At 44.1% G+C, this 72089-nt stretch overlaps 2 protein-coding genes and 1 long non-coding RNA gene across 5 annotated transcripts in view; all 3 read right to left on the reverse strand.

Moving 5' to 3' along the window:
- LOC110535240 (thioredoxin domain-containing protein 5) overlaps positions 1-9208 on the reverse strand; it is a 15702-nt gene extending 6494 nt beyond the window's left edge. The window contains exons 1-5 of one of the 2 annotated variants that reach the window (XM_021620119.3): positions 8746-9208; positions 7526-7678; positions 6792-6897; positions 3399-3495; positions 1-116 (exon numbers count right to left, since the gene is read on the reverse strand). In XM_021620119.3, the coding sequence (XP_021475794.3) occupies positions 1-116; positions 3399-3495; positions 6792-6897; positions 7526-7678; positions 8746-8933 (660 nt within the window). In that variant the 5' untranslated portion in view covers positions 8934-9208. The remainder of the gene's footprint in view (positions 117-3398; positions 3496-6791; positions 6898-7525; positions 7679-8745) is intronic. The other variant, XM_090189324.1, reaches the window with a different exon arrangement.
- A 23081-nt stretch (positions 9209-32289) lies between these two features.
- LOC110535241 (uncharacterized) lies at positions 32290-36559 on the reverse strand. Its single transcript, XR_016484350.1, has 4 exons — positions 36277-36559; positions 34252-34330; positions 34021-34150; positions 32290-33831 (listed from the first exon to the last, which is right to left on the reverse strand). It is a non-coding gene; the product is annotated as an uncharacterized LOC110535241 (long non-coding RNA).
- Positions 36560-49496: 12937 nt separating this feature from the next.
- Positions 49497-56528, reverse strand: LOC110535242 (eukaryotic translation elongation factor 1 epsilon-1). Of its 2 annotated transcripts, none has more exons than XM_021620120.3 (4): positions 56395-56528; positions 55258-55455; positions 52811-52906; positions 49497-51869 (listed from the first exon to the last, which is right to left on the reverse strand). In XM_021620120.3, exons 1-4 carry the CDS (start codon positions 56479-56481, stop codon positions 51726-51728), a joined length of 525 nt encoding a protein of 174 aa, XP_021475795.3. In that variant the 5' UTR covers positions 56482-56528; the 3' UTR covers positions 49497-51725. The 2 variants fall into 2 exon arrangements, with proteins under 2 accessions (XP_021475795.3, XP_021475796.3); XM_021620121.3 differs by having other exon boundaries at positions 56346-56505.
- Between the last annotated feature and the right edge of the window lie 15561 nt (positions 56529-72089).

Genomic DNA, 72089 nt, shown 5'->3' on the forward strand with positions numbered 1-72089 from the left:
CTTGCTGATCTTGATGTTGTCTGAGTACTCGAAGCTGGTGGCAAGCTGCTCCCAGGTCGGGGCCAAGGCCTTGCAGTGACCGCACCAGGGAGCAAAGAACTTGACAAAGTGGGACCCTGCGAAGAAGAGAGGAAAAAGAAAAAGATTGTAGTTAATACTGGAAAACATCATATCAAATGTACAGTAAGCCTCCCGAGTGGCGCAGCGGTCTAAGGCACTGTATCGCAGCGCTAGAGGCATCACTACAGATCCGGGCTGTGTCGCAGCTGGCCACAACCGGGAGACCCATGAGACAATTGACCCAGCGTCGTCCAGGTTAGGCCGGCTGTAAAGTGTTTCCTCCGACACATTTGTGTGGCTGAATTCCGGGTTAAGCGAGCAGCGTGTTAATGAAGCAGTGCAGCTTGGCCGGTGATGTTTCGGAGGCTCTCGAACTTCGCCTCTCCCGAGTCCATACAGGAGTTGCAGCAATGAGACAAGACTAACTACCAATTGGAGATCACGAAAATGATGGAGAATAAAAAAAGGGGTAAAAAGTACCAATAAATAATAATGTACAGAAAGGTTTAGAGGTCGACCGATTAATCGGAATGGCCGATTAATTAGGGCCGATTTCAAGTTATAACAATCGGTAATCTGCATTTTTTGGACACCGATGATGGCCGATTACATTGCACTCCACGAGGAGACTGCGTGGCAGGCTGACTACCTGGTATGTGAGTGCAGCAAGGAGCCAAGGTAAGGTGCTAGCTAGCATTAAACGTATCTTATAAAAAAACAATTAATCTTAACATGATAGTTAACTACACATGGTTGATGATATTACTGGCTTATCTAGCTTGTCCTGCGTTGCATATAATCTATGCGGTGCCTGTTAATTTATCATTGCATCACAGCCTACTTCGCTAAACAGGTGATTTAACAAGAGCATTCAACACCTTTCTTAAAATCAATACACAAGTATATATTTTTAAACCTGCATATTTAGTTAAGAAATTCATGTTATCAGGCAATACTAAACCAGGGAAATTGTGTCACTTCTCTTGCGTTCATTGCACGCAGAGTCAGGGTATATGCAACAGTTTGGGCCGCCTGGCACGTTGCAAACTAATTTGCCAGAATTTTACGTAATTATGACATAACATTGAAGGTTGTGCAATGTAACAGCAATATTTAGACTAATGGATGCCACCCGAAATGCCAATACGAAACGGTTACGTATTTCACTGAAAGAATAAACGTTTTGTTTTCGAGATGATAGTTTCCGGATTTGACCATATTAATGACCTAAGGCTCGTATTTCTGTGCGTTATTATATTATAATTAAGTCTATGATTTGATAGAGCAGTCTGACTGAGCGGTGGTAGGAAGCAGCAGGCTTGTAAGCATTCATTCAAACAGCACTTTACTGCATTTGCCAGCAGCTCCTCGCAATGCTTTAAGCATTGCTCTGTTTATGACTTCAAGCCTATCAACTCCCGAGATTAGGCTGGTAATACTAAAGTACCTATTAGAACATCCAATAGTCAAAAGGTATATGAAATACAAATGGTATAGAGAAATATTCCTATAATAACTACAACCTAAAACGTATTACCTGGGAATATTGCAGACTCCTGTTAAAAGGAACCACCAGCTTTCATATGTTCTCATGTTCTGAGCAAGGAACTGAAACGTTAGCTTTCTTACATGGCACATATTGCACTTTTACTTTCTTCTCCAACACTTTGTTTTTGCATTATTTAAACCAAATTGAACATGTTTCATTATTTATTTGAGACTAAATTGATTTTATTGCTGTATTATATTAAGTTAAAATAAAAGTGTTCATTCAGTATTGTTGTAATTGTCATTATTACAAATATATATAAAAATTTGTAAAAAAAAAGTGATTAATCGGTATCGGCTTTTTTTGGTCCTCCAATAATCGGTATCGTCGTTGAAAAATCATCATTGGACGACCTCTAGTAAGGGTAGCTACAATCTGAAAGCACAGAATTGAAGTATTTTACAGTTGTATGTAATTCGCCGCCAAACCCACTGGCTACAGGTTATCTACAAGCCTCTGCTAGGTAAAGCCCAGTCTTATCTCAGCTCACTGGTCACCATGGCAGCACCCACTCGTAGCACGCGCTCCAGCAGGTATATCTCACTGATCATCCCCAAAGCCAATTCCTCCTTTGGTCGTCTTTCCTTCCTTCTCTGCTGCCAATGACTGGAATGAACTGAAAAAAAATCTCTGAAGCTGGAGACTCATATCTCCCTCACTAACTTTAAGCACCAGCTGTCAGAGCAGCTCACAGATCACTGCACATATTTATTTATCTTGCTCCTTTGCACCCCAGTATCTCTACCTGCACATTCATCTTCTGCACATCTACCATTCCAGTGTTTAATTGCTATATTGTAATTACTTTGCCACCATGGCCTATTTATTGCCTTAACTCCCTTATCTTACCTCATTTGCACTCACTGTATATAGACTTTTTTCTTTTGTTCTACTGTATTATTGACTGTATGTTTGTTTTACTCCATGTGTAACTCTGTGTTGTTGTATGTGTCGAATTGCTACGCTTTATCTTGGCCAGGTCGCAGTTGCAAATGAGAACTTGTTCTCAACTAGCCTACCTGGTTAAATAAAGGTGAAATAAAATAAATAAATAAAACATTAACTCAAGTTAGAGCGTTTCAGCTTACGGATGGGTATTTAGTTGATGGAATAACATGAGAAATTACATCAACTATAAAAATCGCCTGTGCGTTACTGGCCCGGAGACTAAAATACACTGAGCTCAGAGGTTAAATGCTACCCATTACGCAATTTCGTCACAGGCCATCTTGCCACCATTTAAAGGTTGGACACAAACATTCCTCTTAAAAATGATCCTGTCATATCCTGTCTTTTTTCCTCCAAAACAGGAATCATTTATTTTTCTTTCTCAAACACAACATTCAACTCAAAACCAGGTTGAAAAGCTGCAATTTCAGCAGGACATTTATCGTGACCACCATTTATTTTTGTTGTGCTTGTCCAGTGACGACCGGAAACATGCGGTTTGCATGAGATAAATGTAGAGTGAATTGCATCATGGTTTTTAAGGGAATGAGATAAATGTAGAGTGAATTGCATCATGGTTTTTAAGGGAATGACAGCATCTAAATGATGTTAATCGCTGTAGAAAATGGACGTATGCAGCTTACAAAAACAGTTGCGTTAAGGAACCCTCACATATGTTATATTTCGGGTATAAATAGACAAGCCTGGTCCCAGGTCAGTTTGTGCGGCCTTACCAACGCCTATGGTGCGAGACATCAGAAACAGATCTGGGACCAGGCTATAAAGAGACTGTTGGCATATGTATATTGCACTGACAGATCCCAATCCTCCCCCACGTTACCTTTAGCGATGTGGGCCTTGAAGTTGCCGGCAGTGAGATCAAACAGGCCCTGCTTGGGCTCTGGGGCTTTGGGAGGCTCCAGTTCAGTCTCTGGCTCCTGCAAACCCATAGAACATCATGCCACACACCAAATAAAGACTGCCATCACGTAACATTAGTCTGAAGGTTATATTCAGATGGTCTGAAAGGTTTAACGCAGGGATCTCCAACTGGTGGATTTTAATTTGGACCCCAAGTTTTCAATGATTTATTGTTGGACATAAAAGACTGAAAAACATATGATTTAAATTTTGGAAACCTGATCCAATAGAGATATGCGATTGTTTACAAATGGAGGCAAGGTATGAAATGATTATGTTTTAGACAAATATTATGTAGTTACGAAAGTTCAAATCAGTAAGGCTGTAATTTAATTTCAGTAAGCATAATATATTCACATCGCCTCCTAACTCATGGGCATAACGTTTAGTCACATGGTGCTGGCTGCAAATGTTACACATGTCCTACTCTTTCACAACTAGCAAGCGCAGGGATCATCATTCAATAGGTAACTCCAGCCTTTGAGCACGGCACGCTAAGGCAACGTCACCATGCCTGCTGATTAACCTATGGGCTCACTTGTGCAATTAAACTATATACCAGTGCATTGCGAAAGTATTCGGCCCCCTTGAACTTTGCGACCTTTTGCCACATTTCAGGCTTCAAACATGAAGATATAAAACTGTATTTTTTTGTGTGAAGAATCAACAACAAGTGGGACACAATCATGAAGTGGAACGACATTTATTGGATATTTCAAACTTTTTTAACAAATCAAAAACTGAAAAATTGGGCGTGCAAAATTATTCAGCCCCTTTACTTTCAGTGCAGCAAACTCTCTCCAGAAGTTCAGTGAGGATCTCTGAATGATCCAATGTTGACCTAAATGACTAATGATGATAAATACAATCCACCTGTGTGTAATCAAGTCTCCGTATAAATGCACCTGCACTGTGATAGTCTCAGAGGTCCGTTAAAAGCGCAGAGAGCATCATGAAGAACAAGGAACACACCAGGCAGGTCCGAGATACTGTTGTGAAGAAGTTTAAAGCCGGATTTGGATACAAAAAGATTTCCCAAGCTTTAAACATCCCAAGGAGCACTGTGCAAGCGATAATATTGAAATGGAAGGAGTATCAGACCACTGCAAATCTACCAAGACCTGGCCGTCCCTCTAAACTTTCAGCTCATACAAGCAGAATACTGATCAGAGATGCAGCCAAGAGGCCCATGATCACTCTGGATGAACTGCAGAGATCTACAGCTGAGGTGGGAGACTCTGTCCATAGGACAACAATCAGTTGTATATTGCACAAATCTGGCCTTATGGAAGAGTGGCGAGAAGAAAGCCATTTCTTAAAGATATCCATAAAAAGTGTCGTTTAAAGTTTGCCACAAGCCACCTGGGAGACACACCAAACATGTGGAAGAAGGTGCTCTGGTCAGATGAAACCAAAATTGAACTTTTTGGCAACAATGCAAGACGTTATGTTTGGCGTAAAAGCAACACAGCTCATCACCCTGAACACACCATCCCCACTGTCAAACATGGTGGTGGCAGCATCATGGTTTGGGCCTGCTTTTCTTCAGCAGGGACAGGGAAGATGGTTAAAATTGATGGGAAGATGAATGGAGCCAAATACAGGACCATTCTGGAAGAATGGAGTCTGCAAAAGACCTGAGACTGGGACGGAGATTTGTCTTCCAACAAGACAATGATCCAAAACATAAAGCAAAATCTACAATGGAATGGTTCAAAAATAAATATATCCAGGTGTTAGAATGGCCAAGTCAAAGTCCAGACCTGAATCCAATCGAGAATCTGTGGAAAGAACTGAAAACTGCTGTTCAAATGCTCTCCATCCAACCTCTCTGAGCTCGAGCTGTTTTGCAAGGAGGAATGGGAAAAAATGTCAGTCTCTCGATGTGCAAAACTGATAGAGACATACCCCAAGCGACTTACAGCTGTAATTGCAGCAAAAGGTGGCGCTACAAAGTATTAACTTAAGGGGGCTGAATAATTTTGCACGCCCAATTTTTCAGTTTTTGATTTGTTAAAAAAAGTTTGAAATATCCAATAAATGTCGTTCCACTTCATGATTGTGTCCCACTTGTTGTTGATTCTTCACAAAAAAATACAGTTTTATATCGTTATGTTTGAAGCCTGAAATGCGGCAAAAGGTCGCAAAGTTCAAGGGGGCCGAATACTTTCGCAAGGCACTGTATATATATATAAAAGTATGTGGACACCCCTTCAAATTAGTGGATTCGGTTATTTCAGGTGTGGCTGACAAGTGTATAAAATCGATCAAACAGCCATGCAATCTCCATAGACAGACACAGGCCTTACTGAAGAGCTCAGTGACTTTCAACGTGGCACCGTCATAGGATGCCACCTTTCCAACAAGTCAGTTGTCAAATTTCTGCCCTGCTAGAGGTGCCCCGGTCAACTGTAAGTGCTGTTATTGTGAAGTGGAAACTTCAAGGGGCAACAACGGCTCAGTCACGAAGTGGTAGGCCACACACACCCACAGAACGTTACCGCCGTGTGCCGAAGCATGTAAAAATGATCTGTCCTTGGCTTTCACACTCACTACCGAGTTCCAAACACTGCCTCTAGAAGCAACGTCAGCACAAAAACCGTTTGTTGGGAACTAGTGAAATGGGTTTCCATAGCAGACCAAGCAAACTGTAAAGTTTGATGGAGAAAGAATAATGATCTGGAGACGTTTTTCACGGTTTGGGCTAGGCCTATTAGTTTCAGTGAAGAGAAATACAATGACATTCTAGACAATACAGTGTATCCAACTTCGTGGAAACAGTTTGGGGAAGGCCCTTTCCTGTTTCAGCATGACAATGCCCCTGTGCAGGAAGCGAGGTCCAAACAGATATGGTTTGTCGAGATCGGTGTGGAAGAACTTGACTGGCCTGATCGTCCCGTGGCTAAACCCTGGTTGATGATCCCTGGTTTAAAAATCGTCCCGTGGCTAAACCCTGGTTGATGATCCCTGGTTTAAAAATCGTCCCGTGGCTAAACCCTGGTTGATGATCCCTGGTTTAAAAATCGTCCCGTGGCTAAACCCTGGTTGATGATCCTTGGTTTAAAAATCGTCCCGTGGCTAAACCCTGGTTGATGATCCCTGGTTAAAGTGACAACCTTTCATCACCTCCTTTCATTCCCATTGAAAACAGGTTGAAAAAGTGGAAGCGTGGAAACAGGAAGCGATAACAAGGTTGTCGTTCCACTGTTCCTTAGCGATCACCTGTCCAACGCGTTCATATCAGATGAAGGAAACGAGGAGGAGAAGCCATTTCAGATGAGATGATAGGATGCATGTAACTCCGCCCACTTACCACAGGCTCGTCCTGCAATGTGTTGAGCATCCAGGTCTCCAGAGACTGCAGGTCCCTGGGGCCTTGGTACTTCACAGCCTCCTGCTCAGGTTTGAACAGCTTCAGCCTACAGACAACACAGGGGTCAACGAGGTCATTCGCCTCAATGACTAGGCCATACTGCTGTGTAAGATGACGGACACACTCACAATACACTTAACCGGTCAATTCCTTTGTAATTACATGAAACTGAACGTTGTTTTTAATGACAGAAGATTTTATAAGCACACTAGGGTCCAGGTTCCGCTTTTACAGCATACACTGCAAAACAAGGCGTGTAAAAATGTAACTAAATGCATGTCAATGTTTCACTGCTATAGGTCAATAAGTAATCAAATCTAGCTACATGATTTACCCCAGTGGCAAAATGAAAATGCATATCCCAGTGGCAAAATAAAGATATATATTTATTGATATTTTATTTAACTAGGCAAGTCAGCCTACCCCAGCCAAATCTGAACGACGCTGGGCCAATTGTGCGCCGCCCTATGGGACTCCCAATCACGGCCGGATGTGATATAGCCTGGATTCGAACTAGGGAATGTAGTGACGCCTCTGGCACTGAGATGCAGTGCCTTAGACCGCTGCGCCACTCGGGAGCCCAGGAATAAGTTCCAGTAAGGAACTGTTCTGTTGCGCAACATTTCAAAATGTTTTGCTATGGTGTGCCCTGATTAATACAACCCTGTACTTACGTGGGGTAGCCCCTGATGCCGTGGACATTGGAGCAGAACTTAACATCCTGAGTGCAGTCAACCTTTACGATGTAGGCGGGTGGCGACTCCATGTTGTTGTATTTGTCCCCCATTTCGTTCCATGTCCCCTGTAGCCTCTGACAGTGACCACACCTGGAAGCAAAACGCAGTTCTTTCAAAGTCCTTCTCCTGAGGTGGTACAGGCTTCACAGTTCTGCCTGGAATTAACAGTGTTTCTGTTAATACTCCTATTGAAGTCCATATGCTTAACTGTCTTCATGTTTCTATGGAAATAGAATGTTCCGCCTTATGTTTGTCTGACTGAAGTTATCCACACGTTATGTTTCTTTGAGATGCTGTCTATATACATAGCCATTATGCAGTGTGGAGTCAGCTTGTAACTGTATTCGGTGAGGTATAAAGTAAAGACACTCCTGTGAAGTGATGAAGAACCGCAATGTTGTCTATAAGCTTACATTTCCAAAAATATATATATTTTTAAATTAGGCATTTTACTACAGCAAGTAGATTGTTTCTTGTGTTGAAAAACAAACAAAAAACGTGGGTATATTTTTTAGGCATCTTTAGTGCCTGCCCGTCTACACAGTTACATCAATCAGTGCTTGCCACGTAAGCGGTCACATCCTGAAATGGTCCACTACTGTTAGCTAGGCTAGCTGTTATATAGTAGAAAATGTGCAACAAAAACTGAACACCTTGGAAAAAAAGAATATATACAACAATATTTAAATAAAAAATAAAAACACTGGGCATGTAACTAGCGACTGTGTCAACTAACGTTAAAGGACGAGTCAGTCCAAGTTTAATCGTGACTTCAGAAAGTTCACAAGTTTAATTAAATAAGTTTCCAAGGCGCTAATGATTACCAACCAAAGCATGCTAACTGACGTTAGCGTAGTTCTGGTTTCGTGTGATTTGTTAGCTAGATTATAATGACTTGTCATCTATGCAATGATGGATAAGATTTTGTATACAAGTCCTAGTTAACATTTGTAGCAAAAAAAAACAACTTAAGCTGACTAGTTAGCTATTTAGACAGCTAGCCGGCAACAAAAAGCTGCGCTAGCTAGCTGCAAGTTAGCGGTTACTGTAGCCCCTCTGACAACTTGGAAAAGCTGATATATTAGCAAAGAAAGAGTATCCATCTAAATATTGTCAATAACTTTACAAACTGCACACTACCTAGCGAGTTTGCTTACCAAGGGGCGAAGAACATGACAAAGTGGGGAGCGGTTGGGACAGCATCGTTGAACATATCCACTGTATACGTATGTTTGGCATGTTCATCTTCTTCAGCATCAGCATCGCAAAATATATTACCAAAAAGTAACGAACAATAAATAAAACACAACATAAAATGTGTGCAATTCAGTGCTGAGGAGGCCATGATCCCGTCTTGCTGAGCCACTGGTCTGTCTGTGAATATCACTAACGCTGACCTTTGAAGACTGTGGATAGGACCCACGCACGACGAGACGCTCTACACGGTGGAGATGAAATCTACATTATATAGAGATCAGTGGCGTCGCGCCACTGCTGAAACTTCAAACACTTCTTAACAAGCTCCAACAAGTTTAAATCCAAGATGCTTTCACAAGTAGGATAGACATAATTGGATATGTATATAGACAGTACCAGTCAAAAGTTTGGACACACCTACTCATTCAAGGGGTTTTTCTTTCTTTCTTTTTACTATTTTCTACATTTTACTATTTTCTACATTGTAGAATAGTGAAGATATCAAAACTATGAAATAACACATGGAATCATGTAGTAACCAAAAAAGTGTTAAACAAATCAAAATCTATTTTATATTTGAGATATTTCAATGTAGCCACCCTTTGCCTTGATGACAGCTTTGCACACTCTTGGCATTCTCTCAACCAGCTTCAATGCATTTCAATTAACAGGTAAACTTAGTAAAATTTCATTTTGAATTTCTTTCCTTCTTAATGTGTTTGAGCCAAACAGTTGTGTTGTGACAAGGTAGGGGTGGTATACAGAAAATAACCCTATTTGGTAAAATACCAAGTCCATATTATGGCAAGAACAGCTCAAATAAGCAAATAGAAACAACAGTACATCATTACTTTAAGACATGAAGGTCAGTCAATCCGGAAAATGTCAAGAACTTTGAAAGTTTCTTCAAGTGCAGTTACAAAAACCATCAAGTGCTTTGATGAAACTGTCTCTCATAGGGACCGCCACAGGAATGGAAGACCCGGAGTTACCTCTGCTGCAGAGGATACATTCATTAGAGTTAACTGCACCTCAGATTGCAGCCCAAATAAATGCTTCACAGAGTTCAAGTAACAGACACATCTCAACATCAACTGTTCAGAGGAGACTGTGTAAATCAGGTCTTCATGGTCGAATTGCTGCCATCAAACCACTACTAAAGGACACCAATAAGAAGAAGAGACTTGCTTGGGCCAAGAAACAAGAGCAATGGACATTAGACCGGTGGAAATCTGTCCTTTGGTCGGATGAGTCCAAATTTGAGATTTTTGGTTACAACCTCTGTGTCTTTGTGAGACGCAGAGTAGGTGAATGGATGATCTCCGCATGTGTGATGGTGTGGGGGTGCTTTGCTGGTGACACTGTCTGTGATTTATTTAGAATTGAAGGCACACTTAACCAGCATGGCTGGTTGGGGCGACAGCGTAGCCTAGTAGTTAGAGTGTTGGACTAGTAACCAAAAGGTTGCAAGATTAAATCCTTGAGCTGACAAGGTACAAATCTGTTGTTCTGGCCCTGAACAAGGCAGTTAACCCACTGTTCCTAGGCCGTCATTGAAAATAAGAATTTGTTCTTAACTGACTTGCCTAGTTAAATAAAGGTCAAATAAAAAATGGCTACCACAACTTTCTGCAGCGACACGCCATCCCATCTGGTTTGTGCTTAGTGGGACTATCACATGTTTTTAAACAGGACAATGACCCAAAACACACCTCTCGGTTGTATAAGGGCTACTTGACCACAGAGAGTGATGGAGTGCTGCATCAGATGACCTGGCCTCCACAATCCCCCGATCTCAACCCAATTAAGATGGTTTGGGATGAGGTGGACCACAGAGTGAAGGAAAAGCAGCCAACAAGTGCTCAGCATATCTGGGAACTCCTTCAAGACTGTTGGAAAAGCATTCCTCATGAAACTGGTTGAGAGAATGCCAAGAGTGTGCAAAGCTGTCATCAAGGCAAAGGGTGGCTACTTTGAAGAATCTAAAATATATTTTGATTTGTTTAACACTTTTTTGGTTACTACATGATTCCATATGTGTTACTTCATAGTTTTGATGTCTTCACTATTATTCTACAAAGAAAGTAGAGAGTGTCAAGACCCGGTTACGAACTCGGGTCTCCGGTGTGAGAAATAGTTACTTAGCAAACTGAGCCACTAATGGTCGGCAGAACCCAGAAGATGAGGCAGACACAGCAGTACTTGAGACGGTGTTTTAATAAAGTAAAAAGGAAAGTTCTTCAGGCAAAAATATAAATCCACAACGTCAAAAGTAATTCCAAGAGAAAAAGGTAATCCTCCAAGTCAAAAGGTAAATCCACAAGGTGGTAGGTACAGCAGGAAAAATCCTCAAAAGATAATCAAAAATAAATAAACGAGAACAAAAACAGAGTACCACAAGAGAGTCCAACTGGAGCAACAAATGTTCACAGCATCACTGGGGCTGGGTGCTAACATTCAAACACAGAACAAAGAACTGAGGAAAAGGGTGAAGGAGTCCTTGAAGGCGGAGGTGAGAAGATGGATGAACTCTAAGATGCGACCTACGCCCGGGTGACAGGTGAGGCGAGAGGAGTGCCCCCACAGAAGGACCTGGGTCCTCGCTGCCTTGGGAACAAACAACCGATTGGCAGGACCTCCTTTCGGACCCGGTTCGATAGCTTGAGCTCGTCTCACGGTATCCTCAACTTGCCACGAGATCGGGGCCACGATCTTAGCGGCAGGAAGGACAGGGATGTCAGTATCTTCTCGAATGGCAGGAGCGTAGACTCGGGATAAGGCGTCCGGTTTGAGATTCTTCGACCCGGGCCGATAGGTGAGGATAAACTGGAATCGATTGAAGAAAAGAGACCATCGAGCTTGTCTGGAGTTCAACGGCTTCGCCTGCTGGATATACTCCATATTTTTGTGGTCCGTAAGCACTTGAAACGGTTGAGAAGCCCCCTCGAGCCAGTGTCTCCATTCCTTCAACGCCATCTTAACCGCTAGGAGTTCACGAGTAAATTAAATTGCTACAAAACACTTCAGTATCAAAAGTATAAGTAAAAGTATAAATCATTTCAAATTCCTTATATTAAGCAAACCCAAAACAATTTATGGATTGCCTTGGACACGCTCCAACACTCAGGCATAATTTACAAACAAAGCATGTGTTTAGTAAGTCCGCCAGATCAGAGGTAGTAGGTACCAGTTATGTTTTCTTGATACGTCTGTGAATTAGACCATTTTCCTGTCCTGCTAAGCATAAAAAAATTGCAGTTTTGTCACACTAGACACTCTAATGTACTTGTCCTCTTGCTCAGTTGTGCACCGGGGCCTCCCACTCCTCTTTCTATTCTGGTTAGAGTCAGTTTGTGCTGTTCTGTGAAGGGAGTAGTAGACAGCGTTGTATGAGATCTTCAGTTTCTTGGAAATTTCTCGCATGGATAGCCTTCATTTCTCAGACAAGAATAGACTGAGGAAAGAAAGTTTTGAGCCTGTAATTGAATCCCTCAAATGCTGATGCTCCAGATACTCAACTAGTCTAAAGAAGGCCAGTTTTATTTCTTCTTTAATCAGAACAACAGTTTTCAGCTGTGCTAACATAATTGCCAAGGGGTTTTCTAAGGATCAATTAGCCTTTTAAAATTATAAACTTGGATTAGCTAACACAACGTGCCATTGGAACACAGTAGTGATGGTTGCTGATAATGGGCCTCTGTACGCCTATGTAGATATTCCATAAAAAAATCTGTCGTTTCCAACTACAATAATCATTTACAACATTAACAACGTCTACACTGTATTTCTGATCAATTTTATGTTATTGTAATAAACATAAATGTGCTTTTCTTTCAAAAACAAGGACATTTCTAAGTGACCCCAAACTTTTGAAATTTAGTGTGTATATGAATGTAGACATACTTGTGTCAAATATATTATTTTTTATATCTACTGCTAGATGATTTTAGTTTAGTATATTTTTTGCTGTTGGTTACATTTCATTCATTCATTTAAGCTTGTCTGTCTGTGTCTACCTCAGCTAACCAGCTGATGAGGTCCCAACGGGGTCTTACAGCTCTCCCTATTTGGTTCAATAACATTTACAGTCTTTTAACGGGCTAAAGACCTACATATGTCATGTATCTATGCAACATTTTAATGTTCTGGATAGGCCTAGGTATACATGCATTCAATTATTTCAATGAAATTATTTCCATTTGTGTATTTAAGGGGCATATTTGTCAGGTGAGAGTCTGGTGCATCGTCGTCATGCTCGCTATTTCAAGCATCAGTCCAGACGGCTGATGTATTTCACAGTATTGTTGCTGAGGCTCCTGTGCTGTACTGTCTATGCCATGCTATATTTACCGATACTGTTGTGGGAGGCAACTGAAAATAATTCAGAGGATAATTATTTATATGTGAGAACAGCAAATGAAATGAGAGGCCTTCCTTCTCCTGAGCCATTTCAATACATCTAACAATGGAATACCATTTTGAGGAAACGGACCACATTTGTTGCTCCTGTCACATTGATCATTTATAAAAAAATACTTGGGATACGTCTTCTCCTTCTCCGTATCGATGTTATATGGATATGATTCAAATCGAATTAGAGATGCATGTTGGTTTGTTAATCTGGGTCACTTGTAAGAGTAGATGGTTACAGATGGTTGTGTAAAGTGGAGGACTTTCAGACAAAGGGCTGTCCATAAGATTGGTTGTTTTGCATAGTCTTCCATTGTGAGAACTCTTTGAAGTTGACTCTGTTTGTGGGAACTATAGTTTTTTTTTTTCATGATATACAGTAGAATCGTTTTTAAAAAACCCTGCCAACAATATGCAATTAGTAGTCCCATTAAAATTGTACAAACCTAATAGCCTAATTTAGAGGACACACATTTAACCTCCAGCAGGTCTTTAAAACAACTAATTAGTCACTTCAAATTGCCTTTCCGGGTCGACTGCAACTCCTTGGAAGCCAGCACAACTTTCCCTCACACCTAGCTCTGTCCTACTACTGGACCAAACTTGTCCCCCTGGTGCGCAGGTTTCATAAATTCTCAGAGAAATCTGTGAGAAAAAAAAAACTAGAATCGTAATGCTGTGGAAAAGGGACTTTACCATTACAACTTGCTTTTCACAAAATAAAACATCTGTGACCTTTACGGATTGCACTTCTGACTGAGGCGTTAGCTCATACTCGGGTAGGATGATTAATAGTCTGTTGGTCTCCCAAACTGATGGTCAGATATGAGTAAAACGTGTCTTCCTCTTCATCACCACTGGAAATGATGCCTGAGAATGAGGACATATAAATGTATTAATTAATCCAATTTATTACAGAGGCTATGTGATCCCTCCCTTGGGGACTGTAGTGCTGTGCAATGGTTACAGCGCTGTAAATCTGAGCTCCCATTCCCAAGGTATTTTGTGCGCTGCCTCCCAGGACTGACAAGTCTTTGGCTGGACAAACTATTTCCACCCTGTCACAGAAAGACTTCATTGACTCACAGTGCAATGCAGGCACCTGGGATGATTTTTTAACCTGGGAAACAGATGCACATACTCTAGCCAATAGTGCTCCAGTGCTGTTTGTGCTTTAGCCATGTCATATGATATGACAATGATAGAAAAGAGTACTTCTGTTACCGGACCAGTCTATAGATATTCTATTTTGTCATATTTTATATTTGATTTACCGTTAAGGAGCTGACGTGTTTTACGGTTTGCCATAGACATTACAATTGATCTCTGTGCCGTATCATCATAGCTAATATCTTTTTGGTTGTTAGATTCCGATCCATTCCTAGTCAAAAACATTGGTCTTGTTTTCTTGAATGACGGTAACAAGAAAGGTACTTAAGCATTTAGACGGATCACAGCTCCAAAAAACATTTGTGAACGGGTCCACGGGTCTACAGTGTAAAACAAAATGTCTACCACCAGAGTCCACTTTCAGCCATGCTACTGTTGGACGAGGTGTTTACATAGTGTTCTGGGTTTGGTTAAACTGGGGGTCACTGGCTGGGAGGTGACCTGTTTCAAGGGATGGACTCTGCTTTACCATTCCCAGAGTGACCATTAACATTCCTTCAGTGGACTGAGCCCATTTATGGGGCAGCAACACAACAGACTGTCCCCACAGAGATAAATTATGACACTTTCGTCTCAAGGCTGACTAGAGTTGAACTTAAATCGCCACCCTTAAAACCCAGGCATGCCTCCCATTCAGAACGGCTTCATAAAATGCTTGAGTAGTGACCCAATTTGTTGAGGCGTAGAGTGCAACATCTAACAAAGTGATAGGGCTGAGTGACACCCCCCTCCCCCACACACATGACATCTTTGTTTGAATTCTACAACTCATCTTGTCCATTGTCCACTTCTTGGCAGGTGGTTTCAGTATGCTTTGAAATGTTACACGCAGAAGTGTTTATTTAAGCAATAAAGCCCAAGGGGGTGTGGTATATGGCCAATATACCACGGCCAAGGGCTGTTCTTATGGACTACAAGACGTGGAGTACCTGGATACAGCCCTTAGCCGTGGTATATTGGCCATATACCACAACCCTTTGAGGTGCCTTATTGCTATATAGCTGTATAATATACACCACAACGACCCAGAGCTGACACTCTTGCCACTCTATCACATTCCAAGCACATAGTTCCAGTGCCTACTGGTTACCCATTGATGACAGTGGGCAGCTTGCCAGGCCAGCTATACAGTACAGGCTGTCAAAGGAAAGGCAAATTCATGGTCTGTTTATTTTCCTAATTTCCTTCAGTTAGTGCTTGAAAGTCCAGTAGTCGACAGGTGGTTTGGTGAAAGACTGGAAGAGACTGATTGGGAGACTGAAAGAGAGACTGATTGGGAGACTGAAAGAGAGACTGATTGGGAGACTGAAAAAGAGACTGATTGGGAGACTACAAATAGAGAAAGAGAGTGAGGACCAAATTAATGGCACAGTCAGATTTCTGTCTAACAAAGTTGAAGAATATAAGTCAAAGACCTGCTCATCTGTCTTTACGGAGTATGAAACACTTTTTCTAGTTATAAAATGTTATTGAGTTGAGAAGAAGCTGCTATGTTGTGATACACCATGTTCCCACCATCCACAGTTGTTAAACCTTTGCTTAGAAAGGATATCTTGATCAAAACAACCTGGTTAACCTGACCACAATACATCTCTTACTTCACAGCTGTGGATTGCATTGGAGAGTTTCACTTTCAAGTCTCGGTCTATAATGAGAACGTTTCAGATTCAAAATGCACAATGAGAAAAGCAGGCCATATTAAATCAGTAAGTGGGTTTTTGGAACATGTGAGAAATATATATATATTTTTGCATATTATTTACTTTCCGGGGCTTTCCTGGGCTAAGCTTTACAAAACACTGAAATAAGGTCCTTAAAACCCAAGCATGCCTCCCGGTCAGAACGGATTCATAAAATGCTTGAGTAGTGACCCAATTTGTTGAGGCGTAGAGTGCAACATCTAACAAAATTATAGGGCTGAGTGACACCCACCTCCCCACATCCACCATCACCACCATAACCACCACCACCACCACCAGCACCACCATCATCACCAGCACCACCATAACCATCACCACCATAACCATCACCAAAACCATCACCACCACCACTACCATCACCACTACCACCATCCACACCACCCCGATCACCACCACCATAACCACCACCTTCACCACCACAACCACCACCACCATAACCATAACCACCAACATAACCATCACCACCATAACCATAACCACCACCATCACCACCATAACCACTACCATAACCACCACCATCACCACCATAACCACTACCATAACCACCACCATCACCACCATAACCACTACCATTACCACCACCACCATCACCATCACCACCACCATAACCACCACCATCACCATCACCACCACCACCCCCAACAAGTCTCAAGTTGTGACATCTTTGTTTGAATTCTACATCTCATCTTGTCCGTTGTGCTCACATATCACTTCTTGGCAGGTGGTTTCAGTATGCTTTGAAATGTTACACACAGAAGTGTTAATTTAAGCAATTAGGCCCGAGGGGGTATGATATATGGCCAATATACCACGGCTAAGGGCTGTTCTTACGCACAATGCAATGCGGAGTGCCTGGATACAGCCCATTGTCAAAAATGTGGTATACCGTCTGATATACCACGGCTGTCAGCCAATCAGCATTCAGGACTAGAACCACCCAGTTTGTAATATACATTTTTGATCAGAAGAGAACTGTATGATATACACCCCAACGACCCAGAGCTGACACTCTTGCCACCCTATCACATTCCAACCCCGCCATACCAATGAAACCTATGCCTTTATAGCTAACAGCAGGTGAAAAATAATACACAATATTATTTTCTTTAACCTCCACACATGATAAATAACGTCGAGAGTCGAATCTCCCATCGGTGCTCTGTCGCTACCCAGGAAACCACATTTCACAATACATCCCAACAGCTTCATCTCAACATGTCATACTGGTAGTAAATGTGACTAAATTGCAGCTGACACATTTACGTATGCCTCTTCTACCGAAGGGCACATAGTTCCAGCGCCAGTTACCCATTGTTGACAGTAGGCAGCTTGCCAGGCCAGCTATACAGTACAGGATGTCATAGAAAAAGCAGATTAATGGTCTGTTTATTTTCCTAATTTCCTTCAGTTAGTGCTCGAGAGTGCAGTAGTCGACAGGTGGTTTGGTGAAAGACTGGAAGAGACTGATTGGGAGACTGAAAGAGAGACTGATTGGGAGACTGAAAAAGAGACTGATTGGGAGACTAAAATAGAGAAAGAGAGTGAGGACCAAATTAATGGCACAGTCAGATTTCTGTCTAACAAAGTTGAAGAATATAAGTCAAAGACCTACTCATCTGTCTTTACGGAGTATGAAACACTTTTTCTAGTTATAAAATGTTATTGAGTTGAGAAGAAGCTGCTATGTTGTGATACACCATGTTCCCACCATCCACAGTTGTTAAACCTTTGCTTAGAAAGGATATCTTGATCAAAACAACCTGGTTAACCTGACCACAATACATCTCTTACTTCACAGCTGTGGATTGCATTGGAGAGTTTCAATGAGAACAGCAGGCCATATTAAATCAGTAACTGGGTTTTGGGAACATGTGAGCATTTTTGAGCATATTATTTACTTTCCTGGGCTAAGCTTTACAAAACACTGAAATAAGGTCAGGATTATCTTCAGAAGGGTACAGTTGTTTCCAGGTTATGTTACAATAACATCAACAGCAGGCCTACACTGAACAAATTGATTAGTTCAGGTACAACACTTATGTGCCAGCAGCGCCACAGTTGTTTTAAATATTGAAACTCGCAGCGCAGCTTCTTGATGATTACTTGAACATAAAGCATATCACATAGGAAGTCTTACAACAGTACATACGTTTTCTGGGAAAATATGAAGGACATACATGATCACACGGCGTTCAGGGACACAGGAAGCAAATCAATTGAGAGGAACGGATGTCATTCGCAGGCTAGCTTCTACACCGTTCCGTGGGGGAAAGGCCTCCCATGCCGCCGTGCCTTTCATCTGGGATGGACACACGTGGCTGATGTCGATCGCCATGGCGATGGCTATTGTATCACATTGTTTTCGTGTTCTACCTCTGCTTAACAAAAAAAAAACAGGTCTCCTGAGGTAGATGTTGGAACTATAACCTGGGAGTAGGGTCGGGCTACTGCATCAGTGACTCCTGGTGTGAACATGGCAGTCCGCAGGTTGTGTACAGGAAAGGTGAGGGCCTTGTTGGGCAGGTGATTTTTGGGGACCTGGCCGTCACCCCACTCTCCGAGGGTGAGTAGGGGGGAGTAGGATACACAAAAAAAAAAAAATTATATTTCACACCACACACTTGTACATGTGTAAAACAGGACGAATACAAGCACTTCCCTATTTGTCTTTGACTTGATAGGAACCTGCGGTTAGGGGAGCAGATCACAGAATAATCTACATGCAGACAACTCAGGACAGGCACTGTTGCTATTTAGTGTTCAATTCAATGCTAGTTTTTTTGTGGTGAAAACATGCTCAAGACTTAACGACCTGGCGTAGTGATTCGTCACAATATTCTTCAGCTATAACCATGGTAACAGGGTCTGGATACCTCTGTTGGCTGAGCAGGGAAAGGAACAGAAAAGGTTATCCTGGCAGATTCTTTCTGCTTTCGCTTTCTGAAATTGTCAAGTGTCACCACGTCTGTAAGAAATATGAACACGGCTCCTTGTTGAACAAGTCGTACGTGGCGCAATCTGAGCACTGGAGATAGGACCCTCTGCCGGGGCTCCGGCCAGCGGTCCCCTCCAAACGGTAAGCTCCGTCTTCCTGCTGGAAAAGCCATCAAGAGCATCGGGACCAGGGGAGAGCACACACAGACCTGTAGAAAGGTTGGTGGTTGCCAGATCTCAGGCTCCCCTGTGGCTGGATGCTGAGATTGAGAGAGCAGAGGGGCCAAGCTGCAAAGTCTATCACCACACCGCTGTCCATAGGTGCGGCAGGAGGGAGTCGGCCATCATGGCAACCCAGTCAGATCCCCACTAACAAGGCAGACAGCGAAGGCTTCGGCTGTGGGCCTGTTAGGGGAGGGAGGAGGGGGGGCATATTCTGTTTGGTGAGATTAACATTCAACGTTCTTGTGGCCATTGAGACAGAAAAGTCGGGACAGAGCTTTAACCAGATACCCCATAGTAACAGGGCACAATGTGTCTCTTAAACCAGATACCCCATAGTAACAGGGCACAATGTGTCTCTTAAACCAGATACCCCATAGTAACAGGGTACAATGTGTCTCTTAAACCAGATACCCCATAGTAACAGGGTACAATGTGTCTCTTAAACCAAATACCCCATAGTAACAGGGCACAATGTGTCTCTTTAACCAGATACCCCATAGTAACAGGGCACAATGTGTCTCTTAAACCAGATACCCCATAGTAACAGGGCACAATGTGTCTCTTAAACCAGATACCCCATAGTAACAGGGCACAATGTGTCTCTTAAACCAGATACCCCATAGTAACAGGGCACAATGTGTCTCTTAAACCAGATACCCCATAGTAACAGGGTACAATGTGTCTCTTAAACCAGATACCCCATAGTAACAGGGCACAATGTGTCTCTTAAACCAGATACCCCATAGTAACAGGGTACAATGTGTCTCTTAAACCAGATACCCCATAGTAACAGGGCACAATGTGTCTCTTAAGGTCCACTTCTAGACAGAGGCCGAAATAATAGTAAGATACATGGAGCATGCTGGTCCTCCACCTTATTTAAAAGAGATTTACTTTTATTTGAATGCATGTGGTCTGGTAATCAAAACATCATCGCCAGTGTACAAATCACATAGCTGACACAAGGACTTGTACAGACATGGTCCTGTCACAGGTAATCTTTCAACAAGCCGTATTTTCAAGGGCTCTAAAAATCACGATGACCACTGACGTTCACCTGCCAGTCTGAGAAACGACCAAATCATTCTGTTTAGACATATTACAAGACACTTAAGCGAGCCCTACGTCAAGGTTTGTTTTTTATTTTCCTTCACTCGCTCATGGAAGACCAGCCTGACGTTGCCAACTAGAGGTGGCCAAGTCTCAAAACAGATGTTTACTGTTTTCCTTAGGATGATTTGTTCTCTGCTCATTATTGATCTCAGTCCAAGCATAACCACACTCCCCTCACCAGAGCGCTGTGTATCAGAATGGGAGCGTGGGGGCAGCAAAGGCTTTCCTCTTAGGCTAAGCCCAGGTGTGTGTATGTGCATTTATGTGTGAGTCTGTTGTGTGAGTTTGTCTCTGTGTTTGCGTTATTAGAATGTGTGTACAGTGTGTGTGTATGGCCTGTACCTGTGCAGCATGAGTTCAGGCAGCCCTGGATGGCCCTCCACTCACGGGGTCCCCACAGAAGCCATTAAACAGCGCGGCTGGTGGAATAATGTGTTTGACTTGGCCGGCCGGCGAGGCAGGAGCAGGTGCTCTGCTCAGGGCTTCTACACACTGGCTACTTTGATCTGTGGTCCAGGGTCCTCCCTCCCTCCCTCCCTCCCTTTGCTCCTGCTAGAGGACTCAGCCCTGCTGCAGGCTCCAGCCCCACACAACTGCTACTGACAGGGTTGCTAGCCCTCAACAATACAACAGGGTATATCGTATTGAGTGTAAGTTTAGATTTATAGACAGGACTTATGGAAAACCAAGTGCTGCCAGGGTTGAAATGTGACAGGTTAAAATGACATATATATAATGCTTTTTTGTTGTTGTGTTTTTAAATGTTATGACATACAAAGTACAAAGTAGTAGGCTAACACCTTGGTATAATGGATGACAAATACAAAAACTCCTTCTACATGCCCTGAAGGTTCTTTTACCCCTGCTTTAATTGTGTCATGACCACTGGGGACTATTCCTGAAGTGACTGAAGATGACTCCACTCCAAACAACAACAGACAATGTTCGTACATGATGATCCCAGCCTGTCAGAGACAGAGACCAGAGTGTTCTGTTGAGTCCCACGGCTGCAGGACCAGGTTCTTAACCGAATAACACGATAGCAGTGCGTCGCACACTTAACATAGGCGGCCAGGACATGAGTAATGCTGCTTTTAGCTCCAGGCCTCTGTTCCTTCAAGGTAAAGTCATTAGGGGCTGAGAGCCAGCCCGAGATGAAGCGGCCCACTTGGATTCAGAGAGGGAGAGGATGAAAACTTAAGGCTGTCACAGGGCCCCGAAAGAGAGTTGCCTTTATTGGATAAGCCCACTCCTAGGCATTCCTCTGCCAAGACACTGGGCCCGACCTGGGCCTCCCAGGAGCAGTGAGGATGGGAGACCGGGCCCGGCCTGGGCCTCCCAGGAGCAGCGAGGATGGGAGACTGGGCCTGGCCTGGGCCTCCCAGGAGCAGCGAGGATGGGAGACCGGGCCCGACCTGGGCATCCCCGGAGCAGCGAGGATGGGAGACTGACTCAGACACAGGGTTCTATCGTTTGGAGCTGTGCCACACACAGACACAAACGCATAATTGCACGCACGCATGTGCATTTGTAAGCTTGCGTAAATACACATAAACAGCGTACACATACACACACTCATTGTGCTGTCAGTCTCCTACTCAACATGATACAAGGTGGCTAAGCAACAGCGGGAATACTCCATTTCCTGAGTGGGTAACACACCCTCTTATAAAACGCAATTGATTGATTTATTGGGTTTCAGGGCTTGTTTCTGGTTGGATATGAGATGTGCTTTAGAGATCTCATTCCGGAACCTTCTGTTTAGAGGAGAGGGCTACTCACAATGATGGAGCATCTGGACAGAGTGGTTCCAAAATAACGGTAGAAAAAAACCCCACTCTAGTCGGGATCCCATGCACAATGGCCTGATCTTGACCAGAATATTATAATATAATTCACAGCTAAAATGAAAGGCCTGATGTCAAAAGGAAAATACATACATAAAATACATTTAGAAGATTAAAAAGAAAAGGCCGACTGGGAACACGTTCCCAGTATAATACATAGTGTGTGCCTGGGAACCCGTTCCCAGTATAATGCATAGTGTGTGACTGGGAACCCGTTCCCAGTATAATGCATAGTGTGTGCCTGGGAACCCGTTCCCAGTATAATGCATAGTGTGTGCCTGGGAACCCGTTCCCAGTATAATACATAGTGTGTGCCTGGGAACCCGTTCCCAGTATAATGCATAGTGTGTGCCTGGGAACCCGTTCCCAGTATAATGCATAGTGTGTGCCTGGGAACCCGTTCCCAGTATAATGCATAGTGTGTGCCTGGGAACCCGTTCCCAGTATAATGCATAGTGTGTGCCTGGGAACCCGTTACCAGTATAATGCATAGTGTGTGCCTGGGAACACGTTCCCAGTATAATGCATAGTGTGTGCCTGGGAACCCGTTCCCAGTATAATGCATAGTGTGTGCCTGGGAACACGTTCCCAGTATAATGCATAGTGTGTGCCTGGGAACCCGTTCCCAGTATAATGCATAGTGTGTGCCTGGGAACACGTTCCCAGTATAATACATAGTGTGTGCCTGGGAACCCGTTCCCAGTATAATGCATAGTGTGTGCCTGGGAACCCGTTCCCAGTATAATGCATAGTGTGTGCCTGGGAACCCGTTCCCAGTATAATGCATAGTGTGTGCCTGGGAACCCGTTCCCAGTATAATGCATAGTGTGTGCCTGGGAACCCGTTCCCAGTATAATGCATAGTGTGTGCCTGGGACCCCGTTCCCAGTATAATGCATAGTGTGTGCCTGGGAACCCGTTCCCAGTATAATGCATAGTGTGTGCCTGGGAACCCGTTCCCAGTATAATGCATAGTGTGTGCCTGGGAACCCGTTCCCAGTATAATGCATAGTGTGTGCCTGGGAACCCGTTCCCAGTATAATGCATAGTGTGTGACTGGGAACCCGTTCCCAGTATAATGCATAGTGTGTGCCTGGGAACACGTTCCCAGTATAATGCATAGTGTGTGCCTGGGAACCCGTTCCCAGTATAATGCATAGTGTGTGCCTGGGAACCCGTTCCCAGTATAATGCATAGTGTGTGACTGGGAACCCGTTCCCAGTATAATGCATAGTGTGTGCCTGGGAACACGTTCCCAGTATAATGCATAGTGTGTGCCTGGGAACCCGTTCCCAGTATAATGCATAGTGTGTGCCTGGGAACACGTTCCCAGTATAATACATAGTGTGTGCCTGGGAACCCGTTCCCAGTATAATGCATAGTGTGTGCCTGGGAACCCGTTCCCAGTATAATGCATAGTGTGTGCCTGGGAACCCGTTCCCAGTATAATGCATAGTGTGTGCCTGGGAACCCGTTCCCAGTATAATGCATAGTGTGTGCCTGGGAACCCGTTCCCAGTATAATGCATAGTGTGTGCCTGGGAACCCGTTCCCAGTATAATGCATAGTGTGTGCCTGGGACCCCGTTCCCAGTATAATGCATAGTGTGTGCCTGGGAACCCGTTCCCAGTATAATGCATAGTGTGTGCCTGGGAACCCGTTCCCAGTATAATGCATAGTGTGTGCCTGGGAACCCGTTCCCAGTATAATGCATAGTGTGTGCCTGGGAACCCGTTCCCAGTATAATGCATAGTGTGTGACTGGGAACCCGTTCCCAGTATAATGCATAGTGTGTGCCTGGGAACACGTTCCCAGTATAATGCATAGTGTGTGCCTGGGAACCCGTTCCCAGTATAATGCATAGTGTGTGCCTGGGAACCCGTTCCCAGTATAATGCATAGTGTGTGACTGGGAACCCGTTCCCAGTATAATGCATAGTGTGTGCCTGGGAACCCGTTCCCAGTATCATGCATAGTGTGTGACTGGGAACCCGTTCCCAGTATAATGCATAGTGTGTGCCTGGGAACCCGTTCCCAGTATCATGCATAGTGTGTGCCTGGGAACCCGTTCCCAGTATAATGCATAGTGTGTGCCTGGGAACCCGTTCCCAGTATAATGCATAGTGTGTGCCAGGGAACACGTTCCCAGTATAATGCATAGTGTGTGCCTGGGAACACGTTCCCAGTATAATGCATAGTGTGTGCCTGGGAACCCGTTCCCAGTATAATGCATAGTGTGTGCCTGGGAACCCGTTCCCAGTATAATGCATAGTGTGTGCCTGGGAACCCGTTCCCAGTATTATGCATAGTGTGTGCCTGGGAACCCGTTCCCAGTATAATGCATAGTGTGTGCCTGGGAACCCGTTCCCAGTATAATGCATAGTGTGTGCCTGGGAACCCGTTCCCAGTATAATGCATAGTGTGTGCCTGGGAACCCGTTCCCAGTATAATGCATAGTGTGTGCCTGGGAACCCGTTCCCAGTATAATGCATAGTGTGTGCCTGGGAACCCGTTCCCAGTATTATGCATAGTGTGTGCCTGGGAACCCGTTCCCAGTATAATGCATAGTGTGTGCCTGGGAACCCGTTCCCAGTATAATGCATAGTGTGTGCCTGGGAACCCGTTCCCAGTATAATGCATAGTGTGTGCCTGGGAACCCGTTCCCAGTATAATGCATAGTGTGTGACTGGGAACCCATTCCCAGTATAATGCATAGTGTGTGCCTGGGAACACGTTCCCAGTATAATGCATAGTGTGTGCCTGGGAACCCGTTCCCAGTATAATGCATAGTGTGTGCCTGGGAACCCGTTCCCAGTATAATGCATAGTGTGTGCCTGGGAACCCGTTCCCAGTATAATGCATAGTGTGTGCCTGGGAACCCGTTCCCAGTATAATGCATAGTGTGTGCCTGGGAACCCGTTCCCAGTATAATGCATAGTGTGTGCCTGGGAACCCGTTCCCAGTATAATGCATAGTGTGTGCCTGGGAACACGTGAGCATCCTCCTACGTTTGGAGAGGTTCATGTTGAGGAGATGAGAGCAGTACAGCACTTATCGATGATCCGTGTGATCCAATTTGACCTCAGAGAGGAACTAAAAGAAACTGACAGAGGGAAGATCACCATGGTGTTTGCCTGGCTTTTACCGTCCCTGCTACTTCACTCACCAGGAGAAGGCTCCTGAATCATCTTTTATATTACGTCCAGCTATTACATCTCTGTTCGTTGAATTATTTCCTTAAATCATCAATATGCCGACAACGAGCGATAAACAACTGATGAAATGGTTGGGAAAGGATTTCCCCATGATCGTTTAACGATAGATTTCATTAAATCACTTCCTTTATTTCACAACATCAAAACGGGAAACGTTTTCAAGGGAGGATGTAAATTCATCCTACTGTACAACACCGAGTACTAAGTTTAGAGGTAAGTCAGGTAAAGTAATCAAGTTTATCCCTACATGCTCTAATTAATGTATTGGTGTACTAGGTTTTTTGTTCACTCAGATAAGGCGATGTGGGATAACTGCCGAGCGATAAGAACAATGAACCAATTGCTGACACAAAAAAATAAAAGTTTGGTAAAAATGAGTTATATGTGTCACGTCTGTTCCTGCTTCTCCCCTCCGGCATACGACGTCGCCAGAGTACGAACCACCGATCCTGGGATTCATCATTAAGCACACCTGGCACTCATTATGATTCATACCTGGCACTCATTATGATTCACACCTGGCACTCATTATGATTCATACCTGGCACTCATTATGATTCATACCTGGCACTCATTATGATTCATACCTGGCACTCATTATGATTCATACCTGGCACTCATTATGATTCACACCTGGCACTCATTATGATTCATACCTGGCACTCATTATGATTCATACCTGGCACTTATTATGATTCATACCTGGCACTCATTATGATTCACACCTGGCACTCATTATGATTTACACCTGGCACTCATTATGATTCATACCTGGCACTCATTATGATTCACACCTGGCACTCATTATGATTCACACCTGGCACTCATTATGATTCACACCTGGCACTCATTATGATTTACACCTGGCACTCATTATGATTCACACCTGGCACTCATTATGATTCACACCTGGCACTCATTATGATTCACACCTGGCACTCATTATGATTCACACCTGGCAATCATTATGATTCACACCTGGACTCCATTACCTTCATCATTTCCTCCACTTTATATGTCGCTCTCCCAGGTTCAGTTGCCCAACGTGCGTTTTGCATCGTACAGGGATGATTTTTGAATTTTGAAAGGTACATATCTTGAAAACTTGATTGCTGACAAGCAAACCATTTTGGGACTATGTCAACAATGGACTAATGAAACAAATACCAAACGATTATTTTGAGGTGGAATTTTCCATTAAGCAGGTGGTAGATACTGTGGCCTTTTCTGTCCTTTGTTAAAAATGGTCCTTCGGTTTCAGGCCACACTTGCGTTTGACTACGGGTATCATGGTCTAACAATGTTTGATGCATACTTGATTGAGAGACATTCTTGAAACTCAGAATTAGGTTAATACTTCACATTCTTCTGTATTGTGACTGATAACAGGTAGAGGTCACTGTTATTGTGGTCATTAAAAGCTCATCCATTACCTGTTATCGAACAATAAGCAGTAGTTTAAAAACACCTGTCTGATAACAACCATAGATCTCCACTGTCCCCTGAAGACACAGACTATATCCTGTTATCAAATAACTTACTGGGAGACACAGAGGAATCATAGTGGTTCTTCCCCTTTCCGTCGTCATTCCCAACGACACAGAGAAGAGAAGTAGAAGAGGAATATCTGGGAGATTTCCGGCCATGGGAATGACCTGATAGCCTGCCATGTGAATGACCTGATAGCCTGCCATGGGAATGACCCGATAGCCTGCCATGGGAATGACCCGATGGCCTGCCATGGGAATGACCCGATAGCCTGCCATGTGAATGACCTGATAGCCTGCCATGGGAATGACCCGATAGCCTGCCATGGGAATGACCCGATAGCCTGCCATGTGAATGACCTGATAGCCTGCCATGGGAATGACCCGATAGCCTGCCATGGGAATGACCCGATAGCCTGCCATGGGAATGACCCGATAGCCTGCCATGGGAATGACCCGGTAGCCTGCCATGGGAATGACCCGATAGCCTGCCATGGGAATGACCCGGTAGACTGCCATGGGAATGACCCGATAGCCTGCCATGGGAATGACCCGGTAGCCTGCCATGGGAATGACCCGATAGCCTGCCATGGGAATGACCCGATAGCCTGCCATGGGAATGACCCGATAGCCTGCCATGGGAATGACCCGATAGCCTGCCATGGGAATGACCCGATAGCCTGCCAGACTAAAATATCTAGAACCTACATTGGTTAGACGTTGGGGGTGACAAAAACCTTTTAAATAGTCATTATTTATAAATAGTACATGTTATATGAAAAGAAAAATACATCTGTAGAGGTATGTAGTTGGCAAAGGATCCAGACATTCCACAACTTGTAGACAAACAACAAGCGGCATGTTCCCAGTAGAGGCCGGCCAGTGATGACAAGCCATTCCCTGCAACCTCGCTGACCATTGTTCTGTCTGTTATTGACTGACCGGAGGAAAGTGTTTGTTTTTGCTGGCCCTTATCTGGGTTTATTGGACTTGGCAGGACTAGTAGCGCGAGGCTGTGCCCGAGCCGACCAAAAACACTACATGGCGAAATGGGTGCCCTATTGGGTATTTTCCAGGTGAAGTGTGAGTGAGAGAATTCCATTTGAGTCCCTGTCTAACTGTTTTCATATGCCACCTCGTTGTCATTTTTTAAACTAGCAGTGTCTGAGGATAACCATACTTCCCCTCAGAAAAATATACATTTCTTAATACGGATGACACTCAACTACCTTTTTTCCATTCCCCCCTTCTGACACGCTACTCTGTCAGTCTCAGCTGATATGTTAGTCCACCACCTCAAGCTCAACCTCGACAAGAAGGAGCTGCTCTTCCTCCCTTAGGAATGCCTGCCCGCTCCAAGACGTCTCCATCACGGTTGACAACTCCATGGTGTTGGAGTTGTCAAAGTTCTACTATATCTGTAGAGTACGACCCTATCTTACACAGGAAACAGCTCAGGTCCTAATCCAGGAATGTATCATCTCTCTTCTGGACTACTGCCACTCGCTGTTGGCTGGGCTCCCCACTTGTGCCATCAAACCCCTGCAATTTATCCAGAATGCTGCAGCCCGCCTGGTGTTCAACCTCCCATGTCACCCCACTCCTCGGCACACTCCATTGGCTTCCAGTCGAAGATCACATCCACTTCAAGGCCACGGTACTTGTCTACAGAGAAGCAAGAAGCAAGAGGAACTGCCCCTCTCTATCTTCAGGTTATGTTCAAACCCTACACCCCAACCCAAGCACTTCATTCTGCCACCTCTGGTCTCTTGACCTTCCCACCCCTATGGAAGGGCAGCTCCCGCACAGCCCAGTCCAAGCTCTCCCCCCCTCCCACCCGTCTTCTAGCTCTGACTGTGCTGATAACTACTTTATTGAGGGAAAATGTACTTACTATGACTGTGAAATCTAGGTGGGACAACCACATATTTTAAGATGAATGCACTAACTGTAAGTCACACTGGATAAGAGAGTCTGCTAAATGACCCAAATGTAAGCCCTCAGAGCTTATTCTCGCCACTTAGTAATTCTCAGGGTGATCGTTTGCCACTGCCAAAGAATTCATATTACCATGTGCATCAGCATCCCCACAGGACCCATTCACCGGCTCCCTGTGGTGTTGTAATACTAGGTTATTAACTTGGAAGCACACCCAATTGTTCATTGCCGTTTTCATTTGGACCCCACAGTAATTGAGTGAGAGGCCTATTATATGATACAATGGAGGAGAGCGGACATACAAAAGCTACATCTAAGGAGCTGTTGTAATGAATGCACTCAACGTATAGAAGCTACATCTAAGGAGCTGTTGTAATGAATGTCCTCAACGTACAGAAGCTACATCTCAGGAGCTGTTGTAATGAATGCACTCAACGTACAGAAGCTACATCTCAGGACCTGTTGTAATGAATGCACTCAACGTACAGAAGCTACATCCAAGGAGTTGTTGTAATGAATGTCCTCCACGTACAGAAGCTACATCTAAGGAGATGTTGTAATGAATGTCCTCAACATACAGAAGCTACATCTCAGGAGCTGTTGTAATGAATGTCCTTCACGTACAGAAGCTACAACTCAGGAGCTGTTGTAATGAATGTCCTCCACGTACAGAAGCTACATCTAAGGAGCTGTTGTAATGAATGTCCTCCACGTACAGAAGCTACATCTAAGGAGCTGTTGTAATGAATGTCCTCCACGTACAGAAGCTACATCTCAGGAGCTGTTGTAATGAATGTCCTCCACGTACAGAAGCTACATCTAAGGAGCTGTTGTAATGAAGGTCCTCCACGTACAGAAGCTACATCTAAGGAGCTGTTGTAATGAATGTCCTCAACGTACAGAAGCTACATCTCAGGAGATGAATGTCCACCACCTCACATTGTTCCATCGCTGACTTTTAAAATAGGTTTCCTTTTCAGCCCCCTCGCAGGGAAGAGTGAAATCTCATTGACGAAGTTGAAGAGTGCACTGGGGGGAGGGAGTACTGCCAAGGGCCCCTGTCAGGCTTTCAGAAGCAGCAGTTCAGTGAGGGTTTATTGGTTCTGAAATGTGTGAGAACGCTGGGAGATGGGACAAGTGGAGCGGGCTGCAGACTGGAACAGCTACAGCGCTCCATTATTTGTTCTCCACTTCAGACGGAGTGGAGGCGATGAAAGAAGAGACCATCTCAATGCACCTGGGTTGTATTAGGTATACTCAATAAGAAAGCACAGGCTGTGATATCAGAGGTTAGGGAATCTCTTTCCACTCCACTCTTGTGCTACCTCCAAACCCATCCTGAAACCCATCCTGAAACACACAACATGGATGTGGCCCCTCTTTTGTTTCAGAGAAATGGAGGCAGGCTGTGATCAGACATTTTCTAATCTGTGTTTACATAGTCACCCCCCCCCCCCCAGCTCGTTGGCCGCCAGCTCATCGACTGGGATCAACACTCTCTTTCCATAACAGGAAGAACACAATGACTTGGTAAACATCGGAGATGAATAACAAGCCCTGGTTTTTGAGGCACGCGGCGGTGGGCCGGAGGGACGATAACGCCGGGGTCATTCGGTGTCCAACCTGCTCCACACTCTACTTCCTGGAGTGGTGAGTGTATCTGTCAAAAGACGGGATGCCCACACTCCAGAGGTACTTTGAGTAAGAACCGCCGCAGGCCAGGCTTCCCTTGAGTGGAGATCTGCTATGTACAGTACAGTGTGACATCCTCCGGACTTACGTTAGGGGTGCACCAGATTCTCACCACACCAGAGGACTTAATAGGGGCAAAAGGCTTACAGTACTTTCTCATGAATAGCTAACGCTGACTTTATTGTTGACCTTTCGGGAATATACCCAGGCAGTTTTTCTCACTAAACCGACAAATAAACCGGGCCAGAGAAAAGATTGGCAGAGCGGAGCTGCGTTTCCGGATTGTCACTCCTCGTTAAGTGGTGATGCCCTGTCTGGCTCTAGCTGGCTGGGCTGCCAGGGCTCCCCTGGCTACATCACTATACCTCCACAACATCTGCTGGCACGGTCGGGCCCTCTCTGATCTCTGTTGATGACACACCGGCCCTGCTCTGATGTCAAGTCACTCACAGAGGGTGACCCAGGGTAAGGGGACAGCAGCCGCCATCGCGGGCAGAAGGGAAAGGGGTCACCACGAACAAAAATGAAAAAGACTGCGCCTCAACCTCCACTGAAATTGGATACTGGGCCTCGGTTCGAGCCCGGCTGTCAGACATGTCAAAGGCATTGCTGAACTACGTTGTATACATTCGAGTCGAGAGAGAGAAAAAAAAAAAACACACTTGAGTCATGCAGAGTTTAGCAACGCTTTATTTGACTTATACTGATTGATGAGGTCTGCATCCCCCCCCACGCAACAATGAAGTCTTATTTAAGGCGTCCGTGCCCACATTCTGTGTTCATGAGAGCCATTTAAAATATTTGTTCTGTCACTTTCTGCCAAGATTAATCCTGTTCCCAGCAGGTCAGGAATGTGTCAGCGTGCCCATCCATCTATCAGTCTAAACAGCATGCCCTTGCCCAGTGCAAATACTGTCTTTAACCAAAACACTTCATACAGCGCTACACGTATACCTCTCCATTTAACAAGGTACATAAAGAGGCCCAGGAAAACACCACTAAATAATGTCCATTTCTGACAGCTTGAGTTTGCTTCACTAAAACCATTTCTGATGTACTTATTTTGAGAGGTTGCTAGTTGTACTTGATGTCAAAGGTTCACTGTACCTTAATCTGAAGAGTTGGTGAGGCACGCCTAGTTAGGGAAACTGCTCAGTGAGTAAAGTTTGAGATGTCGACCTGTGCCGTTGACAACCCCAGCTTTGAATAGCACTTCGGACATTCACTCGCCTGAAGCTTCAAATATCTAAATCAGTGGCAAAATCCAGTTTATTTTCTTATTCAGTTGGAGGCAAACATTAGGTTTAGGCGATATACCATTGAATTTCAAAATACAAACGTTATGACTTTCAATACTGTCCAAACTTTTTTTTGGGGGGGGGGGGGTGCTACGCCACTGTTTATATCTATAAATATAAGAAATCTAAGATGTGTCAAATTATATCCAACTCAGGGCTTCAGCTATGTATTTGGTTTGCTAACTAAGGCCGTCATTGTAAATAAGAGTTTGTTCTCAACTGACTTGCCTAGTTAAATAAAGATTAAAAAATATATATATTTATATATATAATAATAATAATAACCTGGCTAGCTAAGTGGCCAGATGTCAAGATCAAGTTTCTTGGTTACAGCGGAGACATTCAATCCCCTCCTGGACCAAGATCCCTGTTGCCAAAATTGTTTGACGGTTTGAAAATCTGCCCTACCATAGAAAACACACATCTATCAACACCTCCTAGCATAATTCCATTAAAAAAATAAGTTTAGCAGCCAAGGAACAATCATGTAATTTATGGTTTAAAAATGACATTTTTCCAGAACTTGACATACATATTCCATGTGCTCAGGCCAGAAAATTGTGATTTTGAAGGGCTGTGAAAATGCCACGTTGTTAATCACACTTTGTCATTTGTGATCTGGAAACTGTTGACTTTTGTCCTCAGAAGTCCTCTGTTAGTGCCAACGACTAAGTACCGCATCAATCAAATTCAACAACTTAATTTCAAGCAGACAGACAGACACACGAGGATCGAAAGTGAGAGAATTTGGCCAGATCCTTCTTCATGTCGCAGTACATGATGCTGAGGCGTCCGATGTCCTTGGTATGCTCTTCATCCACCTCCTCCTCCCAGTCCTCCTTCTGTCTGTCTATGGTCACCTGCAACTGGGTGCTCTAATGTGCACAACATGCAAGGATCTGGGTCAGGCTCGAAGACAAAAAAAAATCTGAACTAAACAAAAATGAAATTGGAAATGAAAACACTCTTGTTGGGGAGATTTGGGTGGTACTCAGTTTCAAACAGCTATCTCCTGTTTAGTGCCAAATGATCCGCCCCTGGGCCCGGTTTCCCAAAAGCATCTTAAAACCAAGTTCATCGTTAGAACCTTTGTAGGAGCATTGGTAAATCCCCGAGTTGTTTCCCAAAACCATTAGAACTAAAGTCGCACTTGAAAACAATCTTTATTTACTAACTGCCTCAGACCACTCTTAGTGGAGAGCTAAGTGCATCGTTAGGTGCTTTTTCGCCCTTCCACATAACTTTATACATAGAAGATCTCTGCTAAACACACTCAAGATGTTTATCTGTCTCTCTGTAAACACCTATAAATTCAGAACAAAGTTGACTACAAAGTTACTAAAGTCATTGTATGTTACAGACAAGCAAAGGATAAAAAAAAATGCCTAAAAAGAAAACCCAGATGACTGGAATAAAAGGTAAATACAGTAGAGACTACACATTTCAATCACATTGAAATCTATTTCTTGTTCAATCAATTTAGTTCTATTTGGCTAATTGTAGGCTACTGTTGGTCATTTTTGCCTAAATATATTTCATGATGTGTAACATGTGAGCAATGAGGTGTAGGCTGGGCATAAGCATTAGGTTAATAAGCCACCTTAATATTTGCAGCCATAGCCTATAGGTGATCCTTCGTCAGCATTGTGGAATAATTATAATGTTAAGGTAAGATTTGAATGGACCAAGCTGATCCGTGAGCAGCGCTGCCTTTCTTTCGATCCTATCAGTAATGACACCTGCTCCAACGACAGACTTAGTGAAAGTTCTCCCTGCTTAGTGTTTTGGGAAACATAAGCAACTTCTTCGGTTGTCATACGATTCATTGTTCATACACTCGTAAGCCTAAGTTCCATTGATAACGAGAAACTGGGCCCTGGTCTGTTGTCACAATCCATGCTTGTGAATGGTTAAATCACTATTGGTAATTCATGGGCTTTGAAGAGAGCCTGTGTCTTTACGTGGTCTGCCTATAGCTCCCTCTCCTGGATCCTCTGTGACGTGTGATTCCCATCCTCCACTGTAGAAAAACACAAGCAACAATGTTACATTCAACTACTTTCCAGCTTTATCAGTAAGGCCCATTGAAATAATACAACGAAGTCAAGTCATTTGGAAAACATTACGATAGCATTCAATCAGTCCATATTACAACTGCAATGGTTAGCAATTGAAAAAAATACACTGGCTAGGTCAGGAAGGGGCTTACATCGTGTGAGGGCCTCACAGAGGTGCTTATGCATGTGCTCTGAACATTTGGGCAACGACTGCTCATTGGTCTCCACCACCATTTTGTTCAGGTTGTCCAGGAAACGGCTCTCTCTGAATCCAAGTTTTTCCTGAAAATTAAATTTAAAAAAAAACGTGCATGTTAGCAAAGATCAAATTACAATTAATAAATTGGTCAAATCACATGTTATGGTGCAAGCTGAAAACTTACCTCAAATTCATAAAATAGCAGATCTCCCCTTGTACGACAGGCCTATGGTCTATTAGCCTGGACTGAATATCACCAACATCTAATGGGAGACACAAACCATCAACATGTCATGTTGAGTAATTGATCATGTCAGATCAGTGGAGGCTGGTGGGGGGAGCTATAGGAGGACGGGCTCATTGCAATGGCTGACATGGAATAAATGGAATGGTTTGAAACATATGGAAACATCCTATAGCTTCTCCTACCAGCCTCCTCTGTGTCAGATATACTGAAAAGAAACAACTTTATTTTCTATTGTAGGAGGAGTAGGGCTAGCAGTCAACACTGTGGTCAATTCCATTTAAACTCAAGGAATCCCCACCTTAGACAAAATAATTTAAATGTTCCACATATGTGTCATTGACAGTCAAATTAGAATTACAATTCAATTTAGCTCCTGAATTGAGAAAAAAAATGGAACACACACAAGGACACGGTGAGGCTGCCTAACAGATCTGGGACCAGGTTAGAGGCTTCCTAACAGATCTGGGACCAGGTTAGAGGCTTCCTAACAGATCTGGGACCAGGTTAGAGGCAGCCTAACACATCTGGGACAATGTTAGAGGCTACCTAACAGATCTGGGACCAGGTTCGTACAGATCTGGGACTAGGTTAGAGGCGTCCTAACAGATCTCGTACCAGGTTAGAGACTGCCTAACAGATCTGGGACCAGGGTAGAGGCTTCCTAACAGATCTGGGACCAGGTTAGAGGCTTCCTAACAGATCTGGGACCAGGTTAGAGGCTTCCTAACAGATCTGGGACCAGGTTAGAGGCAGTCTAACACATCTGGGACAATGTTAGAGGCTGCCTAACAGATCTGGGACCAGGTTCGTACAGATCTGGGACAATGTTAGAGGCTTCCTAACAGATCTGGGACCAGGTTAGAGGCTTCCTGACAGATCTGGGACCAGGTTAGAGGCTTCCTAACAGATCTGGGACCAGGGTAGAGGCTTCCTAACAGATCTCGTACCAGGTTAGAGACTTCCTAACACATCTGGGACCAGGGTAGAGGCGTCCTAACAGATCTCGTACCAGGTTAGAGACTTCCTAACAGATCTGGGACCAGGGTAGAGGCGTCCTAACAGATCTCGTACCAGGTTAGAGACTTCCTAACAGATCTGGGACCAGGGTAGAGGCTGCCTAACAGATCTGGGACCAGGTTAGAGGCTTCCTAACAGATCTGGGACCAGGTTAGAGGCTCCCTAGCAGATCTGGTACCAGGTTAGAGGCTTCCTAACAGATCTGGGACCAGGTTAGAGGCTTCCTAACAGATCTCGTAACAGGTTAGAGACTTCCTAACAGATCTGGGACCAGGTTAGAGGCTTCCTAACAGATCTGGGACCAGGTTAGAGGCTCCCTAACAGATCTGGGACCAGGTTAGAGGCTTCCTAACAGATCTGGGACCAGGTTAGAGGCTTCCTAACAGATCTGGGACCAGGTTAGAGGCTTCCTAACAGATCTGGGACCAGGTTAGAGGCTTCCTAACAGATCTGGGACCAGGTTAGAGGCTTCCTAACAGATCTGGGACCAGGTTAGAGGCTTCCTAACATATCTGGGACCAGGTTAGAGGCTTCCTAACAGATCTGGGACCAGGTTAGAGACTACTAGTCTTGGTACCAGTCCGTTTGGCTATCATTCCAATCCTTGCCAGTCCTGTCATGCTAAACATACAAATAAAATATTTGGCATTTGACACAGAGTAAATGGTGGCTCAGTTGGTAGAACATGGTGCTTGCAACGCCTGGGTTGCAAAAACATGTGTGCACTCACTACTGTAAGTTGCTCTGGATAAGAGCGTCTGCTAAAATGACTCAAATGTTGTACATACATGGAGTGAAATGTTAGCTAGCTAAAAAGACTGGCACCCAAGCTAAGAGAATGGCAGTATGCGTACATTCTGCAACATATGACTCTCTCGAGTTATGTAGGTTAGCCAGCTAAGTTAAATGCGATTTATGGTAACTGCAACATAATAATGAACTCACCTATGGCTAGCTTGTCCATAGTCACGCGTTAAAACACACACATCCCGACAACACTTGAAATAACGTTACTTTGTTTAGAATTGAGTAAGCCTGCTGGCTTTAGCAACCTCTTTTCGCTATTGCCTAGCTTTAGAAGATATAAATGCTTAGTAGCTATTTTCATGCAAGTTATCAAACGTAAATGTGACTATATTTTTGGTTATTCTAACAAAAACCTATACTGTAATTGTAGTCAGTTGATTTGATGTCAGCTGATGTAAATATTCACATTACTTCCGGGTACGAGGACTTGGATCAAACCAAACCTCCCAAAACGGGGAGCACACTTAGAGGCCTACCAATGCAAATTCTAAGGTACCAGTAGGTACAGTTCCATAGCATCAATCATCACTTTTGTGAATGTTTACTATGGGTGTAGCCTACACATTTAGCAGTACATTTCCATCTTCAATTGTTTAGTATTTAATCTCTCTCAATTCAATTCAAAGGGCTTTATTGGCATGGGAAACAGATGGTAGCATTGCCAAAGCAAGTGAAATAGATAATAAACAAAAGTGAAATAAACAATCAAATTAACAGTAGACATTACACTCACAGAAGTTTCAAATGTCATATTATGGCTATGTACAGTGTTATAATGATGTGCACATTCCTCTCTCTCTGTGTGTGTCTGTGTGCATGATAAGGCATTTAAACAGAGGTATTGTTATTGACGAAATGCCATTTATTTCAGGGTGTAAATCTCAATGCAATGATAATGATGGAGGACAGGAGGTCTTGCATGAGTTAGGACTGCAGATGTCAGTCTTGTTCTATGGTGTGGCTTTATCAGTTAGTTCCCCACAGCCACATAAAGTCTAACAATGAGGATGAGGCTGATGAGTCACCTATGCATAGCCTATAATAAAATAAATTGAAGTGTCTCATAACAGAGTGATAGTCCATTTACATCTATAGAATTCCCGCACTCCATTCAGGCTGACGACAGTGGTAATTAGAAGGATTGGCCATCCATTTTGAGGGATTTCATCGTGTGATACCTTATTGTGTGTATCTGCCATGGATAGAGAATTGAAACATTATGCTGTGTGTACAATGTCGACCATAGCAGGAAATAGTAGATATCTGAATATGACTTTAAAAGTGAGATTATACACTACATGCTCCATCTCCTTGTTTTTGTGCAATAGTACATTCAATCAGTAAAGTAAGCATTATAATATTATGGGCCACTGTATCCCACCAAGACTACCAGGGTTTTATTTTTATTTAACCATTATTTGACCAGGTAAGTTGACAGAACACGTTCTCATTTACAGCAACGACCTGGGGAATAGTTACAGGAGAGAGGAAGGGGGATGAATGAGCCGAAGACAAGTACAAAGTACAGTACGTGTACAGACGTACCAATAGCCTAGATGATTTAGTGGGCTCATTCTTCAAAGTCATGCAGATATAATATACGGAGAAGAAGTTTGAGAGTATCACTTGCTGTTATGCTAATTCTGCCGAGGAGAGGAAGACTTGTTTTACTGAAGAAAAAGTCTGTTCACATAATTTGCCACTAGGTGGAAACAAGGTCCAGTTTTTATAATTGCCAGTCTGGTTAATGAGACACTGCTTAGTAAATGAATTTAGTATCTAAATCTAAATGTAAATATATCACCTCCTCTCAGTGTAGGCATATTTAGAGACGAGGACTCCTGGCAAGACCACGTTAAGAACGGGGTTGTTAGGGGGGCTAGTGTTGCATGTTCAGACTTCCAACATTTGTTCTGAAAGAAGTGGCCGCATTTACTCACAATTGTCACTTCCAGATGAAAGAGAGCCTTCAGACATGCTCTAATTCCAGGCCTAGCTAAATAGTTGTTAGCCTATCCGCACCATTGATTTTGATCTGAGGCTACTAGATATTGCAGTCATGAGCAGTTCTTGTGGCAATTGATTAACTGCCATCACAGAGTGCTCCAGGGCCCCATTGGAAAAAGAGTGCGTTTAGTAAACTTTGACATTAGTGAAAATAAGTTGGGGTGCTTTTAAATTGATTGCCTACAAACAAGGTCAGATGAACATGAAATAATGACAAGACAACACATACACACTACACAGTATGACAATGACATAATCAATATTCCCTTGATGTGCAGCTGTGCAGGCAAATAATATTGACAGATGAAATATTTTGTTAAAGACTAAAAACACCTATGCATAATAGGCTGCAATGTAATGTATTATAGATACATTGTATTACACTCGCAGAATTTGAGAGTTCAAGAGTATAACATTATTATTGTGATGGTAAAAATGTAATTACACATCAACAGCCATGAAATATATATATATAAATATAATATATATATATATATATATATATATATATATATATATATATATATATACATATATAAACTGCCAATGCCAATTTGCTCAATAAAGCATACACCCACATTATTAATTTACAGTTGTTGAATTATATATACCTTATTTTTCACTGGTACATTTGTAATTAAATATATTTTTTTAAATTAATTCTATTTTCATTGACTTAATGTAAAAGGATGAATAGGATGTGATTTTTTTTTCTTAATAGTTGAGAGTGAATTAATTACACCTAAAGAAATGTGGCCTACGTATTGAGAATGAGGACCGCAAGCTGAACTGAAGCCACAAAAAACTGCACGAACGGAATGCCCCTCCTGTACATCCATTGCAGCAAAGAAGTAGACGTTAAAGTAGTTGGAGAACGAAGCCAACATCGGCATAACAACGATGACACCGTCTTTGCCCATTATTATCTGCCAGGGTTGTGTTCCCAGGTTCCAGTTAGGTTCACATGCGATAGTCCCTTGCATGAGCCATGTCATGTGTTTAGACTCATTTGTCTCACAGGTCTATTAAGTGAATACGGCAACAGTGGGTGTCTCTTCGTTGCACACCCGTTCTGAAATAGAATAGCTTTTCAAGGACAAACAACACAGTGTAGTGTTTTCAATTATTTTATTTTTTTTAAGAATAAATAAAAAGTTTCCGAAATATTTACAGAATAAATAACATCTACATGATTTCTGAATAAAAGGTGTACATTTTTTTTCAATACTTTAACAATGTGCTTAACATGAAATGTTTTATAAGAAATTCCTACACAATTTCAAATGTGTAGTCATATTTAACTTAACTAAATTAAATGAATGAAATTAACTACAGGTGACAGGTTACAGTTAGATGAACATTTATTGTCATTTATTTCTCTTTATAAATCGGGTTTGAGCTCTGAATGCTGATGGGCTGATTACGTTGGTAACCAGTTTATAATAGCAATAAGGCACCTCGGGGGTTTGCGGTATATGGCCAATATACCACGACTAAGGGCTGTATCCAGGCACTCCGCTTTGTGTCATGCATAAGAACATCCATAAACCGTGGTATATTGGCCATATACCACACACCCTCCTGCCTTATTGCTTAAGTATTTCCCTCCATTGCATATAGCTTTGTTCTCATAGACCTCCACACACAGCATGTGAAACCACAGGCTTGCTCTTCACTTGCTCAGACTGCAGTAACTTGGCTGAGGTCCTGGAGCATTGAGTCCTTAGACAAACGGTGAGTGTTCTGTGGGAGGTCTGTGCGAGTGGTTTACAAAACATACCCATCGGGCCTGTTAGCATGGTGACGGCTTAGAAAACACAGCTTTTTTTTCTCCCCTTCCACACAGCCCCTAACGACGGTGCTGCTCACATTACCCAATGGGTTTAATTATGTTGCATTACATTGCTCTCTCTCTCTCTCTCTCTCTCTCTCTCTCTCTCTCTCTCACTCCTCCTCTCTTTCTCTCTCTGGCTCTGGTCATGATCTCTGGGCCCTTGGAGAAGGCCAGAGGGACCATGGTGCTTGGCGTTCACAGCATGCTGAGCGCCACTGACTGTGGCTCTAAACAGGTGGGGGGCGGAGGGGGTGGATGGGGAGGATTACTCACTGCCTAGGCCCCTAGGCAGGGCCCCCCCTTCCGTACACCCACCTGCCCCCCTCTTCCCCTCTCTTCCTCAGCCAGTCAGCCAGCTCACTGCAGCTCCCTGGGCACTGAACAGGTCAGTCGTCCTGGTGCCACTCTATCCTGGAGGCTGTTCCTGAGCTGCCCACCACAACTCTGCCAGGGAGAGAGAGAGAGAGAGAGAGAGAAGGAGAGAGAGAGAGGCCCCAGGAAATAACTGGAGCCCCGGTAATAGTGGCATCTCACGAGGCACGGCGGAGTATGACGCTGCCCTGCTGTCACATCCTCCCAGGGCCGAGGAAGCACGGGGGCCGAGGAAGCAAGGGGCCGAGCGGTGGAAGGAAGCAGCAAGAAGCAGCAGCAGACACGTAGCTCAGCCTGAAAATCAACATATGTAGTCATCATGTGCTTTTTGGGAGAATTTTTTTTTTATCCGCCAAGCAACCTTGTCAGCCGCATCTTGCGATATGTAAACTGCCTTTCCTTGGAGTGGAATGATTGTGTCGTTTACGATTAGCGTTCTCAGCGGGCCCCGGTTTGGTGCTGTCCCCGAGATTAACGGGCCGCTGTGCTGTCACTTCTCCCATAGGGACGTCCGCTGTAACGATAATCCAACCAAAGGATTGCCTCATCCGAATGGCGCGGTGTCCAAGTCAACTGCCGGCAACAGGCACGGAGAGGCCCAAACCTGTTGAGGCAGACCCTCCCGCACCACGATGGCAATCAAAGTGACAGCCACGGGAGAGAAAGTGGGGACATTTTCTTTGTGTGAGCGAAATAAGTCCCCCCCTCTTCCATCTGAAACCCCGCACCCCCTCTTCTCCTTCTTTACCATGTCGTCGGAGGAGCGAGGGCTGCGCGCGCTCTTGAAGGATGGGAAGTTTTTTGTGGGGCCGTGATTTTCGACGTTGGACAGAGGGGGCGCCCGGGGGGCGGTTGTATTTGGAGAGGTGCCTCGTCAGATTAGATGCATGCTGGCTGGGTTTGATGGCCAACCTGGACAGACAAGCCCTGCCAGGCACAGACTGCTCAGGCACATGATGTCAGGAGGACACAAAATTATCAACCGCGAGACCAAGGAGACAGATGACACCCAGCAGGAAGGGAGAGACAAATCTGTAAGCATCCACAATCCAGCTGGCTAGCCCTAGGGTACCTGTCTCTCTGAAGTGGAATCTGCATCATCCCATGAGCTGTCAAATTAGCTCACAGGATTGGAAATGCTGAAAAGATTTGGTCCCTCCTAGTGAGGAGGGGTTAATATAAAATGTTATTAATTAATCGTTGCTTCCTGTCCTGAGAAGAAACAAAAACAGAAGTATGTAGAGAACAACATAAGTATGTAAGTATGTAGAGAACAACAGAAGTATGTGGAGAACAACAGAAGTATGTAGAGAACAACATAAGCATGTAAGTATGTAGAGAACAACAGAAGTATGTAAAGAACAACAGAAGTATGTAAGTATGTAGGGAACAACATAAGTATGTAGAGAACAACAGAAGTATGTAAAGAACAACAGAAGTATGTAAAGAACAACAGAAGTATGTAAGTATGTAGGGAACAACAGAAGTATGTAGAGAACAACATAAGTATGTAAGTATGTAGAGAACAACAGAAGTATGTAAGTATGTAGAGAACAACAGAAGTATGTAAGTTTGTAGGGAACAACATAAGTCTCCCTCCAATTTTCTTTTCAAAGTTGAATCTACATAAAGTTCTTCATACATGAGTTGTCATGCAGTCTCACACACACACACACACACACACACACACACCCTCACGCACAGGGCGATCATTCACACACACACACACACACACACACACACACACACACACACACACACACACACACACACACAGATTGACATATACAATGCCAGGGGCAAGTTTACGATTACTGCCAGTGTTAAGCAGTCTCTTAGGAGAGACTCACTGTGTTTGTGGAAAAATACATTTCCAACACAAGCCTTTCCCCTCCCTTGTCCTCATTCTAAGGGAAAGTCAGAAAATGTTAAACATTATTTTATTGTTAAACATGATTTAATTTACATCTAAACAAAATTGTATTTATTATTCAGAAATAATATGAGACAAAGGATTTATGGTGACGTTTTATTTTAATCAAATGTAGGTCTTGAAAGGAGTTAAAATAGATGAATTATAACCGTTTGCTTCTGCTGTACACAGTAGTTGCCTTTGAATGGGGGAAAATCCACATGAGATGTTACAAATTCAAGTACAGATTATTAATTGAAACATCATTTTATTTGTATTTTCAAAGATCTCAACTGTAAGAGTAAATAATATTAGAATAACAGTAATGTAAAAAAAAATACAGTACACATTAGCCAGCAAAACATCTGTATCAAAGACATACACATTACCAGCCCAATGGCCGCAACGGGTCGTCTCAGAGGGGGACAAGTGACTGCCGTCCCTATGTGTGACGTGACCCCCCTTGGATAGGCGCGTCCTGCCCGGGAGAGACGGGGGAGGGGGGCGTGAGATGGGACCTGACAGGAGTTTAGGGCTGGTGTCCGCCATGGTGGGGGACGGCGGCCTCCTTGAGGGAGATGCTGTCGTCCGTGCGTCCCAGAGTTGTTGCTCTCTTTCACTTTCGTGCCTCTTCCCTCTCTCTCCATCTGCCTCTTGAGGTCTGTGAGGTAGGAAGGAAGGACGGGAGCCCTCAGGTCAGGAGAAGCTCTGTGGTTGTCCAGGTCTTTGTTGCCTGCTACTCCATGTTGTCTTGTAGCTTACATTCAGAAACCCTTCAGCAATGACAGTGGGAGGCAAAGAGCAGCGATAGCGCCCCCTGCCTGATGCCTGTGCAGTTGTGTGTACCCCGGTAGGAGATTATCCTTACGCCTGTGTGTGTGTGTGCAAACAACGTGTGTGTGGGTATCAATTTGAATTCGTGTGAGTGGGTGTGTGTGTATAAGGATGGACGCAGGCCAGGTTTCTCCCCGAGGGAGGAGTGGGAGCAGTAGCTCCAGTTATTAATCCTGCTGGCTGCGGGAGAGGTGTCACTGAGCGGACCAGGGGGCTACGAGCCACGAGGCATTCTGCTAACGTCTCTCCCTCTCTCATCTCCTCTCTATCTCTCTCCTCTCTGTGTCCCTTGAGGTGATCGCCAACTGTCTTTGACTAAACTTCCGCCATCCTCACAGCTGACATATTTTATGAAAGGGAGTGAAAGGGAGATATTATGAGCGTATTATGAGCGTAATGAAGGGTTCTAGGGCAAAGACTATCATACTGTGTCACCATAAAAAGAACCAACTACCCCCAAAAAAATTGAAGACGAATCCACAATTTTTAACTAGGGAGAATGCATTTGGATTCCCACATAGACCCAGGGAGTTTTTATGAGTCACGAGTCTTTGGAATTATCCACATTAATACTGCCAAGAATATCAATCCATAATATACAGCATTAACTGTGCACCATGAAATTGATCGTGGCTTTTCTGACTAGAGATTTCAATGAATAGAAGTTCTCATCAGATTGGTTTTGATTCACCCTCTACCATTACTCAGGAATTATGTCAGCATTGTTGAAACGTCCTTAAAAATACTCTTCTCCAGATGATACCGAATCCATTGAAATCTAGGTGCCTCGTACACCTGCCTTGCTGAAGATCCATATCATTGACAATGCAGTGCCGTAACTCCCCGTGAAATTACATTATGGCAAATAACACACCCCATTAGGCACAGGAATCATTCACTAGTGTGTATAGCCTGGCCATCACATAGCCTGGCCATCACATAGCCTGGCCATCACATAGCCTTGCCATCACATAGCCTGGCCATCAGATTGCCTGGCCATCACATTGCCTGGCCATCACATAGCCTGGCCATCACATTGCCTGGCCATCACATTGCCTGGCCATCACATAGCCTGGCCATCACATAGCCTGGCCATCACATTGCCTGGCCATCACATAGCCTGGCCATCACATTGCCTGGCCATCACATTGCCTGGCCATCACATAGCCTGGCCATCACATAGCCTGGCCATCACATTGCCTGGCCCTCACATAGCCTGGCCATCACATAGCCTTGCCATCACATTGCCTGTCCATCACATTGCCTGATAATCACATAGCCTGGCCATCACATAGCCGGGCCATCACATAGCCTGGCCATCACATTGCCTGTCCATCACATTGCCTGGCCATCACATAGCCTGTCCATCACATTGCCTGTCCATCACATAGCCTGGCCATCACATTGCCTGTCCATCACATTGCCTGTCCATCACATGCTTGCAAAAAAGCACCCACTACATATCTTAGGAATGAATGGCTGCAGAGCGCAGCATGACAGTTGTGAAAGTCACAAGGGTAGTCTGCAAGGGCTGTAAAGAAGGCCGTCCCTGGGACGACCGGGGATGATGGTGGGCGGCGGTAGAGTGGGTCCCAGAGGAGCACACTGGGCCTATTCTTATACCATCATCTCCATGGCCGTGCAACTGCAACCATCATCTATCCAGCCCATCAACAGCATCTTTGATAGCTTACCAATCCGTCGCTGCCCTCTGGGCTTCTGGCGCCCAGTTCAAAGCGTGTGGGGAAAACACGAGATAAGAAGGGGGCCTCGTTGAGCCCCCTCGACCCCCGCTTTTGTCCTGTCTCGCTCACAAATGTCGATTTCACGCAGGCTTCTACCATATATGTTTTCAAAGGAGCCCGGGATCAGCTGTGTGATTGACTGAGGAGCTACCCTCCCCCCCAGAAACACACATCCGTAGCAGTAGCTCATTGCCAGGATGCTGGATGTCTGTATTACATCATGTCATGTTTCCAAGAGGGACACATCTTCAGGACGTCGTACCTCTTGGTGTCCCCCCGTCCTGTATGTCCCCTGGGGTTGTTGTCGGGAGGTGGCAACGTGAACCAATCCCTAGTCGAGGCTCAAGGACAGTATCCTTAGATCCTAGGACTTCAAGACCGTCTTTAGTGAAGAATGCACCATAGGCTCTCTGAATAGATGTGCCCCACTCACTCTGTAATTTGGCAGTTGCAATCATTTGTCTTTCCTTCATCCACGGCTGCTTGACACAAAGCACTCGAGACGAGTTAATACACTGAGGGGCGGCCCTACAGACACAGATTAAGCCTGTTTCTGGTCTAAGCATGCAACAGCCCCTAACACTAACTATAACCATTAACTGACCTCCTGAAGCAGCCTGGTAACTACGGGACCAACTAAAAATCCACCAAAGATCACAATAACAACATTTTTTTAAAGAGAGGATGGAAAAATTGGGCCTAACCCTTCACATCGGGAACTTGAATCGCTAGACTAAGACTGCAAGAATCAATGAGCCATCCCATGACATGAGTTTGATGTTCAGCAGAGCAGGCTCACTGAGGGGAAAGACTGAGACGTGGGGCGGGGTGGGTTGGGGTGAGCAGTGTGGTTGGGTGAGTGAGTGGGTGTCCCCTCTACCAGATTGCAGCTTCATGCCCCCAGTCCAGAATCAAGCCAGTGAGCGGTGAAGCACACACACACACACACACACACACACACACACACACACACACACACACACACACACACACACACACACACACACAAACACACACACACACACACACACAGCCTCTTCCCAGCCAGCCAGGAGTAAAAGGTGCACTTCTGCTTCATCATCATGTCCTGTCAAGGTTCATCCGTTAACGCCACCCCGGCTGGCTCCCCTTGTGCCCGGGCTCTGCCATTTTGCCATGCTCAGTGAGGTGGACACTGGGAACTGTCTATTGGTTTGGCTTCAATGATACAGTCAGTCCAGAGGTCAAATATGCGAAAGTACTGTCATTGCATCGTGTGGCTTTCGGTAAAAAGTGGAAATGCAAACTTGGGTTTAAAATGGAAGATAAACACATACTATTACTGTAAACTCACCTCCTCTTTCATACATACATACATGTATTTAGAATAGAGGTTAGTTAGGTAACACATACAGTTAATCATATCAAACCTTGTGTTGTTCTCCTGTACCAGGAGTGTGTTGACAAGAGAAGGAGGGGAAACAGCGCTGGGAGAAGAGGCTAATTTAACTCCAGGTTTAAATAAACCAGTCACCCCAAATTAAAACGGGCATTGTAATTAGGCGGAAAATTACAAATTCAGAGCCGGGTGACGGATATGCAGATGAGTTGAGCAGAAATGTTAATGAGGATGTTGTTTTTAATTCCCAGGGTGGTCATTATAGGGTATTGCTGAGGGCACTGACCTCCTCGTTCTCTCTCTTCATCTGGAGACTTACAACCATCCCTCTTGCATCCCCATTCTCTCAGCTTATTGCCCTCTCTTCCCTGAGCACTGCCTTTATGAAAGTATAGCCTTTGTCATGGGGCTTCAGATGCAATTACTTTTGGTATCACTTCTCGAAGGGGGCAGTGAGTCCCCCCCTGAAGACATCCTATCAGATACCATCAAGGCAGTCTAAAGTTAAGTGGCATAGACCTGTGGGGAAGAGAGGCAAGGGTGCATGGAGTAGGAGACAAAATGCAGACCTAATATGCAACACATTCTTCAGAATTAGAATATGAGGACAACGAGTGGCCTCTCTGTCAACCAGTGACTATGCCCCAAGGCCAGGTTGTAGCCCATGACATGTCCTGGAGGAGTTCATTCCTGGCTAAATGTATGGAGAACCAGTCCCGTGTTGGTCCTATTTAAAATATGTCCCTAATAATGTGTATGTTATTGCACCTGTACCCCACTGACTCCTAACAGCAGGGGTGTTAAAGAAAAATACCAATCCTTTTGCAGCTTGAGAACAAAGCGCAGGACAAATCCACACAAGAAAACTGAGAGGTTGAACTTATTCAGACAGGGAGAATCGCAATCCTTGAGTCTTGCACGGGTATCTATTCCTCCCATCCCCCAACATCACCACGCCCCTCTCACCCCTTGCCCCCAAGCCAAATCCACAACGCCCTGAATGAACACACATGCACGCACACACACGCACACACACAACATCAGAGAGAGGCAGCCAGGAAGTGTGTGTGCAGCTGAGGCAAGTTGGGAGAGAGAGAGGGCGAGCGAGCAAAGGCTAATTCTGGAGCTGTCTGTGATCCGTGCTGAGTTAAGGTGTGATCCCATTGCCCCGGGATACACACTTGCACTTTAGCACCTAGGCCGAATCAGCCGCACCTCTCTGACTGATGAAGTGAGTGAGTGCATCTCGTAAACTCCTCACCACACACCTGGGCTCATTCTGTGCTCCGCGGCATGGCTGCACCCCAGAGAGAAGAACGAAGGACAAAAACTTCAAACAAGACTCCTTTCCCCCCCACCCATTCAGTGTTCACCTCCCTGAAGCTTACTGTTAGTATAGAAGCTGCATTAAGACTCTATGTTTCTAATACAGAAGCTGCATTAAGACTCTATGTTTTTAATACAGAAGCTGCATTAAGAATCTATGTTTTTAATACAGAAGCTGCATTGAGAATCTATGTTTTTAATACAGAAGCTGCATTGAGAATCTATGTTTTTAATACAGAAGCTGCATTGAGAATCTATGTTTCTCATACAGAAGCTGCATTGAGACTCTATGTTTTTAATACAGAAGCTGTCTGGAGATATGGATAATACACCGTCAACAGACCAATTCAACATCTATTCCACGTTGGTTCAACCGAATTGAATCGATTCACCCTTGGAATGTAACCCTTGCTCACTCAACAATCTCATAAGATTCTCTGTACCTTTAAAGAGGAGAGGAAACTAGAGCAAAATGTATTTCCCAACTTGCCTTCAAGCAATGGAAGTCTGAATCAATGAGAGTACTAAAGTGTGTATAGAGAACATTGTCCCCCCCCACCCAGCCTGATCCTCGCCTCTGCACTCGTGTAATAGCAATTGACAATCAGATGCCATCTTTATGGGTGCATGGTAGAATTGTCACTATCTGTAAGGGGATGATAAGGCAAGGCCTGTCAAAAGCGCTTATGACATACTAACCCACCCCCACACAGTGCTGATTGTTTCATTGAATCAATCAGGGAAAGCTGTTTTGCCAGATACATGTCCCGTCGGATGCGCCGCTCTCTCGATCTCGTTAACGAGACTTAACAAAGGTTTTTTTTTTTGTGCAGACATGGCACTCTAACTAACACCGTGGGGCGTTATGTGACGTGAATACTCCACACGTTTGCCGCACATTAGGGAGATGGTACTAAGGAACCAGCTACTGGAAACCGCCTGAATCTGTGGGAAAGAGCTTCCCCTCTTTTTTTTTTTTACAAGTTCTGCATGGCACCATTTACTTCCTGACCTGTGGAACGTGGCATTCCTACCTACAGTTTAAAAGTTGACTCCCAACAGAGGTGTGGTCCTTCAGATAAGACTTTACCCCACCTGGACCTGAACTCTGTACCCATGCCCTTCCCACAATGAAACCTCCCGTGGCAGTGAAGACGAGAGAGTGATAGCTGACGTCTGGTCCGGACCACACACTGAGAGATAGACTCCTGGTGAGAGCTGAAATCACCAGTGAACCCTAGCTGATCCACCGCGCCAATTGACCCCTGAACTATCACGGACCAGGGGGTGGGGGAAATTAAGGCTGCCTCCGTTGCCAGGAGGGAAATATCTAAATGTGAGCTCATTGTGGCAGTCCACCCCTGTAGAGAGGTGCACCTCAGTCTTCAGATGACCAGGAGAGGGTCTTACTAATTGGGCTGTCTGGGATACCCGCTGTGGCTTCATGTCCAGGGTTGTTTGGACTTTGGTTTGATCATCGGCTGCAAAGCTGGAAGACCTTATGCCACTGCCATTTCTACAGTACAGCATTAGTCAGCACACACACAACTTCAGAAAGACTAATTTCAAGTGAATACACTCATAAAACTGAAGTCTTTAAGTTCAGTCTCCTCAATCTTGGCGACAGGTCAAAGATAAAAGTTGACATGCTGTGCTATAAGCCTCTCTTCAGCAGCAGTGATGATATCTCAATGGGACTGAAATAAACAACAGGACAGTGGTTCTATTATGGTGTAGTAGTGCAATGTTCTTCCTAATCTAGTCACAAGGCCTGCTCAAATGACTGCGGGGATGTGTTTGCTTTCACAAGTTTACACTTTCCAGAACACACAGCACTTTGTTGTTCGATGATGAACCACCAAATTTAAAAATAAAAACCGAATGTGTCGAATGACCAACAAAATGTGAAAAACAAATTGATTAAAAGAACCAAATGAGACAACTGTCCTCTTTGCTTCCCTTTGTTTTTTTTATTGGCACAGGACAACTTTCAGTAGACTTTAATAACATAAACCATAGCGTTAAAGCAGTATACATATTATAAGGAAGGCTTATAGGGAAGATGATCATATAAAACCTGGAGAAAGGTAAACAGGGTTTACATGACAAAACACAGGCTGGGTGAAAGTGAAACAACTCAAACCAGTTGGCAGTTTAATACACCGGATTAAGTTACCACAATTAAGAAAGCCAACGACTCTTTTGTTGTGCAAACGCTGTGATTATATCCAATATATACACACACTATATATATATATATATATACACACACACACACACACAAGTATGTGGACATCCTTTAAAATGAGTGGATTTGGCTATTTCGGCCACACCCGTTGCTGACAGGTGTATAAAATCGAGCACAGTCATGCAATCTCCATAGACAAACATTTGGCATTAGAATGGCCTTCCTGAAGAGCTCAAGAGACTTTCAACGTGGCACCGTCAAAGGATGCCACCTTTCCAACATAACCTGCTTGTGCTGCCCCGGTGAACTGTAAGTGTTATTGTGAAGTGGAAGCGTCTCAGAGCAACAACGGCTCAACCACAAAGTGGCAGGCCACACAAGCTCACAAAACGAGATCGCCGAGTGAAGAAGCACATACAAATCACCTGTCCTCGGAAACAACACTCACCACCGAGTTCCAAACGGACTCTGGAAGCAACGTCAGCACTAGAACTGTTTTTCGGGAGCTTAATGAAATGGGTTTCCATGCACAATGCCAAGTGTCGGCTGGAGTGGTGTAAAGCTCACCGCCATTGGACTCTGGAACAGTGGAAAAGCGTTCTCTGAAGTGATGAATCACACTTCACCATCTGGGAGACCGATGGACGAATCTGGGTTTGGCGGATGCCAGGAGAACGCTACTTGCCCCAATGCATAGTGCCAACTGTAAAGTTTGGTGGAGGAGGAATAATGGTCTGGGGCTGTTTTTCATGGTTCGGGCCCCTTAGTTCCAGTGAAGAGGAATCTTAACGCTACAGCATACAATTACATTCTAGCTTTGTGGCAACAGTTTGGGTAAGGCCCTTTTGTGTTTCAGCACCCTGTGCACAAAGCGAGGTCCATAAAGAACTGGTTTGTCAAGATCGATGTGGAAGAACTTGACTGGCCTGGACAGAACCCTGACCTCAACTCCATCGAACACCTCTGGGATTAATTGGAACAACTGTGAGCCCAGCCTAAATCGCCCAACATCAGTGCCCGACCTCACTAATGCTCCCGCAGCAAAATGTCAACATCTAGTGGAAAGCCTATGGAGGCTATTATAGCAGCAAAGGGGGAACCAACTCCATATCAATGCCTATGATTTTGGAATGAGATGTTCGACAAGCGGGTGTCCACATACTTTTGATCATGTAGTGTATATTAGCTGTGATTTTCAGAGCTAATGGCTAAATCCAGTCTGCTTGTGTGAGTGGTTTGACTGTGTATTGTCGCTCGGATGTTGTCACAAAAGGATTTCCCGCCCCCTGGTAAGAGGGTGAAATGACAATGCGTGGCTGTCACCCAGGGCTCTGACGTTGGACAGAGGAGCACTGGAGCCTCTATGGCAGCTGGTAGTGTGCCCTCTGCCCCCTCAGCGTCAACACACGGACTGATTCGAGTGACTGAGCTAGAGGCTGCTGCCCACACTGCTGGTGGAACAGCAGAGGCAGCAGCTTGAGAAACAAGACTAAATTCATGAGGGCGGAAAGTTGATAGTGGACTGGACAACTGTGGAGGATGATGATTACATAGTTGAACACACAGTCGGGCGGACTGGACATATTTTGTTTTGTTTGAAGAAAATGTTAATACATTGAAAAACGCAATAGCAGGGATTTCTTTAAAACGGACATAGTAAAACGAATAAGTCATTTGTAATTTTTAATAATACTTTATCACATTCAAGGCTCAGGTTACGAGAAAAAGAGGCATCCCTGCACATTGACCCTGACGACTATAGACTCCCAACAACCAACTCACACAAAAACAAACCATCCGTCTTCTTTGTGATCATTTTCTCCATTGCATGTGTTATTCGCCTGGGGTTTCAGAGGGGAAAAAATAACCGCATGTCTCCAAGGCAACGGAGGGAGGGGGCCCACAGTGGTGTTAGGTATGTTGAGACGTCAGCACACGCCTGTGTACTCCTCACGCCGGCCCTCGAACATCCTGGCAGCCAGCCTAAGACCTCAGTGGTGGCTGCTGGTGTACACTCTGTTCCTCAGGACCACCACTGGGGGTAGGTGGTGCCGGACACCGGTGTAGTGCTGGACGTGGTCAAACCACCGTGTCACATTCACGTGCTTCTCCTTCTCCTGGATGGCCAGGTCCACCTGGGAGAGAGAGGGGGGAGACATTCCTTGTTTCCACTGATGCTCCATACTTCGCTGTACACATCTGCCATTGTTTCCTTTAAATGGGTGGTCCTTCATATGAACTAGTGTTTGTTACAAATTTAAACAATGTTAGCAGAGATGCAGATCTGCACACTGTCCACAAAGAGGACCAATAGACTTCTTGGAAAGTGTTCGTGTCGCCATCCCTCCTAACAGTATTTCCATTTGCCATTGCTAAAAGGTTGAGAATGACACTACTGTGACACTACAGCAATGTTTTGAACCACCAATTATTTTGCAAATGCATCTTGCTGGCTAGCTAGCCAATACCCAAACTAATGCAGCAGCTCTGCTTGTTACTAACTCACATCTCTTTCCCACAAAAACAAGTCATTTTTTAGCTGAACACAATAATAACACCTTACTAAAGTGAACATATTAGACCATCCCATTTCAGGTTCATTGTGAGGCTGTCCAAACCTGGTCTAAGCTAGCTATACCGTCCCTGAAACAGAGTCTAGAATCATACCAGTTGGATTCAGTAGCTACAATAGCCCTCCCATGACTGTACATCTAACAAATACAATGAGGACCTAGGCTGCTGAGTGACCTCTGTCCTGAGGTTAACCGCCATGATAAAAACTAAACTGACTCCCTTGTGTCTGGTGGCAAGGATCCATCTCCGCCACATCCGCTGACATTTCTCAACATGTGATCCCGTCTCTCTGCGTCAGCCTCCGGGGCCGACAAACTTCTTCCTTGGCCTGAACTAAAGACATCACTTTGCACCTCTTTTTTATTTATTTGGGGCTTGTGTCAAGTTCTCTCTCCCATGCCCTTTAACCGTATGACTCTTAATTGTGAGCTCCGTTTGCCAAAACGCCTTTTAAGTTCAACTCTGAAGTCGGCTCTGTTTGGTTATTGGACGCTAGACTTACGATGATGTGATGGATTCCGTAGTACATGAGTGTGTCGGCGAGGGTGAACTGATTTCCTGCCAAGTAAACCTTGTCTTCTAGATAGCTGTTGAGGTCCTGCATGAGAAAATAAATAAAATAAAAATTTCATCATTAAGTTCATCAGAATTGCTTGATTTTTTAAAAACAGAATTTCAAAGATCCACAATAGAGACAAACACCTATAAACATCTTGAACACTGCAGGTCACATAATCACTACAATGTAACTCATGACATTAACTTAGTATTTCTTTATCATAATCACCTAATTAGACATTAGATTCAATAAAAGTTAACCAACAAAGTTCATCAACCACATAACATGTATTTGAACAGTAAAAGCCGGAGTGAGAAACTCCCGACACGTCTCAATAACAATAACAATTACTCTCCCAGTGTGATAGGTGTGATAATGACATATCCACAGTAAAAGGCAAAATATTCAAATACACTTCTTCAAAAGTCAAAGAGAGTTGAAATACAAGACGAGAGCTGTGGCTGGTGGAGCCAACTCAGGCCTGAGATTTATTGAACCTATATATCTGGGACGTAAGGGTGGAGAGCTCGGTATCTGTACGTGAACAATGCACAACCCGAAAGGGGAATATCAGCCTGCCGTGGCACGCCATCCCCACAACTCTGGCCACTCCGGCTAGTGCAGATGCCTTACAAGTGGCTCACTCCTTTCCTGACTTACACGGGCGCCTGCAAATCTAATGAACCTTCCCCAAATCCAGGCTTTGGATGGGCTGAGCAAGGAGGCTGTGTATGTGTGTGTGGTTATGCAGGTCCCAAGGGATGGGACCATCTTTAGCACTTACACTGCACATACAGTGTCTTGAGGGCTAATGGAGTTATTGTGCAGTGTGTGCTGCCAAGCAAGGCATGAAGACAGACTCCTCCGTCACAATCAGATCCCTGCCTTCCCTACAGCTGGAGGCGCAGGCGGACAAGAGACTACCCCCCCACCCCCATCTCCACCATCACCCCCACATGGACATCAGAACCTGGGCTCTGCTCCTCCACCCTAACCACATTCTGCCCGAGAGTTCTGATATCGCTGCAGTCACTGGGGCCACTAGACCTCCCTGGGGCCACCAGACCTCCCTGGGGCCACCAGACCTCCCTGGGGCCACCAGACCTCCCTGCTGCTGAAAGGCTGTGGGTTATAGCACCATGACCATATCTACCCTAGTGAGGGGAAAACAGTCCCAATGGTAGAAACAAACAGCATCATGTTTTCACCTAAAGTAACATTCCTTTGTTTTTTTGCAAGCGATCCACACTGTCAGTCTGGCCAACTTTACATAAAGTCTTTTTTTTATAGGACGATAGGAGTTTAGTACCGTAGTATCACCATACGGGCACCGTAGTATCACCACACCGACACCGTAGTGTCGCCATACCGGCACCGTAGTATCACCATAGTGTCGCCATACCGGCACTGTAGTATCACCATACCGGCACCGTAGTGTCGCCATACCGGCACCGTAGTATCACCATAGTGTCGCCATACCGGCACCGTAGTATCACCATAGTGTCGCCATACCGGCACCGTAGTATCACCATACCGGCACCGTAGTATCACCACGCCGACACCATAGTGTCGCCATACCATACCGTAGTATCACCATACCGTACCGCAGTATCACCATACCGGCACCACAGTGTCGCCATACCGGCACCATAGTGTCGCCATACCGGCACCGTAGTATCACCATACCGGCACCATAGTGTCGCCATACCGGCACCGTAGTATCACCATACCGGCACCGTAGTATCACCATACCGGCACCGTAGTATCACCATACCGGCACCATAGTGTCGCCATACCGGCACCGTAGTATCACCATACCGGCACCGTAGTATCACCATACCGTACCGTAGTATCAGAGTAACTATTGAAATCAGATCTAACATTCTGCATAATCAGATAAACTAAAACGTGTGACACACACAGGAGGATTTAAAAGTGGCGAAAGGCGCCTGTCCGGCCAATCGATGGCTTCGTATCTCTTTCACGCTGTCGACAGCCACAGCGGCCCCCATTAAAGACTTTTATTGTTGTCCACTGCTTTGCCTGTCTCGGCCATGTCACTGAAGGGCCATACATCCGTCTTGATTCATGTCGCCTCGCATTAATGAGCCACACACACTGTCAGTCTGGCCCCTGCTGGCAGAACATTGGACAGTTTTGCTCAGGGGCTTCTCCAAGGCCCTGTTAGACCCTCTCCGTACACAGCTCACCAAGCCTCTCTATCCCACAAGGGTAGAAGGGACTTCTCATGAAAAACAGTGGGTAGCGGTACACATTTTCATTTGACAAAGAGACTACAATAAAACTGACTAACTTGCAAGAGGAAGATATTTAAAATGTTTTGACTTTCTAATACTGAAGAATCTTCACTATTGTTTCTGGGCCTCTACCTTCAGTATGGTCTTGATATCGTCTTTGTGGCATCCATCCACTTTGGTGAGCCTGTACTCCAGCCACTGCTGCACTAAAGCCTTGTGTTCTGCTGACCCACCCAGTAACTCGGGCCGTTTGGCCTCTTGGACCAGGTGAGTGGCGATGGTCACCAAGCCGACCAGAGCTGGGCCATTATTACTGTGGAGCACGGGTACCTGGGTGGGAGAGAAAGAGAATGTGTGTGCATTACACAGTACACTTTTTTTTTTAGACCTTTATTTAACTAGGCAAGTCAGTTAAGAACAAATTCGTATTTACAATGACGGCCTACCAAAAGGCCTAATGCAGGGACGGGGGGATTAAAAATTAAATATAGGACAAAACACACATCACGACAAGCGAGACACCACGACACTACATAAAGAGAGACCTAATACAATAACATAACATGGTAGCAAAACAACAAAACATGGTAGCAGAACAAAACATGGTACAAACATTATTGGGCACACTAAGAGCCTGATAGGAATTATGGACACAAGAAATAAAACGACAACCCTGTAACTACTTGTCAACATCCTGTTAGAGACACGATTTAAGCGCTAGTTGCATACTAGCTCAAGTCATTTGCACAGCTGGCTAGCTTTCTAAACAACAACACACGCACTGGCACTACCCCATGTGGTACAGTATGTCTGTTTGTTTCTAGCATTGCAATGAAGGCTGTTGAGGCAGAACTAGTACTGAACACTCAGTGAAATTAGCTATAATACGTTTAGTAGTAGCAGCAAGATATGTTGGCAACCCAAAAAGCAATCCACATGGCATGTAACGTTAGCTATCTGGCCAGACAGCAGATGCATTCAATTTTAGCTTAACGTAAACTGGCTAATGACAACACATTTGATCTGAAACGATGATTATTACACATTTATTACACATCATTGTTCCTAAGTGACCTGCATTCGCTAAAAGTAGAAGATGAAATAGTTGCTAAAGCTACGGACATTATCTTGTTAGCTAGCTAGCTTTTCTAAGGACAGTAGAGTAGCATGTGCTCGCTACTCTTTTTAACCTACTGTTCATGTGGTAAGGTCTATAATACCTGGCACATATAGATAACTGTGACCGAAACCATTGGATGGCAAATTCACCTTCTTGTCCCCCTGAGTACTGTATTTGTTAGGATTTTTCAATCCTAAAGATTTTTCCAGCGATGACAGCTCTCTCAACGCCATCATTGCGAAGGGGATGGCAACACGATTGGTCGAGATTAGTCATTGCCGCCCACTAGACTCAAATGGACAACAAATTCAGCCAATGGTGACATGAAAAGTGTTTTTTTTATTTCATTTCATTTCATTACATTGTCTTTTAGGCCCTGCTAGCTTTTTAGGTGACATTGCATCAGATCAAGAACTTTAATGACCCGATGAAACAATTATACAATAAAATAGTTTAGGTCTAATTTCTCCCTGAATATTTTGTTACAGAATATTTTAAAACATATTTAAAACATGCTTACATTTTTTTGTTTTACTGTAGGCTACACATACATTATCAAATTGAGAATGTTTAATTGTTTAATTCAAATATCTAAAATGATATATTTCTTGATTAATAAAAAATAATTTTTCAGGAGAATAAAAAAGAGAGAACCCACCGAGGAACATTAAAGAGAAGCTTCGGTTGTTGGAAGGATAGCTTGTGTTTACAAATCATAGGGTATTTGGTTAATAATATAAGGTATATTGTTAACTGAGGAGTTTTAATGAATTAAAACTATATTATGTAATGGATGTTTATGTTATCCTACAGAAAATACTCGTCTCATTTTAATTCACTAAGCCTGATCATTTTAATTCACTAAGCCTGATCATTTTGATCATTTTAATTCACTAAGCCTGATCACTTTAATTCACTAAGCCTGATCATTTTAATTCACTAAGCCTGATCATTTTAATTATTTTAATTCACTAAGCCTGATCATTTTGATCATTTTAATTCACTAAGCCTGATCATTTTGATCATTTTAATTCACTAAGCCTGATCATTTTGATCATTTTAATTCACTAAGCCTGATTCATTTTGATCATTTTAATTCACTAAGCCTGATCATTTTGATCATTTTAATTCACTAAGCCTGATAATTATGATCATTTTAATTCACTAAGCCTGATCATTTTGATCATTTTAATTCACTAAGCCTGATCATTTTGATCATTTTAATTCACTAAGCCTGATCATTTTGATCATTTTAATTCACTAAGCCTGATAATTTTGATCATTTTAATTCACTAAGCCTGATCATTTTGATCATTTTAATTCACTAAGCCTGATCATTTTGATCATTTAAATTCACTAAGCCTGATCATTTTAATTCACTAAGCCTGATAATTTTGATCATTTTAATTCACTAAGCCTGATAATTTTGATCATTTTAATTCACTAAGCCTGATCATTTGGATCATTTTAATTCACTAAGCCTGATCATTTTGATCATTTTAATTCACTAAGCCTGCTCATTTTAATTCACTAAGCCTGATCATTTTGATCATTTTAATTCACTAAGCCTGATCATTTTAATTCACTAAGCCTGATCATTTTAATTCACTAAGCCTGATTCATGCCAACCCACGCCAGCACGGCATAGATATTTTCTTTACATGGCACTTTACAGCATGTCTTGGCTCCACCTTATAATCAAATTGTAATCAATCAAATGTATTTTAGAAAGACCCTTTTTACATCAGCAGTTGTCACAAAGTGCTTTACAGACACCAAGCCTAAAAGCCTAAAAGAGCAAGCCATGCAGAGGCAGAAGCACAGGCAGACGGGGCAGAGGGTGGGGACTTCTGATGTAATAGAACCAATGTGTCAACAATATTCTTATTATGTCATGATAATATTATAGGCTAACGGGTTGCCTCGATTTATTACGGGATTGCTCTGCACTTTCAGCCACTCCCCTAAATCAAAAGTTTCCTACAGCTGAATCTATAATTCAAACCCTTCCTACAGCTGAATCTGTAATTGAAACCCATCCTACAGCTGAATCTATCATTCAAACCCATCCTACAGTTGAATCTATCATTCAAACCCTTCCTACAGCTGGATCTATCATTCAAACCCTTCCTACAGCTGGATCTATCATTCAAACCCTTCCTACAGCTGGATCTATCATTCAAACCCTTCCTACAGCTGGATCTATCATTCAAACCCTTCCTACAGCTGAATCTATCATTCAAACCCTTCCTACAGCTGGATCTATCATTCAAAACCTTCCTACAGCTGGATCTATCATTCAAACCCTTCCTACAGCTGAATCTATTATTCAAACCTTTCCTACAACTGAATCGATCATTCAAACCCTTCCTACAGCTGAATCTATCATTCAAACCCTTCCTACAGCTGAATCTATTATTCAAACCTTTCCTACAACTGAATCTATCATTCAAACCCTTCCTACAGCTGAATCTATCATTCAAACCCTTCCTACAGCTGAATCTATCATTCAAACCCTTCCTACAGCTGAATCTATTATTCAAACCTTTCCTACAACTGAATCGATCATTCAAACCCTTCCTACAGCTGAATCTATCATTCAAACCCTTCCTACAGCTGAATCTATTATTCAAACCTTTCCTACAACTGAATCGATCATTCAAACCCTTCCTACAGCTGAATCTATCATTCAAACCCTTCCTACAGCTGAATCTATCATTCAAACCCTTCCTACAGCTGAATCTATCATTCAAACCCTTCCTACAGCTGAATCTATCATTCAAACCCTTCCTAATTCAAACCCTTCCTACAGATGAATCTATCATTCAAACCCTTCCTAATTCAAACCCTTCCTACAGATGAATCTATCATTCAAACCCTTCCTAATTCAAACCCTTCCTACAGCTGAATCTATCATTCAAACCCTTCCTACAGATGAATCTATCATTCAAACCCTTCCTAATTCAAACCCTTCCTACAGATGAATCTATCATTCAAACCCTTCCTAATTCAAACCCTTCCTACAGATGAATCTATCATTCAAACCCTTCCTAATTCAAACCCTTCCTACAGATGAATCTATCATTCAAACCCTTCCTAATTCAAACCCTTCCTACAGATGAATCTATCATTCAAACCCTTCCTAATTCAAACCCTTCCTACAGATGAATCTATCATTCAAACCCTTCCTAATTCAAACCCTTCCTACGGATGAATCTATCAAAACATGGGAAATATTCAGGGGCCAACATTTTATAATAACATGCTTGTTTCCTCAATGCGTTGTATGAGATTTGTGTAATATTAAATCAAAATGACAGTGAAGGTCTAGTTTCCCTAAGTCCTGCAGCAAGTTTGCCCCCATGTCTCCTGGCATGTTTGTCTCACAGTGTCTCCTTGCTCTGCCGTTGTGTGTCATGTCTGTTTCGATTTGTTCGGTCTCCTTATGACTCGTCCATAATGACATGTAGGATGTCAATCCAACTCTGCTTATTAACTCTATGAGGGCCAGGTGTGTGTATGACATTATAGGAAGTGACTGTTGCGCTGAGGTGTCGCATGCTACTACTTCCCGTCAGTCACGTCCCTGGTTGTCACACGTATCTGAATATCCAGGTTGAGGTAACGTGGAGGGCAGCTACTCTGAACAGGAAAAGAGAATAAGCTACAGCCTGTGGTAGAACTCTACCATATCCCCACGCGACACGTTACGCATCACAATAACATGAAATAGAATTGATCAGATAGTACACTGATGAACCCCTTTAAGCCTTCCCCAGGTCGTTTCTGTAAATGAGAATGTGTTCTGATTCAATTTATCAGGTTACAGCAAAAAATAAAGGTTGAATAAAAACAATATTCCAATATAAATAAACCCAATATGCAGTGACACGTAAAACGGCAGGGCTATAATATTGAATCTCATTCTTCATCTAGTTGTAGCGGATTCATTCGAGGGCCTCTTGTGATTGGTTCTAGTGCAAATAGGGCCTTGGATGGACCGTTCTTGTTGACGTTTATTACATTGTACACATCCTCACCGTAACCTGTCCCCATCACTACATGTGCACTTCATCTGCTATTGCAAAGGTTCTTTTTAGAACTAATTTGGAGCAAAAAGCTGTCCCAGGATGCAAATTATTTATACATGATTAGATGCCACAGAACAAGGTATGATATAAAAAAAGAAAATATGTTTGCGCATTTGTTTGTGCATTTCAGAATGTCGTACACTTTTAACCCACTAAGGATTTCCTAAATGCATGCCTGCAGCGTTAAAGTGCGCCTCCTTCACCCAAATGCCTTGGAGCTGCCACATCCTGTATGTAAACAGATGTGTTGAGGACAACGATCTCCAGTTGCCGGAACGATCCATAGCCCATGGGAGTATTTCTCATGCCGATTGTGATACATAATCCCGGGTCACATTAGTAAGAGAATACACTGTGGGGTCACCCATACAGCCGTGGGGCTTCCAGAGGCTTCTGCATACCTCAATCGTAATATCTCTTCGCCCATTACACTGATTTGTCTGGCTTGGATGTAGGGCCTATGCAGAGCTGTCTCCCCCGCTACCTCTCATGACCTGTAAGGTTAGTGTCTGGATATTTAAATCTACAGATGCACAAGATGGAGGGGATAGTTCGTGAGCAGAGACATGCATGTTGTCAGCACGGATTGTTGAAATTGCGTATTGGTGCTACCTCCGATTGCCGGGCTGGAACGAACATGGGCCCAGACACGGGGCGGCTGTGTGACAATTTGAGAAAAGCCTGAGATGGATGGAGATAGACATCGATTGAAATCCTACCCCAGCGTCCTCTCTGTCTCACATCTCCCCAACACCAGAGACAAGACAGCTTTCAGCTTTCACAAAGGATTGGTGGATGAACAAACCTGGTACGTAACATTTCTGTGTATCAGTGTTGGCCTTGATGTAATAGAAGCAAAAGATTGTGAGGAGGCTCCAGAAAATATTAAATGTTTACAGGAACAACTCAGTAAATCTTATAGCCCTCTGAAAGGGCCATAAGCTTAGACTGTGACACGTTTCAAACCTTTAATGACCTCTAAGAAAAGTGACAATCTTTCAGTGTACACATGTGCCCTGCTGGCTCTAGCAGTGGAAGTACTGAAGAGAGTCACAACACCAGTGCTCCAGGCCTGCCTTGGGGTCTCTAAGGAACTGACAAACCAGCCTTCTGCGCGTAGTAAGAACGCGACCCCTCCCTCGCATATCCAAGACACACACACACACATTACACATTCGCATATCTGTGTTGAGGGTGGGGGTAGGTGAGAGGACGACATGGTGGAACGAGGATATTTCGTTAACACTTGTGACAGGAGATCAGCATTGGTACAACCAGGGAGGAGTTTGAGCAAGTTGAAAGACAGTTTGTCCGTCTCCTTGCTGCCATGCCAACCAGACGCTGGGGGACACAGTACCAGCTCATAGTACCATCCCAGAGAGCATCCAAAAACAGTCAGTTAGGAGTATTAATTACTATTCTGAATTATCTAACCCTCAGCCATGTCCCCTTGGAAAAATTAACCTCAGTGGAGGATTTTGATCATTATAGCTTCTGAAAACTCAGATTGCCTTTATTGAAGTTGCCCATTGGCCACGCAGGTTCTCTCTCCGTGATTCAGACAGATTATTGGTGTAAACTATTGCGGTTGTGCTCTAGCTATGCCCCTGAGGATGATAACAGAGACTCCCATGTAGAGTTGTGGAGAACGTGCAATACACATGGACTTCAAAAACACAGACACACACTTATGCACACCTATGTGGGTATGTAAGTTACACACACACACACACACACACACACACACACACACACACACACACACACACACACACACACACACACACACACACACACACACACACACACACACACACCCACACACACACAGCATCTGACCTGTGTTGTGTACAGCTTAGCGAGGCTCTCTGCTGTTTATGCCGGGCTGGATATTTATTTTAGCCAGCAGGGAGCACTGTGGTTCTTTAAAAAAAAACTGAGAGGCCCTCCATGATCAAACACAGAACATGGCCGTTTTAAGAGGCCAGAGCTTAATCAAGTCCATCAGAGAAAATAGCTGTTGTGTGACTGTTGATGGTGCAGCAACACACACCGGAACATTCTAATCATAATGGCCGACACAATTATCAGACACAAACCAGTTGTATTTGATAAAAAAGTATTGTTCAGAAAAGCCATTTCACATTGTCTCATGTTCCTGGTTAGGAATTTCTGGACAGACAGTTTTGTATTGATCTTCTACAAGTGTGACTGATCTCAATATCTCTGTCTTCCTCATGGTGGGGCTGGATTCTCATTGTGTTTACAGTACCAAACACATTACTATGCTATAGTAGAATACTGTACATTGTGTTTACAGTACCATACACATTACTATGCTATAGTAGAATACTGTACATTGTGTTTACAGTACCATACACATGACTAAACTCAGCAAAAAAAGAAACATCCCTTTTTCAGGACCCTGTCTTTCAAAGAGAATTAGTAAAAATCCAAATAACTTCACTGATCTTCATTGTAAAGGGTTTAAACACTGTTTCCCAGCGCTACAGGGAAACAGGACGGACAGCTGATCGTCCTTGCAGTGGCAGACCACGTGTAACAACACCTGCACAGGATCGGTACATCCAAACACCACACCTGCGGGACAGGCACAGGATGGCAACAACAACTGCCTGAGTTACACCAGGAACGCACAATCCCTCCATCAGTGCTCAGACTGTCCGCAATAGGCTGAGAGAGGCTGGACTGAGGGCTTGTAGGCCTGTTGTAAGGCCTCACCAGACCTCATCTGTCCTCACCAGACATCACCGGCAACAACGTTGCCTATGGGAACAAACCCACCGTCACTGGACCAGACAGAACTCGTCGAAGGAATGAGTATTACACCAAGGCCTGAACTTTGGAGCTGGATCAATTTGGAGGTGGAGGGTCCGTCATGGTCTGGGGCGGTGTGTCATCGGACTGAGCTTGTTGTCATTGCAGGCAATCTCAATGCTCTGCGTTACAGGGAAGAAATCCTCCTCCTTCATGTGGTACCCTTCCTGCAGGCTCATCCTGACATGACCCTCCAGCATGACAATGCCACCAGCCATACTGTTCATTCTGTGCGTGATTTTTTGCGAGGCAGGAATGTCAGTGTTCTGCAGTGGCCAGCGAAGAGCCCGAATCTCAATCCCATTTAGCACGTCTGGGACCTGTTGGATCGGAGGGTGAGGACTAGGACCATTCCCCCCAGAAATGTCTGGGAACTTGCAGGTGCCTTGGTGGAAGAGTGGGGTAACATCTCACAGAAAGAACTGGCAAATCTGGTGCAGTCCATGAGGAGGAGATGCACTGCAGTACTTAATGCAGCTGGTGGCCACACCAGACCACACTGCTACTTTTGATTTTGACCCCCCCCCCCCCCCCATTGTTCAGGGAAACATTATTCAATTTCTGTTAGTCACATGTCTGTGGAACTTGTTCATTTTATGTCTCAGATGTTGAATCTTGTTATGTTCATACAAATATTTACCTATGTTAAGTTTGCTCAAAATAAACGCAGTTGACAGTGAGAGGACGTTTCTTTTTTTGCTGAGTTTATGTTTTAGTGGAATACTGTACATTGTCTTTACAGTACCATTCACATTACTATGTTTTAGTAGAATACTATACATTGTCTTTACAGTATCATTCACATTACTATGTTTTAGTAGAATACTATACATTGTCTTTACAGTACCATTCACATTACTATGTTTTAGTAGAATACGATACATTGTCTTTACAGTAACATTCACATTACTATGTTTTAGTAGAATACTGTACACTACAGGACCAAAAGTATGTGGACACCGGCTCATTGTACATGTCATTCCAAAATCATGGGCAGTAAGACGGACGGAGCTGTTTCCCCCTTTGCTGCTATAACAGCCTCGTATCTTCTGGGAAGGCTTGCCACTAGATGTTGGAACATTGCTGCAGGGACTTGCTTCCATTCAGCCACAAGAGCATTGGTGAGGTCGGGCACTGATGTTGGGTGATTAGGCCTGGCTCGCAGTCGGCGTTCCAATTCATCCCAATGGTGTTCGATGGGGTTGAGTTCAGGTCTCTGTGCAGGCCAGTCAAGTTCTTCCACACCGATCACGACAAATCATTTCTGTATGGAACTAAGTTTGTGCACGGGGCATTGTCATGCTGAAACAGGAAAGGGCCTTCCCCAAACTGTTGCCACGAAGTTGAAAGCACAGAATCGTCTAGAATGTAATTGTATGCTTTAGCGTTAAGATTTCACTTCACTGAAACTAAGGGACCTAGCTTGAACCATGAAAAATAACCCCAGACCATTATTCCTCCTGCACCCAACTTTACAGTTGGCACTATGGATTGGGGCAGGTAGTTTTCTCCTGGCATCCGCCAAACCCAGATTAGTCCGTCGGACTGCCAGATGGTGAAGCGTTATTCATCACTCCAGAGAACATGTTTCCACTAGTCCAATGGTGGCGAGATTTACACCACTCCACGTGACGCTTGGCATTGCACATGGTGATCTTAGGCTTGTGTGCGGCTGGTCAGCCATGGAAACCCATTTCATTAAGCTCCCAACGAACAGATCTAGTGCTGACGTTGCTTCCAGAGTCCGTTTGGAACTCAGTGGTGAGTGTTGTAATTGAGGGCAGACGATTTTTACGTGCTTAAGCACTTGGCGGTCTCGTTCTGTGAGCTTGAGTGGCCTACCAATTCGCGGCTGAGCCGTTGTTGCTCCTAGACTTTTCCACTTAACAGTAACAGCACATACAGTTGCCTGGGGCAGCTCTAGCAGGGCAGAAATTTGACAAACTGATGGAAAGGTGACATTCAATGACAGTGCCACATCGAAAGTCACTTAGTTCTTCAGTTAGGTCATTCTACTGCCAATGTTTGTCTACGGAGATTGCATGGCTGTGTGCTGTCAGCATCAGGTGTGGCTAAAATAGCCAAATCCACTAATTTGAAGGGGTGTCCACATACTGCTGTATATATAGTGTACATAGTCATCTATACGGTACTGTAAAAACAACGTTTTATTAGAATGCTTTTGATCACAGTGTCCCTCTCTCTGTTACATATATTGTTGGAGGTGAGGCCAGAACCAGCTGACCAGATCATTCTATCCTCTCCATCTATCTTCATGTCTTTAGGCCATTACTTTGATCCACTACGCCCTGGAGGACCCAAGGGAAAGCACAGGGCACATGGCTCGTCTCTCCTATGGTTGTGTCCAGTATATCCCTACTGAGAGATCTGTATAGCACACTCCAATAGAGAGAGAGAGAGAGAGAGAGAGAGAGAGAGAGAGAGAGAGAGAGAGAGAGAGAGAGAGAGAGAGAGAGAGAGAGAGAGAGATAGAGACAGAGAGAGATAGAGTGAGAGTGTGTTATTCGGCCTTCTCCTACTCTCAGGCAATGGTCTGACTCTGGCTGACATCTCCAGCCCCCCATCCAGCCACCATTATCTATATGAGGCCATCTTTATTGGCAATTTCAGCCCAGGGACAGATGGGGTTGCAGCCATGGTAACATCCACCAGGCCTCACCTGAGACACACACTGAACGATAGAGGAATAATGCATCCACTGTTATTCAGTAGTGGTTAGAGTGGAGCTATGTGGGGTGCATAGTGGACAGGACCAGCCCCAACCTTTTCCTGCAATTCTACCCATTTTGCCAATACTTATGCCACGTTAATGAAATATGAGTGAGAGTGACTAACAAAATCAATGGTGGTCCCATGGAGGTCAGGGCCATGTGTGCCTGGTCGGTATTCAGCCATGATTACTCCAAGTTTAAATATCTGGCTAGAATGACGACCAATCAAAAAATTGTTAGCTGTCATGGCTAATTGAGTGACTGTCAGTGACATCACAAGAGAAAAACTGCTGATGCACAACCACATTTTTAAAGTGTATTCTACTATTCTACCTCGCAACAGTAAGACCCCGAATGTGTTCTTTAAAAAAATATATATATATTTATTTTTTGAGGGGGTCAGGGGCCCCCTAGTGGCTAGTGGGTTATGACTGGAACCGGTCCTTTTAGTGGAGCTATAAGCCCAACTGCTCACCTCTAGTACTTTGGGACAGAGATATGTATTTTGTGTCATTTCAGTAAGGATTCAGATGCAGTACTGTACTGACGCTCACATTGGATATATGTGTTTAGAATTTGTGAGAGCCAGAAATCTTGCTTGTTTGTAGGTGACCAAATACTTATTTTCCACCATAATTTGCAAATAAATTCATAAAAAATCCTACAATGTGATTTTCTGGATTTCTCTTTCTCATTTTGTCTGTCATAGTTGAAGTGTACCTATGATGAAAATTACAGGCCTCTCTCATCTTTTTAAGTGGGAGAACTTGCACAATTGGTGGCTGACTAAATACTTTTTTTGCCCCACTGTATGTGTTTAGAATCCTCTGTTAAGCTACAATAGTTCACTAGAATGTTTTAATGGCTTAACAAAATGTGCCCAAGTTTACTATTTACCGCCTGTGATTACATACCCAAATGTAGCTTGTATAAATAAACAGGTAGCATCTGTGGATACTGTCTCTTCCCTGTAATCCACAGACACAGCAGGGTTCTCTGGGCAAGGTGGTATTGCACATTTGTATGACATTTACATCTGACTGTGTATCATTCACTTCCAATACTACATGGAACAAAAATATAAATGCAACATGTGAAGGGTTAGTTCCATGTTTCATAAACTGAAATAACAGATCCCAGATATTTTCCCTACGCAAAAACAAATGTGATAATCCATCCACCTGACAAGTGAGGCATATCAAGAAGCTGATTAAACAGCACCATCATTACACAGGTGTACTTTGTGCTGGGGACAATAAAAGTATACTCTAAAATGTGCAGTTTTGTCACACAACACAGATGCCACAGATGTTTTTGAGGGACTGTTAATTTCTTTACCATAACCCGCCTCCAACTTTGTTTTAGAGAATTTGGCAGTACGTCCAACCGGCCTCACAACCACAGCCCAGGTGTAACCACGCCTGTCCAGGACCTCCACATCCGGCTTCTTCACCAGCGGGATTATCTGAAACCAGCCACCCGGACAGCTGATGAAACTGAGAAGTATTTCTGTCTGTAATAATGCCCTTCTGTGGGGAAAAACTCATTCTGAGTGGGTGGGCCAATCTCCCATGGCTGGTCCCTGCCTAGTCATGTGAAATCCATAGATTAGGGCCTAATTCATTCATTTCAATGGACTGATTTCCTTATATTAACTGTAACTCAGTAAAATCGTAGAAATTGTTGTGTTTCCATTTTTGTTCAGTCTACTTTTGTGTTGTATCCAATCAATCAGGGGTTATGATTATACATATTTAAATGTATTGTTACAGCAATACGATACCTTTATATTATAATAATATCATTGCAACAATGATTAATACACAATAGAATCAAACACATTTTTATCAAAAAAACATTGAATCATATACTATGACACTCAAATGTAAGAAATATAATTTTCCTGTAATATATTTTTCTGCGTACTGTGTGGCATATTTCCCATTTTTCAAGGTCTTGAAACATACTGTACAAGGCAAATCATTGAGAATTGGCATGACAACACACGAGCTCCCGAGTAGAAAATATATCCTCGGGCCATTCCGATACTCCAGGAATAAAAGACCGCTAATATGAAAAAGCCCAGCAATGAACAATCGGTTTCATATACTCTAAGTTCCAGTGCAGACAGGCCACCACCATAAACCCAATCCTGGTCTGTACAGTAGTCTTCAAATTGATTTGTACAGATCACACATGTAGCTAGCTATTGATCAGGAACAGTTTTGATCCTATTTCAATTTGCAAAAAAAAAAAAAAAAAAGAAATCTGAGCATATCATTATCCACACATAGACTTGACTGTATTCCCTTCTGTCTGAAATGAAAACATTCAAATACTGTAGGAGTACATTGGACGTGATGGATATAGACAGTGTATAGTAAAACGCCTATTCCTGCATTATGACTAGAGACTGGTTGTAAAAAGCCTTTACCAGAAATGAGAATTTGATCTAAACTAAAAGCAAATGTCTGAGGATCGGTGTTGGACCATCTGACAGAAAACAGAAAAGATAGGGGGACAGTTTTGATGAAAAAGATTTACATAAAAGGTACAAATCCAGGTCATTTGACATGACTAACCAAAACAGAGGGCCCTAATCATGACCATTGGACCCAGGTGTCTAGCCTTAGTGAGTCAATATACAGTGATACGGTTGTGTGTGTGTATGTGTGTACGCACAGTATATGTGCTAAAACTCTGTGCCTGTCAAAGCTCCTCAGTGTTTGTAATGTGGCCGGCTTCACTCATCCTCTCTCAGTCTCCTCATATAGGGCCTAATTAACTTCATAAAGTGCAGCAATTTTGACATATAGGAGCCTAATTCGCTCCGCGGCGGAAAAAGCGAAACACCCGCGGTAGAGATAACATGAACTGACAGGGATCTCCAAAAAAGTGAGTTTATCAGGAGAATGGACATTAGAAACAGACCCTAGGAGATAGGCGCTCTACTCTGCTCCCGTAACTGACTGGAACGGTTGTTTTTAATGGTCAGCGTGATGTGGGTGGGTCTTGTTTATCAGAGGGTGTGATCTACATTTTGGACCAGTGATCGAGGTGACGGCTAGCTGGTGGCCAGGCTGTCTGTCTCTGGTGTCTTCCTTTTAACCAAGTTATCATGAAACTATCTGATGTATTGTGAGTGGGTCTGTGTGGAGATATGGCTATACCAATCTACCTGCAGGGACTCCCGGGCGCCATCAGCACTCGCCGCTCTCGGGCACGTCCTCCGTCAAACCAAATACATGGGAAGTCAAGTCCCTCGTTTTTTCCCTTTACCGACCCATAACTCATTTATCTTGAGATAACTTTGTCAGATTGTCAAGCAAACTCTCCGATGGGAGCCGAGCCCAAAGCCTATTAAAAAGGAATAAACGCCGGCTGCGCTGGTCAACACTAACGGATACTCCCTCCGAGCTTTCCCATGACTGCATTATCGGGGCTCCTGTTTCTGCAGCCGCAGCCAGCCCTCCCCGGTAATCACGTTTCCTCTCCCTTTCCCCTCCAAACATACTTGTTTCATTGATTATATAAAAGGGATTGACTTTCCGTGACCAGATGTAACACTTGTAAAATGCATGTGTAATTGTATTGGGTTCTGTCTCCCTCTTTCCATCGCTCCATCCCTCCTCTCCTTCTCTCATCCCTACTCCTCTCATCCCCTCCTCCCTCCTCTCATCCCTCCTCTTCCTCTCCTCCCTCCTCCATCCCCTCCTCCCTCCTCTTCCTCTCATCCCTCCTCTTCCTCTCCTCCCTCCTCCCTCCTCCCTCCTCTCATCCCTCCTCTTCCTCTCCTCCCTCCTCTCATCCCCTCCTCCCTCCTCTCATCCCCTCCCTCCTCTCCTCCCTCCTCTTCCTCTCATCCCTCCTCTCATTCCTCCTCTTCCTCTCCTCCCTCCTCCCTCCTCTCATCCCTCCTCTCATCCCCTCCTCAATCCTCTCATCCCTCCTCTTCCTCTCCTCCCTCCTCCCTCCTCTCATCCCTCCTCCTCTCATCCCCTCCTCCCTCCCCTCCTCCCTCCTCTTCCTCTCATCCCTCCTCTTCCTCTCATCCCTCCTCTTCCTCTCCTCCCTCCTCCCTCCTCTCATCCCCTCCTCCCTCCTCTTCCTCTCCTCATCCTCCCTCCTCTCATCCCCTCCTCCCTCCCCTCCTCCCTCCTCTTCCTCTCATCCCTCCTTTTCCTCTCATCCCTCCTCTTCCTCTCCTCCCTCCTCCCTCCTCCCATCCCTCCTCTCATCCCCTCCTCCCTCCTCTTCCTCTCCTCCCTCCTCCCTCCTCTCATCCCCTCCTCCCTCCCCTCCTCCATCCTCTTCCTCTCCTCCCTCCTCCCTCCTCCCTCCTCTCATCCCTCCTCCTCTCATCCCCTCCTCCCTCCCTCCCCTCCTCCCTCCTCTTCCTCTCATCCCTCCTCTTCCTCTCCTCCCTCCCTCCTCCCTCCTCTCATCCCTCCTCTCATCCCCTCCTCCCTCCTCTCATCCCTCCTCTTCCTCTCCTCCCTCCTCTTCCTCTCACCCCTCCTCTTCCTCTCATCCCTCCTCTTCCTCTCCTCCCTCCTCCCTCCTCTCATCCCTCCTCTCATCCCCTCCTCCCTCCTCTTCCTCTCCTCCCTCCTCCCTCCTCTCATCCCCTCCTCCCTCCCCTCCTCCCTCCTCTTCCTCTCCTCCCTCCACTCTGTCTGCACCAGGATGGGGGTAGAAACAGATGAATATTTGAATCAGAGAGAGGAACGGCAGTGGTTGCTGTGGTGGTGGCAACGACGTTGACCTAGCAGCAGCAGTAGAGACTAGGGTGTGTGTGCACTAGTTGCGATACTTTATGACATGATGCTGGCGCCGAGCCGTGCTGCTGTGCTATTCCAGTCCTGAGACCTCGGGTTCATGAATAATTTGCCACTGTTAATCTTGAGTGGTCTTGATTTATTCTGGGCCGCCTTTGAAGTGTAATGTGCTGAGGGCCTTATGGGGAGGACAAGAAACAGCAGAGACTAACAACAGTAGTAAATGAGGGAAAGGAAGGGAATTCATTCTGAGAAGACAAGTAACTCCTGCTGTATTTTCAGATTATTTTTCAAGTGACAGAGAAGTGGAGAAGTGGAGAAGTTTATTGACACAAAAATCGTAATTTGTTAACTAATGATAAGACGATGATAGCTGTTAATGTGACTTGACAAATGTAAAACCATGATGGTAGATTAGAAGCACAAATGTCTTAACTTTATTTTCACAGTCACACAGTGGACGGAATGTGAGATCCATGTTCGATCAAGTTAGACATGCTGATTTATTGAGTTCTACTTGATGCACGTCAATTCGGACAATTCAGTACATTGTCACAATTACAAAACTGTTGAACATTAAGTCATCGATCCAGGTCTCCTTGTTTACTGAGGCCACGTCTACCCCTCATGAAGGAGAGTGGCAGGCAGGTAATCAAAGAGAAAGCCCCGAAGACCTGTCGCAATCTTCAAGATGGCCGCCCTTCCATGTCATCTTCCACCTACCCTTCTCTGTGACACCCCAATTTAGCAGGGTAATGACGCGTCACTAACGATACCCTTTTCATTTGGCTCTATCAAGGTCAATGTCATTGTCAGTGACCAAACAACCATGTACATATAAACATACCTCTATCCTTGGCTGATACTGTAAGAGGTAAATGGGGATAAACAGCCATTTTGAAAAAGGTGGAAAGGTAGCCTGGTTTGACTACACCATCACTTCCTATCAGCGTTGCTGTTGTGCTGTTGGGAGATAGAGTCTAGTCTCAGGTGCTCAGAAGTTGTTTTAGGTCCAATCCCCTTGCAGGGCTTGTGGGTCAGTTGTTTGGGCTGGGGGCTGAACATTCACATTATTCTGAGGAGGAATTGGTCGTCACTCTGAATAGGATCAGGTAATGTTTACCTGGGGGACAAGTAGGTCTTGTGTGCTTGTTTGGATCCCAGACTATGTTTCAAATGGCAACCCATATATTCCCTATACAGAGCACTAATTTTAACTAGAGCACAGGTTATTTTTAACTAGAGCACAGGTTATTTTTGACTAGAGAACAGGTTATTTTTGACTAGAGCACAGGTTATTTTTAACTAGAGCACAGGTTATTTTTAACTAGAGCACAGGTTATTTTTAACTAGAGCACAGGTTATTTTTGACTAGAGCACAGGTTATTTTTGACTAGAGCACAGG

This window comes from Oncorhynchus mykiss, chromosome 11, assembly GCF_057628025.1.
Source record: "Oncorhynchus mykiss isolate SJ-2025 chromosome 11, ASM5762802v1, whole genome shotgun sequence".
NCBI classification, from domain to species: Eukaryota; Metazoa; Chordata; class Actinopteri; order Salmoniformes; family Salmonidae; genus Oncorhynchus; species Oncorhynchus mykiss.

What these genes read in the sequence shown, in the direction of transcription:
- LOC110535242 (XM_021620120.3), bottom strand. Translation starts at nt 56,481, where the DNA reads ATGATGGCGTTGAGAGAGCTGTCATCGCTGGAAAAATCTTTAGGATTG. An exon ending in ATATCAAGACCATACTGAAG is followed by an intron (nt 52,907 to 55,257) that starts GTAGAGGCCCAG and finishes TTTCTCATGCAG; the next exon opens with GACCTCAACAGCTATCTAGA. An exon ending in ACGGAATCCATCACATCATC is followed by an intron (nt 51,870 to 52,810) that starts GTAAGTCTAGCG and finishes TCTCTCTCCCAG; the next exon opens with GTGGACCTGGCCATCCAGGA.